This window comes from Solanum verrucosum, unplaced genomic scaffold (assembly GCF_900185275.1).
Source record: "Solanum verrucosum unplaced genomic scaffold, falcon-dt-bn FXZP01000208.1, whole genome shotgun sequence".
In the NCBI taxonomy this organism is placed as follows: domain Eukaryota; kingdom Viridiplantae; phylum Streptophyta; class Magnoliopsida; order Solanales; family Solanaceae; genus Solanum; species Solanum verrucosum.
This window is the reverse complement of record NW_026020329.1, coordinates 498645-570733: the sequence shown is the minus strand read 5'-3', so window position 1 is coordinate 570733 and position 72089 is coordinate 498645. Positions and strand designations below refer to the sequence as shown.

The window sequence follows — 72089 nt, the reverse complement described above, 5'->3', positions numbered from 1 at the left end:
AAATTTAAAAAATGAATGTTGAAGAAATGAAAACTATGTTGTGCTACAATGTTAAATAAGACGATTCTTTGGAGGAAACCCAAGTCTTTAAGTTTATTTTATTGCTTTCAATAATGTGTGTTGTGAGTGCAAGTTGAAAAGAAGTTAAAATGTTGAAAAAGAAACATTAGACGATGCCAAAACCAAAACGGTGATATGTCGAAGGATTTGTGCAGACTCATTTTTGTCCACCTTCTGAGCTTAAAATGTGGAAAAGTGTACTGTCTGTTTTGGTGATCTGAACTCCAAACGGTGAACCACGAAAGTACACTATGTGGACTCTATAAAGTGTGCCAAATCGACATTCAAGTTTGGTGTTCATTCAGGAATGGCGAGCTTTAGCTCTAATTGGTGATTCACCGAACCTACTCAGTGACATTAGTCATGACCGCCAAATGCGCCTGATATAAAAAGGCCAATGTTCTTTTTCAAATTCAAAAAGAAAACCCTTTGACATCTTTGAGCCATTTTATTTCCTTTCTATTGCAATACCCTATGTGAGCGCTTGTAAGTCCTTAATGTTTGATTTGTGAGTGTGTGGATTGCATTTGCTTTCTAGAGTAGTCGACCCAGCCCTATTCTCTTGTTATTTTGATTTTTGCTTCTAGTTGAGCTTGGTTTTTTTTTCATTGGGTATTTGGAGCTTTAAATCATGTTTTGTATAAGAGCTTGAAGCCATTTGATACATGTTATTGTTTGATTTCATTGGGTATCCCTATAATGATCGTATTGAACTATACCCATAAATTGATTCTGTTTGTTTTTGCCTAGAAATTGCTTAACTTGAATGTGTTAGTTATGTTGAAATCAAACATGTCAATTTGGTGGGTCTTGATTGAATTTAACGTGGGTATAGTATGATTAACCCAGAGTTGACTCGTTGCATGATTTTTTCCAATGATTGACAGAGTGACGACTTTCTTTAGGGTAAATCATCAATTTGAGCAATACTTTGCAATATCTGGGGGAAGTCTGAGTACCCATGGGTAGATAAGCATGTAGGTGGATTGTAATAATATTGAGGAACTAGTTTTTGTTGTGTATGTTGAGTTTAGTTGTAAACATTAGGCACTCAGTTGAACATCTCATGTTCGGTGGGCTTGTCTTAGCTCGCCAAGGAGGCTAGGTGAATCACCAAGTAATCCCCAACTCGCCTTCTTGAGTAAATATGTGACCTTGGGCACTGTCCCATTTGGCGAGCTTGTCTTAGTTTGCCAAACCCACTTGGAGAATCTCCGAGCGGGAGTGGACATCCCCCTTGATGCGTGTTTCTTTTAAATTTTCAATGTCAGTTTTGGAAGACTTGTCTTAGCTCACCGAAACCAATTCGGCAAATCGCCGAGTTGGAATTGACTCCGCCCTTTGTGCCTGTTTCCTTTGATAATTGCTACTGTCCATTTCATCGAGCTCATCGAAGCTTACCTATCTTGTTAGGTGATTCATTTTTCCATTCGGCGAGCCTCATAGTATTTTGGAAAAGTGTTTTCAATTTTGTTTCATTTCAACTAACCTTCACCGATTTTATGTTTAAATGGGTGTGTTTTACAAGTTATGGCTAAGACAAAGAGAAAACATGTAGTGACTTCGAATACAAAATCCGAAGAAGAGTCTCTTCCTCCTCCTCAGCTTTTGAAAAAGCAAAAGGATATGGTTATCAATGAGCCATCTGAGGCTCCTTGAAGATCACAACCTACCAGTCCACAAACATCTACCCAAGAGAGTGTGCAACCCAAAAAGGGGGTTGTAAGGAAGAGAACAATCCGGTCCAAATTATTGCAACCTTTAGCCACCAAAGCAACTACCTCCAGAGTTCTCTCAATAATCACTCCAAGAGCTCTAAATAGGCTCAAGGAAACTGGAGAACATACCATTCTCGATGAGAGATGACTCTCCATAGAAGGGGTGGTGAGTGATCACCCAACAATTTGGGACACGATTCAATTCCATCAGTTTGGGGGGTTCACTAGGCCCAAAAACCCTAATGTTCCTACTTGGGTGCACAAATCCTATATTGCATATGCCCAGGCTCCACCATAGAAGAAGAAGTGCACAGTTTGAAGCCACTTGATGAAGTGGAAGTGCGTGGAAAAAAGATGAAATGCCATACTAGGGCACTCAACACTACACTGGGGATACGAGAATTTCAAGCATATATTTTTCACTATGGATGCGGCATGACCTTGATTCATTAAAGGGTTGGTTGGTCCAACTTATGTTTGACACTTCTCCTTCTTGGATGGCTGACAGTGCCCGGATAAATAAGAACAATTTAAATGTGGTAGCTTGGTACTAGTTTGGCTTGCCTTCGAAAAATGAGTCTATCCTTCACCATCCCAAGGTGGTCTTAGTGGGCACAAGCATTCACCGGGAACACATTAATGTGGGGTCTATCATTGCAGAGGAGATCCTATTGAGAGCTCATCAGGAGCAAACTTCCCTACCTTTCTCGGTTTTGATCATAAAGTTATGTGAGGACGCATGAGTATCCTTTAAAGGGAATATTTATGTGCGGATCACCGCAGCCTCCTCCAATGACATCCGGAGGATTGAGGTTGATTATTTAAACGAGGATGTGGGTGAGAGAAGGCCGCCACCACCAGACACTACGCTCGTAGTTGATCTAGCTGAATAAACTTTTGAGGCTAGCGCACCTGCTCCTTCTGTGGAGTAGGTAGGCATATCTTTCTCCCATGTTGTGCCTTTATCTTCTACTCCTACTTCTTGTCCTACTGTTGTTTTTATTTCTGCTGCTATGCCTACCTCCGCTCCTACTACCTATCCCCCTTGACCCAGGACTTAATCTATTAAATAGGCAGTCTTTCCTGGTTTGCAGATGTTAGAGCCACTAAGGTTGAAAATGATATGACCGGGCTGATTGATAGGGCGATTGAGAGGGAATTGGACTCCTTGAGGGTAAGGATGACTAGGTGTTAGGGGCTTATTTAGGCTAATAGTGTGAGGTTGGACAACCTCACTACTAAATTAGAAGCCTGAGAGATGACCGAGGGTAGTTTCGATGCACTATATACCATGAGGGGTGAGCTCGCTACCTTGTGGGCAGATGTAGACCAACTATGGTCTACTAATATTTTGATGATAAGGGGAGACATTCCCGAGAAGAAAGATGAGGAGGAGATGAGGAGGAGATGAGGAGTGATGAGGATGAGCATGGGATTGCGTAGAAACTTGTGAAGCTGCAGGATACTGAGGAGGTGATTGTTCATGCCACTTTAGAGAGATCCTTTCGGGAGACTTCAGCAATTAGTACTAGTGGAGTTTCTTCAAACTCCACCGTTGGTCCTAATGTTGTGATAGGCACTGATGCTCCTGATGATACTGCACTGCTGCCTCATGTGATTTTATTGTAGGGCATTGAAGCACTGGGTTATTATTCCCCTCTAGAGACTCCAGATGAGAGTGCTCCAAAGACTTAGCCCCTAGGGGGACCTTTTTACTAAGTCTCATGTACTTTATTATTTTTTTTCATTGAGGACACTACGCATTTCTTTTTGTGGGGTTACGGACTTTGAGTCAATATTCCCCTTTTACTTTGTATTTTGTTAATTTTTAGTTTTGGATGCTTGTATTAGTTTACTTTTGTTTATATTAGAGTGTTTCATTTGGTTTAGTATATCTCTTGTGCCTCTTTCATTTTCTCTCAATTTTGTAACTACCCCATGAACTTTAAAAATTGTGAAATGCTTGAGTTTTCATTGATAATGGTTCGAGGATCGATTGTGTTCAATATCGATGTCTTGAATAGTACTCATGATGAGCATGATATATAGTTTTTGAGCGATCTCTCTAAATCCTTTATTGACTAGCTGCGTTTTGATGTCAGCCTTGCCATGAACATCGCACATACACTTTTGATCTTTCTGGGTTGTGCTAAATGAGTGTATTTTGAAGTGCCATGTGTGGTGAGATATTACTTGAAAGCTTGTGGGTGGAATCTTATAATTCTCCTTATTAGTTTAATTTTCTAAACTTTGGTAAATGCAAGGCGTGATCTTGGGCAAAAAATTAAAGACAGAACCAAAATTTTCATTATCCTTTGTGACTACCTTCTCAGGGTGTGCATCCATTTTTGCACCATTTGAGACAAAACTTTGTTGACAAAACCAAATGAAAGCCTCTTGAGCCAAAATCCTTTTTGATGCGTACATTGTTATGTTTGAATAGACAAATTAGGCCAAAAGCCTAAGTTGGGTTTGTGTAAATGAAGGAGGAATGAAATCCAAGTGAAGGGAAAAGAAATATGAAATGAAACTCAACTTAGAAGTTTGTTACAAAAAGAAGGAACCCCCCTTTACAATAAAAAGGGAAAAGATCACTGTGATGAAAGTGCTTTGAAAAATGAAACTGAAAAAGAGTAGTGATAAAACAAAGGTGATTCCAAATAAAATGAGTGAAAAGTCAAAGTTTGAGTTCGCAAATGGAAAAGAATTAAAAGAACTTGAGAAGAGGTGAAGACGATTACAAAAATGCTTTGAAAATATGAAGTCACTGAGCCAAATTTACAATCTCTTAACCCCCCCCCCCCAACCCCATTACAAGCCTAAAAGACCCTTGGGATCTTGTATGAACTAGGTTGTTTGATGATTGGAGAATATGGGAAAACCTATGGGATGAAGCTTGCATGTATTTCTCTTTTGTGAGGGTGAGAGTTGCATTGATTCCTTATTTCTTTGTTGATTTGCTTTGTGAGAGAATGGAGTCATCCTTGATGTGAGAGCACTTGAATGCATTCATAGAAACATGGTATTGTATTAGAAAAGAAGCTAAAGTGAGCTTGATCTTGTGTTGAAACCGGCTAGTCATCATTTGATGCTTTCTGATCATGATTGAGTGTAGCATGTTGTTGAGAGTAGTCTTGTAATGACACTTGCATGTTAGATCTCACTAAATACTTCTGTAGACATCCTTATTCAGCTAATTGTGTTCTTGATTTAGTAAAGGACAAGCAAAATTTGTAGTTGGGGGAGTTGATGAGTGGTAGATTTTCACTTATTTGGGGCCTATATAGCTCTATAATTATTGTCTTCAATGCCTAATTTTGTCCTATTCTGATGATAGTTTGATGATTTGAAGATATGAAGGCTAATGGACAAGTCAAGGATGAATGTTTGAAAGAATGGCCAAAAATGCAAAAAGAAATGTAAACTATACATTGATGATCGCCAAACAAGAAAGACGGATCGCATAGTGAGCATAACCTCACCCAAAGTGACAGTGCACAACACTTGTGTCTATCGAGACAGGTCGATAAACTCCAAAAGAAAAGGTGACTCATCGAATGAGAAAGGTAACCATGCTGACCATCGCCGAAAGCAACAATGTAAGGAGGAAAATTGAAGACTCGAAAGGTGAACTAAGGTGGTATTCAGCGATACGCCGAATATGAATTGTAGACTCAAACGAGCTTGCCGATTGAGGTTCAAACACCTGAAGCCTAGAGCATGAGAAGGCGAGCTGAAGCACGATTGGCGATTCACCGAATGAGCCCAGCGAGCTCGCCTAACATCTGCCAAAGGGTAGAGTACTGGGTTATTGGGCCAAATTTTAGGAAACTATAAATTTCCCAAATGAGAGACAAAAAGGAGACGTTTGAGTTTTTTTTGGAATATAATTTTTGAGATAGAGTTTTAGTTTGCAGAAGTTCAAGAGAAACACTTTACCTTGTGAAAAAACACTTGGTAGTTTTTGGGTTTTTCAACTTTGCTCTTGAATTTGACAAATTGAAGTTGAATTCAAGGTGGGTTTTCTAGTAATTGTTTAATTTCATTTTACTCATGACTGCTTTCATGGAAGGTATAATTTCTTTACTTTTGTGATGGGTGGCCAAAATCCTAAAATATAGAGGTGTAATTATGGGGTTGGGGGTTGATTTAATGTGGTGGGTATTGGGTTATGCTCTGTTTTGCTGTTGTTCATACATGTATTTAGGCTAATTAGCATGAGTTTAACCTATGGGTTAAGGTTGCAAACTTAATTCCTACTTTCGATCTCCGGTCGATGCTTGGAAGAGATTGATTAGAGTGGGTAATTAGTTCGATACTAGCAATTTAGGTTTGATAGCATTAACTTGGTTGAAAATAGAGGTTATGAGCCGAATCTATTTGCCTTATTTCTGCATTGAAAGAAAGAATAAGGTAAGGTATTCGATTGTTTATATTAGCATATAGATGAGACCGAAAGAAGATTCTATACAAGAATGCTATGTGATCGAAAGAAGATTAGAGTCATTGAAGATTACCTAACACATTCATGAATGTTCATTACTGTAGAGAAGCACAATTACCCCAATGTGACATTGATTTTCAATCCCTGCACCCCTCGATTGCTTGTAATTTCCTGAAATTTTAGTTTAATTGTGACAATTGATAACCAAATCCTTTTAATAAATTGGTGGAATCATCCACCCACTTATTTTTACAATATAAATGAATGATTTTACAATCCAAAATTTTTGACAAGAATTCTCTACGATATACCATTCCCCGTGGGATTCGATCCTGACTCTTCATTGGGTATTTTTATTAACGACGACCGTTGTCTCTTTTAATTTGTTTAAAGAGTACATTTTAGCATTATCATGCTTCGATTGTGTTCTCATTAGTTTGATTGGTAGTATGAACATTTGTGCCCAATAAGACTAGATCTCAAAGAGTACAGACTTCAGTAATTGCAGTATTCCTACATAGGCTAGTTTCTTGGTAGTCCAAGATGAGGCCTTAGCTACAATATTGGAGATTAGTGGTTTCCATTCTAGTATTTTCAGCTTTCTAGTTGCTATGCTACTTCTAAATAGTTAAAGGGGATCTCTTCTTTAGAGTAACCTTTGATAACTTGGATGACCTGCATTTTAGTTTCATTCACCCCTCTATAGTAAAAGGCACTTTTAAAAAAACACTGCCAATTTAAATTAGGGAGACACGATGAAGATTTCAGAATTTAAATATGATCATGTCTGATGTCATCCCACTATAGTGAGAATATTCTCTTTATGGCGCTGCTATTGTAGTGGCTTCCTGGCCGCTAGAGCAGCGCTGACGAGACTAGAACCTAAAAAATATAAATTATATAATTGACTCCTCATCTTCAATGGTAAAATAGACGAGGTTTACTCCAAAAACCTTTCTAGGTTGTTCCAAGCTTAGGGGAAAAGGAGAGGAAGATTTTAGCACAAATGAGGTCAAAACCCATGAATTTCAAGCCTACTTCCGCCAAAATTTGCCCCCATGGAGCCAAAAGTTCACGTTCAGGTGTTTTCGGCAATTGTTTGGCATCCAGGTAGGCTAGGTTTAACTTAGTAGTTGGGCATGTCTCTAAATGCATAATTCATTATAGATTCACGTGAGATGCATAGACCTTCGGGCGTGGAGTATGGATTATTGAATATGTTAATTGTTGTGGTTTAGGGTGGTAAGATACATGCTTAGTAATGTTGGTCCTATGACTGTTGTTGGGTATTATTCTATGGGTAGTAACCTGTGGGTAATCAAATTATGAGCTAAACTTCATCTAGAAAGGGTCGCCTAAGGTAGGTGATGGTTGAAGTATTTTTCAATTTACGTTATGTGTGCATGTTAACTATTCCATTAGTAATGCTTGTACAATCCATGTGCAGTAGTTAAGGGAATTAATATGCAATGTCACATTTCTTATTGTCATATTCCATGCCATGAATCTGTCTTAACTACTTGTGGTCATGCAAAAATGGGTGTGATTGTGTGATTCTCGATTGGATCGGGTACCACTGGTACATCTTATTAGTTCACTAGGATACCACGCCTGGTTCAAATTATATATTGATTGGCTTGGATACCATGCATGATACATACTATCGGTTCGCTCGAGTACCATGCCAAGTACAAGTTCTTACATGGCACACTATTCTAAAAATAGATGAGCACTATCCTATTTAAAAATAGTAAATCCTTATCCAGACTCACCATTATTATTCTAATATAATAAAAGACAACAAACATTATTCAAACTGAGCCCCACCTAACATGTGAAGGAGCTTACTAAAATTTTAAAAAAACACATAAAACAAAGCATGTTGTTGGCACGTGACTACATATGTAAGCAGGTGGGTGAGCAGCTTCTAGGAGACTTCAAGCAGGTGTGGAAGCTATTTGTCAGGATCTTGCAAGCAGGTGGGTAAGCAACTTGTACGCAACATTCAAGCAGATGGATAAGTTACTTGTTGGGAGCTTGCAAGCAGGTGAATAAGATACTTGTTGGTAGCTTTCAAGCTGGTGGATAAGCTACTTGATGGTATATGTGAATGTAGGTGGATAAGCAGTTTGTAGACAAATTTGGATAGGATGTTTTGCAATAAACTTTGGAAGATGATGTGGGTAAGTGGTAATTTCGTGATGGAGGCGATAATTTCTTGCACATGTCACAGGCATCATACGATTATGCAGAGGTTGAAGGTGCACTTGAATATCCATCCATTCAACGCTATGTTTTTCTTGTAAAACTTTTTTGTTTTCTGGGCTTTGTTTGAGCGACCTGGTGAAGTATTTGTTGATGTTGGATGGTCCTGCTACATCGTGATCCCATTTTTGTGGAGTAATGTTTAACCTTATGCTAGTGAGGACCTGGGTGACTTTATATCTTGTAATGTAGTATGGAACTTGGTATTATTTTGCAAGTTGTCAGACCTTCTCTATGTGGGTATTCTTGTCCGTATAGTTCCACCACACTCATTCTTTTGTCGATATATCTATAAGGATAAACTTATGTTACTGGAAGATAGATCGTTGTGCTTCATGATATTTGTCTTACAAGGACAAAATAAACATGTGAAATTTCCAGCAGAATGAAATCTCTGGTCGGGCTTGGGCCTGGTTGTTCATGATCTTCACCGAATGGTGCAACATGAATAACTTAGGGTCATAGGATTTTTGGAAGTAGTGAATCCACCCACGTCGTGGCTGGAACCATAGTAGAAACTTTTTAAGAGGTGGTTGGATCCTATCAAAATACTTTAAAAAGTTGCACTTGAACTCCACGAGGATGTAGCACTGGTGACATATGTACCCGAATAATCATATCAAATTTGCGAAAAATCATCTACCAGAGGGATGAACACATGGCAAAATGGATACTCCGAATGGAATCCGAAAGGCTAGAGGATAGATCCTCCATACTTTTTAAATACATGGAGCTCGTAGAATGTCCTCTTCTCCATTATGATTGATGGATCAAAGGGATCCCATGGGTTTGGGATTAAGATGTAATCTAGGGATATGTAGGCCATTTACGATTGATTTTGTGTTTGTCTTATTATTTTTAGTCAAAGATCAAGCTAATGTTTCACAAAAGGGAAGACTTATGTCCAGTAGAATATTCAAGCTTGATTCTAGGTAGGTGATGTGTAACACCACCGAAATTGGAAAATGGAAAGATTGTAATTTTGGGTGGGCTACTGGTTGTGACCTACAAGTGCCATCTACGGTTTGTAGATAGGTCTCGTAGGAACGAAATTGAGTTTGGAAAAAAAATCAAGTTTATGAATTTGGGTCTATGATTGATCAAGACGAGTCGTACGATGTTTTATGGACCATATGAGGGTTCCGTAGAAGCAATCCCAAATTGGCAAAATTTGAAGAACTTTTGGGTCTATAGAGGGTTTTACGGGTTGTGTAAATTTTGATAGGTCTTAGACCTCTCTCGTGGAAGTTGATCTCAGACTTGGAAGGACTTTGGTTCATAGGTTATACGGTTGTGTCTAGTTCTAGGATGACCAGTACGGTCCATAGAATTTTATACGGACAATTGGTCAGTCCATAGGACTTTTCCGACAGTTTTAAGTTAGGGGCATTTGGGTATTTTCCTACCATTTTAACTTCTAAAATACGTAGTTTTTCCTTATTAATAAACTCTATAACTGATTTGACTCCTAGAAAACTATCATTTCCCTTTCAATCCCAAAGATCTTTCACAATTCTCTCAAGGGTTTCTCTCAAAATTTCTCCTCAAGGCTCCCAAAGAATTTCTAGGGTTCTTCAAGTCTTCAAGGTCCTCTTCCACAAATTTCTAAGGCTTTGTTATCAAGGCATGTGAGAAGTTCATCAATGGATCTTTTTCATCCATTGAGTCCCAAAGATTTCTCCAAAAACTCCTTTATGAATTCAATCTAAATTTTAGGGTTTTACATGTTTATGAATGGGTTCAATTGTTTATGGATAAATTCAATCTAATTAATCTTATTATGCATGAATTGAGTGGTATAGGTGGCTTTTGAAGAAATTTATGTGAACCCATGTTATGTGATTATATTGTGATCATGAATGATGTGTTTGAAATATGCCCACAACATTGAATTGAGAAATCTGTGAATATAATATGCTTTCAAGGATGCTCTTCATGAACCCTTGCTTGTATGTACGATTGATTAAGAAATCAAGACTTGATGGAAGGAATGCTTAAGAACTATAATTATGGATTTATGCATGTCCTATAAACTTAATGATTTATGATCTAGGTTGCTTTAAGATAATCATCAATGAAATTGTGAAATGTTTTCTTACATATTTATGAGATCATGATTGTGATATCTTAATGAATTAAGTTGCTCTCATTTGAAGTATTCTTTTGTGAAAGATGATCATGATTGAGATTCTTAGATTAGTGTCTCTATGAACAAGTTATGAAAGTCATGATAATGAAAGGAGTTACTCTTAAGTATAATGCATTAATTTGTGGGGAGTTGTACCTAGCACTGAGTGGACTAGAGATGATTACTCATGTTCCATAATCTACGTGCCACCATAGGATAGACTGAGTATTCATGAAATAGAATAATAGAGGTGAGTACCCAACTCTCCAAATACTTTTGGTCTTAAAAGGGACTTATGGCGAGTACCCAAGTCTCACAGACTAGTGGCAAGTACCCATGTCTCAAAGTAATGATCCTTAATATCCTGGAATGATTTTTTGGGCCCTCTTCGATGGGGTAATATATTTAACTTTGTGCTTGACTCTCATGATTATATGTCGGTTAATGGTCTCTCACACACATTAAAATGAAATGGTTTAAGCTTATAACATGATTTTTCCAAGCTTTGCATTGGCCTTTTCCTCATAATTTATGAAACTAGCTTATCAAGATTTGATAGTATATACTTGGTCATGCAACGTTATGTTTTCAAACTTATCATCATTTATTCCCACATTTTGATGCATGTTCCCCGGACATTCAAAGTGCTCATGCATATTGTGCCTATATTGTTTTATAATATAATTTTGACGCTTCTCCATATGGTTGTAGCTAGATTGAATCTATTGGTGGTGCTTACTAGTGGTGAGTCCTCATGGTTCAAGGGTTGTATCGCCTTTTCTCAGTTTAATGCTTTATGTCATTTCATTTTTCAGTCTTATTCGTGTGTTAGGGATTTTACCTAACCACATCTATATATTAAAGGCTTATGTCAAACTTAGTATAGCTTCCACATTTCAAGTTTTGTATTAAGAATTCTCTTTTGATGAGATATTATGATTTAAACTTCAATAGCTTTATGATCGATTTCATATTGTATGTCTTTATCTTACGTCATTGCTTATGTCAAGTGGCTTGTTTAGGGCCTTTAGGATCCTATGTACCATGTCACATCTAGGGTGTACCTTGGGTCGTGACAAACTTGGTATTCAGAGCAATAAGTTTTAGAAAGGTCCTAGGAAATCTGATAAGACGCATTGAGTAGAGTTTAGTTCATGAGTATGAATCACTCTACATTTATGAATTGGAGGCTACAATGCATTTAGGAAACTTCACTTCTTTCATTACTCTAAAGTTGTGCCATAGAGTTTATCTCTAAAAAGTTTCTCCTCTCCTGACCCGTGTTTATGATTTTCAAACTATGCCACCACAAAGGAATCCTGTGAGAAGGAATATTGGTGGAAATATGGAGCCCAAGGTTTCTCAAGTGCCGGTCAACCCTTTGGACGAACAAGTATCTCATGATAAGTTAAGAGCCACTTTTCATATGTTGGCTAAAGCTATGATGGAAAAAAACAATAGAGAGGTTGTTGCTACTTTGTACCCAAATATGGGTACGACGACAACAAGGGTTAGATATTTTACTAGGATGAATCCCGCGGAGTTTTATGGTTCCAAGGTTGAGGAAGATCCCCAAGAGTTCTGTAACACCTCATAACCGAGAAAGGCCTAAAAAGTGGCAATGGGGAAGAACTCACAGGTCAAAACCTGGACCATGGACCCTCCACGGAGTCACAGATCGGCAATGAAGGGGACCACGGTCCCTGTGGTGGCCCGTGGCAAGTCCTCCAAGGCGTGGTGGGCAAGGACCCCTCCCACGAGGGTCTTAACGGCACGTGGGGAGGTGCACGGGTCATTATGACACTCATGTGGGGGAGGCAAAACCTACCCCAAAGTTAGCCTCCTCCCACGAACCTCTAGACAGGTAGTAAAGGGGAAAACGAGCCGTTAAGGTGGCCCTGAAGGGGCAAGGAAGTAGGGGGCCTCTCCCCAAGCCACTGGTCAAGGACGATGGCTTCCACAACGGCTCGTGAAGGTCACCATCCGATGGTTGCGTCAGCTTTAAGTCAGGGGCTTTTTGGTATTTTCCCTAATTGTTCTAACTCAATACTATGTCATTTTACCCTTCACCTAAAGTCATATATAAGTGTTTTTACCTCCAAATTTTTCCAATTGAAATCATTCTCTCAAATTCTTAAAAGAAGAAGAAGTCTTACTCTCAAATATTTATCTCTCTAGAAGTTGAAGAACAAAGTTAAGGTTTGCAAGTCAAGTCTTCAATTCCACAATTGAAATCAAGCAATTGGCATTTAGGTATGGTCGTTTTCATCCATGGAGCCATTTTCTCCACGGAGTTCCCAAATTCTCCAATTTATAAAGTTAGAAATCCCTAATTTAGTCAGGGTTTTCTTCTATGATTATGGGTTCTCTTAATTATTGATTTGATTTGTCTTTTTATGATCTATAAAGCATGAATTTATATAATTCCATGATTTTAAGATGATTCCCCATGAACCCATGCATATCTTATGTTTTCCAATTTATGATGATATAATGTGGGTTTTGAACCATGAAATATGAGTTTATGAAATCATGCATGTTCTTATGAAGATGATGTAAATGGTTTAAAGATTCTTTAAGAGTGAAGTATCAATGTTGTTGTTGTTGTGTTGTGAAAGGATTTATCATATATACAATAAAGCATGAATATGAAAGGACTTTCTCACATAAAAGTTTCTTAGGGTTGAAAGGTTTTCTCAAATTCATTTGAATCAAGATTTAAGGAACTATTCTAATGAAACCTAGCTTGGATTGGTTGCTTAATCGCACTTTTCCATGGTTAACATATGACTTATCTTGGATTGGCAATATGACGTGCCCTTCCATGGATAATAAAGACAAGTATTCATAATTGACTATTCCGTGGGATTTAATCTTAGCACCGAGAGAAAATTGAGATGGAGGCTCTCCCGTTAGTGGATGCCGGGTTTCTAGTAGCAATCTCCTTGTCCCTTAACCATGCACCACCATAGGATGTTCTCTTATTTAGACATTATCTAGTGGATCCACCTAATCTAGAAGTTCATGGTCCTTACCTTAGTAAGTAGGACACCCATTTTTAGGGTGGGAGACACCGGATTCCATGTTAGTAGCTCACATGGTCTTATATGTCAGTTAAAAGGTAAATTTTCCATAATAATGAACTAAGGTTACTTTTGGAAGATCTCATGAATGTTTTAAAGTTGTTGGCTTGCATTGACCATGTTTTTATGCCTTATGTTTTTAACTCTTAAATTCATGTTTTAGCTTGGTCATTGCATATCATGAAAATGTCTATTTTAGCATGTTTTATGCATTGCTATCAAACTTGGTACATTATTTTACTAATGCATACTCTTTCCTGCATTTCCCCAAATGTAGGGTCTGACATTTAGGGTTCAAAGTTTCATGGCTAGAGGTCATTGGAGAGATATCGAGTTGTGGTGAGTCATCAAGCTTTGAAGACCACATTTTTAAAGCTTTCAGTCATTTCTTACTATCAGATTTTGTACGTGATGTCAGGGTTACGTCTCGGTCACTCTTGATGTATTAGATGGAAAATCAGACTTCGTACGTAGACTTTCGTTTTACTTTGATAAAACTCTTAGACTTGAAATGTTTCTCTTTATCACTTTTGATTTTATTATATCTTCTTTATGCATGCTTAGTGGCTTGTATGGGGACTCTCTGGGTCCTATACGCCATGTTATACCTAGGGTCGTGAAAAACTTGGTATTTAGAGAACAAGGTTTAGAAAGGTCCTAGGAAGTCTCATAAGCCTTGTCGAGTAGAGTCTTGTTCATGAGTGTGAAGCGCACCACATTTATGAATGAGAGGCTACAAGATGTTTATGAAGCTTCACTTCTTTCATTACTCTAAAGTCGTGCGATAGAGTTCAAATCTATAATGTCTCTCTCCTAATCCTTATATGATGCTCTACAGGGTATGGCTACTCGAAGAGCATATGCTAGAAGGAAGAGTCCGGAGCTAAAAGGGCAAGAAAATTAGCAAAAATTTCCCAAAGGGCAAGAAAATTAGCAAAAATTTCCCAAAGGGCAACAAAATTGAGTTGAGAACCACAAGGGTAACATTTAGACGGTCTAACAAACGCCATGAAAAAGAAGCAAGGCGCGAAGTTCTATGCACCTTACAAAGCGCACGACTGCACAGCCTTACTAGGCGCAAGGCCCCTACACCTCTTCCCTTCTTTTTTTGTTTTTTAGTTTATGTTTTAATTATTATTTTTTTAGTTAGTTTTTCCTTTATTTTTGTTTTTTAGTTTTCCTGTTTATTTTTATTTTTATTTTGAAGTTGTTCCTATTAATTTTGCATGTGATTTTTATATTAGCAAATTATTCATTCAAATTTTTTAGGTAATATTTTATTAATTCAAGTTTGAAGAATATCATTTTATATTTGCTAAAAAATATAAAAATCACATGCAAAATAAATAGGAACAACTTCAAAATAATAAACAAAAATTAAAGGAAAAACTAAAAAATATATTTTATAGTAAGATTTAAAATAAATAGCAAATTATTGCTCTGTTTATATTATTTTAATAAAATTATTTATTCAGATTTTTTAGGTAAGTTTTATTAATTCAAGTTTGAAAAATATCATTTTATATTTGCTAAAAAAAATATAAAAAGGGCAATAATTTGCTATTTATTTTGCATGTGATTTTTATATTTTTTAGCAATCACAACAATAAAAATAGTAACAACTTCAAAATTAAAATGTGATTTAGCAATATAAAAATCACATGCAAAATAAATAGGAACAACTTCAAAATAAAAAAACAAAAATTAAAAGAAAAAAAAAAGAAAAGGAAAAACTAACTTAAAAACAAAAAAAAATAAAACATAAACTAAAAAACAAAAAAAAAAGGAAAGAGGCGCAGGGGCCTTGAGCCTTGTAAGGCTGTGCAGCCATGCGCCTTGTAAGGCACATAGAACTTCGCGCCTTGCTCCTTTTTCATGGCATTTGTTAGACCGTCTAAATGTTGCCCTTTTGGTTATCAACTAAATTTTGTTGTCTTTCTAGAATTTTGGGCTAATTTTTTACCCTTTTGGCTACGGACTCCTAGAAGTAATGCAGGAGACATTATTGAACGAGAAGCTCCTCCAGCTCCTGTCGGTCCTTTGGCCGAGAAAGTGACTAATGTGGAGTTTAGGGCTATTTTTCAAGTGTTGGATCAAGCAATGACGGCTCAAGTCAATAGGGAGGTTATGGCCCCCATGAACCTGAATGTGGGTACAACAACATCTAGAGTGAGGGATTTCACTAGGATGAATCCTTTGGAGTTTCATGGTTCTAAGGTTGAGGAAGATCATCAAGAGTTCATTGACGAGGTGTATAAGGTGTTGATGATTATGGGAGTTCCGCCGGTGGAAAAGGCAGAGTTGGCCGCTTATGAACTAAAGGGTGTTGCTCAAGTTTGGTTCAACCAATGGAAGGAAGAGAGGGCAGTTGATATGGGTCCTCTCGATTGGGAAAAGTTTAAGGTTGCTTTCCTTGGATAGGTTTTTTCTCCTTGAGATGAGGGAGGAAAAGGTGCTTGAATTCATCAACCTTCATCAAGGAAGTATGAGTGTAAATGAATATGCTTTGAAATTCACATAATTGTCTCGATATGCTCCTACTATGGTTGTCGATCCTAGGGCAAGAATGAGTAAGTTCGTTTCGGAGGTGTCTCAAATGGTGGTTAAAGAATGTCATATTGTCATGCTTATCAATGACATGGATATCTCTCACCTCATGGTTCATGCTCAAAAAATTGAAGAGGAGAAACTTAAGGAAAGGTCTATGGAGGCAAAGAGGGACAAAATTGGTGATGGTAACTTCTCACATTCGAGGTCCGATGGAAATGGTCATTCTAAGTTTCGGCAAAGGTTTTCCGGCCAAGGTTCCTCCAATGCTCCCTCTAAGTTCAACAAATATAGGGTGTCTAATCCTAATCCCCAAGGAGGAAATAGTTGTGGATCTTCATTGTCTATGTCTACTTGTGCTAGGTGTGGGAAGAAGCACGAGGGTAAGTACTTAGCCGGCACAGATGGTTGTTATGGTTGTGGTAAGAGTGGTCATAAGATGAGAAATTACCCAATGCATATGGCCAAGAGAAGAGAAAGTAAACAAGCTCCTCCTAGCTGTTCGGGTTCAAATGCTCCAAGACAAAAACCAATTTTATGCACTTCAGGCTCGTCATGAGCAAAAGGGTTCACACGATGTGGTTACCGATATGTTGACAAGTCTTCCAACTTGATGTTTATGCTTTACTAGACCCTTGTGCTACTTTGTCTTTTGTGACGCCATATGTGGCCATGAGATTCAATATTCTTCTGAATGTGTTGTTAGATTTTTTTTTTGTCTCTACTCCTATTGGTGATTCAATTGTGTCTAAAAGGGTCTATAGAAAGTGTCTCGTATCCTTGTCTTATATAATCACTCATGTTGATCTTGTAGAGCTTGATATGCTAGATTTTAATGTTATCCTTGGCATGGATTGGCTGCATTCATGCTATGCTTCTGTTGATTACAGAACCCATGTAGTCAAGTTTCAGTTTCCAAATGAACCCATTTAGAGTGGAAAGGGGGAAATTCTATGCTTAAGGGTTAGTTTGTCTCTTGTCTTAAAGGTAGAAAGATGGTTTCTAAGAGTTGCATATACCATCAAGTTAGGGTGAGGGATGTGGATTGTGAAACCCTTACTCTTGAGTCGGTCCCCGTTGTAAATGAGTTTCCAAAAGTGTTTCCAGAGGATTTACCCAGTATTCCTTCCGAAAGAGAAATAGACTTCGGTATGGACCTTCTCCCAGATATGCAGCCTATATATATTCCTCTTTACCGAATGGCTCCGGCAGAACTTAAGAAATTGAAAGAGCAGTTGAAAGATTTGTTGGATAAGGGTTTCATCTGACCGAGTATCTCTCCATGGGGTGCTTCGGTTTTATTTGTTAGGAAGAAAGATGCTTCTCTCCGTATGTGTATTGACTACCGAAAATTAAACAAGGTTACCATAAAAAATAAGTATTCTCTCCCAAGGATAGATGGTTTGTTTGACCAACTACAATGGGTAAGTTACTTTTCTAGGATTGACCTTCGGTCGGGTTACCACCAACTGAGGGTTAAGGAAGATGACATTTCAAAGACGATTTTTCAAACTCGGTATAGTCATTATGAGTTTTTGGTAATGTCGTTTGGTTTGACTAATGCTCCGGCGGCATTCATGGATTTGATGAATAGGGTGTTTAGACAATACATTGGTATGTTATTAGTTGTGTTCATTGATGACATATTGATCTGTTCGAGGAATGAAGACGAGCATACTAATCATTTGAGGATTGTGTTGCAAGTCCTAAAGGACCAACAACTCTTTGAAAAGTTTAGTAAATGTAAGTTTTGGTTAAGATCTGTGGCTTTTCTTGGTCATATTGTTTCCGAAAAGGGTATTGAGGTAGATCCTAAGAAGACGGATGCGGTCAAGAGTTGGCCTAGACCTCTATCCCTTTCGGATATCAGAAGCTTCTTGGGTTTAGCCGGTTACTACAGAAGGTTTTTTGAGGGGTTTTCTTGTTTTGCCTCTCCATTGACAGCATTGACCCAAAATAAATCCAAATTCTTATGGTCGGAAGCATGTGAAAAGAGTTTTCAGAGTTTTCAGGTTTCTTATTCGGCGGAGGACTATGTCAAGTTGTATTTGAGGGAAATTCTACTTTGCTGATTGTTTGAGCAAATAGGTGCTTACGTACGTAACACATTTTGAGCCAAAATCAAGAATTGAAATGGCCATAAGTTTAATTCAGGTAGCTAAATGGAACATTGGGACAAGTCCAAGAGTCTGTTAATGTATTTGACCTATTTTTAAAACAAGTATCAAACAAAACTTTATAAGTTACTTTTTAAAAATATGTTGGGTTGAATGACATGTTAGAATTATAACAAAATAGATTCCTCGTCAAGTAAGTTTGGGGGGTGTGGACACACTTGCGCGAATTCGGGTAACGGCTACAAGGGAGAAATCGAAAGGAAACTATACCCGACCAGGGATGGACGTAAACTCGTAAGCTACCGAAGGTAGGGATAATCGTCCAAGTCTTATTGTGCATAATAACTACCAAGCAAGATATATTTGTTTGGACATTAAAATATTTTTTTAAAAAACTTAATTATCTAGCTTATTCTCTTTATTTGAACTTATATGTAAAATTATTTACAATTAAAACAAGTTATTTTGAAAATATCTTAATGTCCTTTCGAAATTAAAAACAAAGTAAAGCAAGGTGCTAATACTATGTCATCTTACCAACAAGGGTTGTGGTGGAGTGGTAAATACTCATTTATCCTCAATCAAAGGTCTCAGGTCCCAATGTGAAACTTTCTGGTACGAATTCGGATAATTTGCACAAGGATGACATACTCGATCATGTATCGAGAAAGCTGGTGATAAGGGAACAAGAAAAAGCACAACTAATGTGGTTTAAAAGACATATGGATAGAATTGACAGAAATAATGATAGAATGAATCAAAGTAAATAATGTAATAATAAATCGGATGTAATTAAACAAGAAAAACAAAGACAACTACAAATCTTAGCTCTAGCATTTTGTGCACTTCAGTTAAGGAGGCATGAGGAAATACATCCTCCATCTTCTTTTAGGCCTTAGTGTTGGAAATCTTATGGAAAATACTTTATCAAGAACATTTTAGGAAATTTACATAGCTTGAGGCGTGTCAAAAGGCATAGTCCTTATGGATATTTCAGCCGTATAGGTGTATCCCCTAAGATTCAACAAACTCTTATAATATAAAACTAGGATCCCAAAAACAGATAAAGATTTACTTAATAAGAAAACTCAACACTCAAGAAATGGAGAAGATGAGATTTTCTCGTATGATTCTTCTAGTACCAAACACAAGCAAAACTGCAAAAGACCATATATAAGGTGTGAATTGGATGGGAGAATGTACCTTCAATGTAAGGAATCAATGGAAATAAAGTGGCAGTTACAATTTCATTCAGAATTGTACTAAAGAAATGACTTATAATTGATATATTTTACAATAGCCAGGAGTTAGGAAAAAGGTCAAACAAGACCATTAAGGACATTTAATAGTCATTAGAAATATGTTAGAATAATTAACATATTAAATATTCATCAACAAGGTATAATGAAATGAACCTAAGACACAAGTATGAATACTTTCTTTTGAGATCTAAAATCATTTTTCCAACACTTAGGAGTGGTCGTAGGTTTCAGATAGCTGGCGACCACAACGGATAAAAGATCCACTTCCTCGGGGATCGATAGCACAATAGACCACCACAGGTCTGATAGTGATGAATCTTATGATAGAGATGGTTAGTGGTGGTGGTTGGTGAATAAACAAAATTGAACTGTTTTTTGAAAAGGCAAGTTACTGTAGAACTGAAATCTTTCTTTATCTCTACTTATTATCTGCTTTCCCCTATTCTCTTTTCTTGTTTTTCCCTTTTGACTTATTGGCAATTTTTAGCTTTTTCAATAATTTCACTTCTGCTATGCTATTTCAATGATTGTGATCAAGCTGGAGATCAGTTGGATGAAGCAAACCAATACTTTGTTCTGTACAGATTTAGCAGAGGCAGAAAAATATACAAAGAGAAATAACAAACTGTTTTATATTTATTGCCAAGGAAGAGGAAAGTTGTGTGTCAAAAGCGCCTCCTCGTCTTCGTGATGGTGATCTGGTGCATTTCAGCCACAGACATCCTCTGCTAAGATTCCACCTTAAAGGAAGAGAAGTTATAAAATGCAACATGTGTACTATTATAATTTTTGGGGTAGCTTATGGTTGTGATTGTTGTCATTACTTTCTTCATGAGGTATGCTCTAACATTCCTAAAAGAATTCGACATGATTTTCATCCTATGCACTCACTCACCCTTCTTCCCATTCCTTCAATCGCTCTTTGGCATTCGAATAGTGGAAACTGAATTCTGTTGTGTGGCATCTGGTTATGACAACTCTTGTCCTCACAACACATTGTTTTCATTTTACTATCATTGTGATTTGTGTAAATTTGATCTTCATCTTGAATGTGCTTCTGTGACGACAAAATTGATCCATAAGGTAAAATACCCTCTTGATCTCTTCACTTCCTCTCCGCTAAAATGTGAAGGGGCAGCCCTGTTATGTTGTATTTGTAACCAAGTTATGAATAGGCAATCCGCTTGGCTTTTCTATAATCACGAGTTTGATTACATCTGTCATTTGGAGTGTGCTGCTGAAGAAGAGCTTGGAGTTATATATAGGGGATCAAAGTTTCCTATCTGAAGTACAGAAATCCTTGCTCCTCCAAAAAACTTATCCTGGCCAACAACAGAAACAAGGACAGCTAGGAGAAGTTACACACTTCAGCCACCGCCATCCATTGAAGGCAATCAAACAAACCAATGAGGCATCGATCATGAGTTGTTGCATATGTTCAAGCCAGGCTTTGTCTTGTTACATTTGCCAGCTATGCAATTACTTCATCGACGAGACTTGTTTCCCTCTTCCGTGAAGGATACAACACCATTTTTACCCAAATCACCCCCTCATACTCACTAGCTATAATGATCAACCAAAGCCCAAATGCGGAACTTATGGTCATGAAGAAGGTGCAACATACCGTTGCTCTACTTGTAAATTCAGTCTCCATCGTTCCTGTGCTGGTGCTCCCATGACATTTACCCTTGTCAAAAACAAGAAAGTTTCTTATAAACTTCTCTATTCGTATCCATATGATGGTGAGATGGCAGTTATCAAATGCAGTGGCTGTTCTGGCGAGTTAAACTCAAAGGAAAGCTTCATGTAACAATTTCGACCTTGATGAAGTGCTTCATGTCCAATGTGCACTTAATAGAGAAACTGACTCTTATGATACTAAGTTTTTTTTTAGCTTCTGAAAGACTGAAAAGTATTAAAATAAAGGAAGACCACTCCTAGTAGTAGTAGTAGTAGTAGTCACAAAGTTCTAGCTAGCTTGTATATATTGTAAGAACATCTGTTGATTTTATTATCTATGGTCTGTTTGTGACATTCTAGTTTAATTCAGGACTACATTTATCGAACGGGTCAAAAAGCTAGGCATCCCTTCGGGGACATCCAATAAAATTTGAACAATACAGAGAAAATTAATACAATTGGTAAAGCTCCAACTTGGATGCCCTGGTCCATCTTTTATAAGGATGAACTCTCAGGGTCTAATGACCGAGAATCATTGCTTCTTAATTTACACTAAATGACATTTGATTGCAAAGGAGTAACGTCTGGTGATATCGATCTATAACAGTTGGTGCTATTCGTTGGCTCTTCCTCCGAGTGCTGCATTTTGGTCTGGTTTCATTCCTAAACAACTCAACATCCAATGGACTAAAGCATATAGTTTACTCCTCCACGTGTGTTCAGCTTAGTCGTCCACGTGTCTTGCAAATAACACCAGGCCTAGAGCTGGTATATTGGGGGTTCCTTTTTGTTGCAACCATTTTACCAAATTCGGGCCAAGAAAAATGCAGACAGATACAAGCTCACACAGATTGTGCTCCAACTTCATATTTGAGGCTAGAGACAGATACTTTAAATATTTTCCTACTTAGACATACTATAATGTTCATAATTACTACTTAGGTTAAATCCCAGTCCCAATCAATCTTTTTATTATACAATATAATAAGTAATGATGACTAACTTCATATATTATATATATTAGAAACTTGCTGCAAAATACATGTAACAAGTACTTGAATAATTAACATATTCTTTATTTCACAACCCCTTTATATATATATATATATATATATTACATGCCATTTTGCAGTTTCCATGTGTTTAACTAACCTCAGCAGCATAATCCAAGGAGTTTATTTTATGGGATTTGCAAGTCATGCTTGTCTATGAGATAATAATACTGCCTGTCAATGTACCAATCTCCAAATGTCTTTATCATTGTCTGCATAAAAACCTTCATTAATAAGTGTTGCGTGGCACCGTCAGACTAGGCACAAAATACTTTTGAAAGTTGTCGCGTAAAACAAATTAAACTGTTTACATTTATGTAGTTATAAATTATTTCATCAAGCATAAAAAAGAAAATTTTAAAGTTGAGTTATTTTTAAAAAATGTGACATCCTTTTCGAGACGACAAACTAAATAATGTTATACATCATTATTCACCACACTGACATTCATTGGTTCCAGTAATTCTGAAGTCTAGTAGGATGAAATTGAGAGTCAATAAAAGCTCCTCTTGATTTTGTGTCACTTGCATTGGGTAACTTAACAACTCCAATCTAAGTTCTGAAATAAAATAACTCAAATAATTAGATAACTGCAACATGGAAAAAAAAGTTCAATTTGTAATGTAACCTCTAAGGTTTTTCTTTTGATTAACAGAGAAATTATTCTGTTTAATAGCATTGTAATAATCACCTAATGAAGTTCCAACCTGCAATACAATTTAATTTATTGGTCAAAATTCATATAGTTTGACCCTGGAGAAATGAAACATGACAAGTATGTAGGGACGCAAGGAGTATATACTTCATAATTACCTGAACTATATCGAATGGTGACATGATTGTATAAAGTGGCGTTTTGATATATTGTTGCATGTTTTGTGGGAAGAAACACTGCAAGAATGTATTACGACGATTTTCAGTAATAATATCAACATTAATCCACAAGAAGGAAAATTAATCTAGTAACAATTTGTACCAGTTCTGGATTCATTCTTGAAGTGCAGGATTTTGGTAGTGCTTTGGCAGACCCTGGAACTCAATTAAGCAACAAGTACCAAATAATAACTCGAGTCATTTATTAACTCATCAATTCATTTTTGACTCGCTCATTTGACAACTCTAGTCAAGTGAATTGTCTGTTTAAGTAAGATAAAATGAAACAAGAAGAAATACGAAAGGAGATTATGTACATGTAATGTAACAAACGCGTTATAGATTGATTTGAAGCTTTTTCCCTTCTGAAGATTCTTGTTGTTGAAATAAAAGAACAAATAGTATAAAGTAATTCTTACACATATGAATCATTCTTCAAAAATTGATCATATAACACGATAAAAATGTCTTAAACATCGACGAAATAGCCACTATTGGTCAAGCATTTTATTCGAGGAGTATTAGGCAATAGTTTGCTAAAGCGATCACAATATAACATTGCTGGATATGCGTCAGTAGAACTTCCAATAAAAAGGGCCTAGTAGTACAATAAATTAAATTTCTGTTAGTATGTCTAAATCCAATATTTTTTTTACTTATGTTGCTCGAACTCTCCAAAATGCATATTTTTAGAGTATTTGACACATGTTGGTCGATATTTTTGAAGAGTCTGAGCGACATAGTTATTTATATTTCGTGTAAAAAGTAAAGTAAGTTGACATACGTACATTTTTGGATTCCTTTAATCCTTTTGATAACAAATCCTCCATCACTGCAGAAAAAATCCTTGCACTTCTAAAGTATATAAATTGAAGCTTTTATATCCTCTAAATAATGAATAATAGTATGTTATTGTGGAATTCGTCATCAAGATAGACGTCCTTATGCGGTCAATGAACTCATACTAATACTAAGACTTGACGCAAACTTATTCAGAAATTAAAGTAGTCTACCGAAAACTCTTGATACTTGTCTAGTCAATCATACTGATTGAATCTGAATATGTTTGGTAAAGAGAATAATCTCATTATAATACTATGTTGCTTTATAATAACATACAGGATCAACTCTTTCAACATCTCCGGTGAATGCTCCTCCATCACAATATGCAACCATAATTTTGTTCCAGTTGAACAAATCTGCACGTTTTGCAATATTGAAAAGACTATTAGTTTTGCAAATTACATTTACATATCTCGTAGTAACCCGTACAAATGTAAATTAAAATACCATTAAATAGTGAGAATCGAACTTACACCTGTTAAGTGAAGGACTTGATTACACTCATATAAGTGATTAATAACCTGGATTGGCAGTTTCATTGTTGCTAAAGTGACCTCTAAATTTCAATGGACCCATATGTTTTGAAGAACCTGTAAATATATGGTACCTGGGCCTAATTCAACCCCAAAAGCTAGCTCATGAGGGTGTGAGTTAGGCCTAACACCTAATTTCACATGGTATCAGAGCAGGGCTATCTCACCTAATGTTGGGGACCCCAAAAATCAAAATTGCCCACGCAACAGATGCTAAGCACTGGACGTAAGGTGGGGTGTTAAGGAATGACAAAAGTCCCACATTGGTGGTTAGTGAGATGGGTGGACTCCTTATAAGGCTTGGACAATTCTCCTCCCTTTGAGCAAGCTTTTGCGGTGTGAGTTAGGCCTAAAACCTAATTTTACATGGCACCCAAATGAAGTCCGTAAACGATTTTGGCACTCTCTCACATCTCTACATACACCATCCTCCTCCCTAAAAATAACAAAGTATTACAAAAAAAAATGCACAAGTTCTAGGGTGTGACAAAAGTACTTATATCTAGTGTTGGTTTTGGTACGTAAGCAGAAAATATTATTACGAAAAAAATATTTGTATATAATTTAGATAAATTTCATTTCATTTTAACAACTTGAATTATGGAGTTAAAATAGATTGAGTTAATATATAGACGATCATTAATCCTCCCAAACTTACAGAGAGGTGAATCATCCAGCTTTGAGCACCTTCACCAAACCCTGTATCCATGTAGTATGCTGGTGGGGTTCCATCCAAGCAAACTGCGCATCTTAAATGAGGTTACAACACTAGAAAAGACTTTTGAAATGGTGCCGGCCGTGGAGCGATATTATTATCGTCTGTCTCTTATGTGATATTATTTCACTCAGTATGAAGTTTTAAAAAATAACAATTTGAAATTTATGGTCTAAAACAAGTCATTAACATAAGATTTTGCATGTACATCTAAGTGGGAATATAATTTACCTACCCCTTTAGACACAACGTTCTTAACGATTGTTTTCTCAATAAAGTATTCATAATTATGTGTCCTTTTGTTGATTAGGTGCACTTTCTGCTAATAAAACGGTAAGTGAACAAAGCAGTAACAAAACAAGTTTGAAGGATCTTGTTGTCACCATCGTCCCAGCTGAGAACATAAAACAAGTAGAAATAATAATATTCACAGTAAATAATTCAAATATATTACAAGAGACAAGTTATGACCATGAGAATTAGCAAAATTTTACCACTATTTTGAAAAATGTGACAAGATTTTTTCATGTATAATATTAGGGGTAAAAAATCGAATCGAAACCGAATCAAACCGCAAATTGAGTCAAATCGAAAAAAAAACCCGACTAGTGGTTTGGTTTGACTTGGTTTGGTATTGAAAAAAAATAATCCGACTATATTTGGGTTGGTTTGGTTTTAACTAAAAAAAAAAAATCGAGACCAAACCAGCCCGACATTATATAAGTAATTTTAAAATTTTATTTTATACATAAAAATATTTACTTTTATATAATTTTAAAATATTTCTTATACTATTTCATAGTTTTTATCTTTTAATATATTCGGAATGGTCCAATAAAGATTATAGTTCATAGATGTTGATAATTATAATAAAACTTAAATCAAAATCAAATTAATACTAATGCAAAAAGAAAATCAATTCAACACTAAGAATAACAATAATATTGAATATTTGTTCTTTAGTTTTTCATTGGTTTAGACAATTAAAATACATAATCTAATTTTAATTTTCCTTAAATACTTAATAATGTAACTTATACTTATTAAACTTATTTTAGCATGATTTAATATTTTTAAATTATGATCATTTTCATTATGACTTTGCAATATTTATTTTATCTGATGATTTCATTATTATTTTTTATTGAATATTTTAGTGTCATCAGTACTCATCTCATATTTTGTGTTATTTTCTTAAGAAACACCTTAGATAATTGTATTTTGGTTGGACTAAAGAAATATTTGAAGCACAAGTTAATTATATGTTTTTGTATGCAAACTTTACCAAAAAAATTCAAAAATCTGAAAAAATCCGAGGTTTATTAGTTTTGTTTGATTTATAAATTTAAAAATTCGACACAATTGTTTGGTTTGGTATTTGAAAAACCCGAACCAACCCGAGGTTGAAAACCCCGAAAAAATCCAAATTTTATTAGTTTGGTTTGATTTATAAATTTAAATTTTTTACACAAATGGTTTGGTTTGATATTTGAAAAACCCGAACCAACCCAGTCATGTACACCCCTAATGTATATGATGAGAAGCTCAATATATTCCTTTTTAAGTCTCAAAATGAACTCACCATTGCCAATAAGAATGTATACTATCGTCTATATATATATATATATATATATATATATATATATATATATATAGTCGTTGGTTGGCATTGATTAAAAAGTTAGGCAATCCATCACATGGTGTAGTAATGTAATTATAAACTTCTCTATTCGTATCCATATGATGATGAGGTGGCAGTTATCAAATGCAGTGCCTGTTCCGGCGAGTTAAACTCAAAGGAGAGCTTCATGTACTACAATTTCGACCTCGATGAAGTGCTTCATGTCCAATGTGCACTTAATAGAGAAACTGACTCATATGATACTAAGTTTTTTTTTAGCTTCTGAAAGACTGAAAAGTATTAAAATAGAGGAAGACCACTCCTAGTAGTAGTAGTCACAAAGTTCTAGCTAGCTTGTATGTATTGTAAGAACATCTGTTGATTTTGTTATCTATGATATATTTGAGACATTCTAGTTTAATTCCAGACTACATTTATCGAACGGGTCAAAATGCTAGGCATCCCTACGGGGACATCCAATAAAATTTGAACAATACAGAGAAAATTAATACGATTGGTATAGCTCAAAAGTGGATGCCCTGGTCCATCTCCTTTTATAAGGATGAATCAGGGTTTGATGACCGAGAATCATTCCTTTTTAATTTACACTAAATGACATTTAATTACAAAGGAGTAACGTCTGGTGATATCGATCTATAACAGTTGGTGCTATTCGTTGGCTCTTCCTCCGAGTGCTGCATTTTGGTCTGGTTTCATTCCTAAACAACTCAACATCCAATGGACTAAAGCATATAGTTTACTCCTCCACGTGTGTTCAGCTTAGTCGTCCACGTGTCTTGCTAATAACACCAGGCCTAGAGCTGGTATATTGGGGGTTCCTTTTTGTTGCAACCATTTTACCAAATTTGGGCCAAGCATAATGCAAACAGATACAACCTCACACAGATTGTTGCAAAATACATGTAACAAGTACTTGAATAATTAATATATGCTTTATTTCACAACCCCTTTATATATATATATATTACATGCCATTTTTGCAGTTTCCTTGTGTTTAACTAACCCCAGCAGCATAATCCAAGGAGTTTATTTTATGGGATTGGCAAGTCATGCTTGTCTATGAGATAATACTACTGCCTGTCAATGTACCAATCTCCAAATGCCTTTATCATTGTCTGCAAAAAAACCTTCATTAATAAGTGTTACGTGGCACTGTCAGACTAGGCACAAAATACTTTTAAAAGTTGTTGCTTAAAACAAATTAAACCTTTGACATTTATATAGTTATAAATTATTTCATCCAGCATAAAAAAGAAAATTTTAAAGTTGAGTTATTTTTAAAAAAATTTGACATCCTTTTCGAGACGATTGACTAAATAATGTTATACCACATTATTCACCACACTGACATTCATTGGCTTCCAGTAATTCTGAAGTCTAGTATGATGAAATTGAGAGTCGATAGAAGCTCCTCTTGATTTTGTGTCACTTGCATTGGGTAATTTACTTAACAACTCCAATCTAAGTTTTGAAATAAAATAACTCAAATAATTAGTGTTAGTGAAAAATTACAAAATAACAAAATTACAAGATTACAATAGAAAATAAAATGAAGAAATAAATCTTTTCAGGCTGAGGCGCGGATATCTCGCTCTCTTTAAGAGATTCAAGCCCACTGCAGCAAATGTTTTTCACCGGTCCAGCAGTAATCCTTCTTGACTTGTTCCCTCTAGAATACAACAACCTAATCACAAAATATAACTCAACAACTCTGGACAAGAGTTGAGTTTAAAGCTCCACAAAAAGAACACCTCCCTTCAACTAATAAAAACTCTCTTTTAGGACAAACTTTATGAACTCTATATTTTTCTTGTGTGTTGTGTGTACCAAACCAAATGAAGATCACCACTATTTATACTAGAAGAAGTCTTCCTTGGAATCAATAGGAAGATAATGGGATAGTAAATAGTGAAGATGAATGGCCTTAGGAGTTACATAGGTTACAAGGATAATGGTGGAATAAAGAATGAAGTAATGTGAGGGCTAACCAATGCCATCAATGGCGGGTGAAGAAGCTGTCCATTATTCTTGACTCCAACGTTCATTGGAATGTTTTTTCTCACAATGAATTCAGCCAATAAAGCCAAAAGTAATGGCATTACATGGCCGCCAAGTCAAAAACCAATTGCATGAGTAATTAGGCAGTTTAAGACACAAATGCCTACTTGCCTACCAACGGTAGCAATTGAAACTAACCACTAACTGCTGAATGTTTCAGCATTCTTCTAACTCCAAAATAAAGCAAATTAATATATTAAAATATTAGTATTAAAATGCTAACAAACCAACAATCCTTCACTCATTTTAATATTAGATAAGAGAGTATATCAGCTGAAGGAAGACTACTATGCATAATGAAGGCAGTGGCGTACGCATGATTTTTCATAAGCAGTGTCACCTTTTAAAATGAAAAAATAAATAAACAATATAACATCATATATATATAAAACTATACCTTTTTATAAAAAAAAAATAACTTTCGATAATTTCCTTTTTTTTTTAAAAATGTATTCAAAATAATACCATGTGAGAAAGAAGGCAAGTGAAAAGAACATAAAAAATGAGGCCAGACAGGTTAGAACTTGCGAACTCACTTGCAAATTTCAAGCCAAAAACCAATTGGGCTTCGGACAACTTTGATTGAAGGAGTGTCACATTTATAATATATAACTGTATATCTGTTTTTTCCCTTCTCACACTGTACATATTTCATAAAAAATTTCGACGAAGCAGTGTGTCACGACCTGAGCCTACACCCTGGACGTGGCCGGCACTCGAAGACCATTGCTGGTCCCCAAGCGAACCCTCATCCTGGCTGACTACAAGCGGAAAACTGATTCAAGCATACAAAGCTTAAAAACTGAAATAAAAGTTCGTAAAACTTAAATACAAACTTTAAGTCCAAAGAAAACTCTGTATAATAAAATATATACAACTCGCCATAAAAAGGCAAGTTTAGTCTTTAAAACATTTAATAAAATAAATGATACAGATTTCTCAACTATACTGACTATCTATGAAGCCTCTAACTGATAAAGATGGAAGTCGGGACAAGACCCACGACAACTTAACAACTGATACAACTGAAAGGTAAATGAAATCCTCCGAAATCAAGGAGGCTCACCATATTTAACTCGAACACTCAGATGTATCAACGAAGCTCCTGTTGATGATCCTGAATACATGTGTCTGCATCATGAGAAGATGCAGGCCAAATGGCTCAGTACGTGGAATGTACGAGCATGTAAGAGGAATTCTAAAACATAAACATAAGCTTGAAACTTGATAGAAATGAAACATTCTTACCTCTTTTCAAACTTACTCAACTCAAAGAATACTCAAGGGTACTCAAAATTACTCAAACTTACTCAACTCAGAAGTACTCATAGATAAGATACTCAACTCTAAGGTTAGATACTCAACTCAAGGATATGATATTCGACTCAAAGATATGATATTTGACTCTGGATACTCAACTTTGGATACTCAACTATGAATACTTAACTAAATATGACTGAACTCATTTCAATATAAAGCAATTTAAAACAAGTGCAATATAAAGAAACAAACTGTTTAAAAACATGCTGTCAAATCTGTGTGTATGCAAGGATACAACATAACTCTGAAATATATATAAAAATACAATAAACTGATGTATATAAAAATACAATAACTTCTGTGGGAGTTTCTCTAACCAACAACCATCACATAAGAGCTATAGTGATGATACAGCGATCTACCTCACGCTACCAGCGCATCCTATACCCGGCCAAAGGAATAGGACCTGAACTACTAATGGATCCACTAGTCCATGTGAAAAGGGTTCATCTAAAAAGTATGACCCATTTCTACCCATGATGGCTACATGGTTTATGGGGACTGTGAGTTGTCTGAACTCTCCCCCATATCGGTGCTCAATACTACTCCAAAAAATATACTAGCTCTTATGTTTTAAAAACATACTTCTTTCTGTTGATTTGAGATAATTGCTCAAAAACTTAGCTCAAAGGCTATCTTGGAAATCTCAGTTTCCCTACTTGCTTCATTTAGAAAGCTATTACTCTTTTCTGAAAACTAGCCCGAAGGCCCTTTGGAAATCTCAGTTTCTGTTCTTATTTAAATGTGAAAACATTTATAAACCCTTTGGGAATACTTAGTCCCCATATACTTTTGAACAAAAGGACTTCAAACTTTACTCTTCACTCTTTACTGAACTCAAAACTTAAGTCTTAAAACAAAGGTAAAGCATTTGTAAAAGACTTCTTAAAATGTGGTTCGTGTCGAATGATGGACATGAACGACTCAATGCAAGGTTTTCAATAACCACAGAAAGAACTCAAATACTTGGAACTCAAGAACTTTAATAATACTACTCATTTCAAGAATGTTCAACTAAGAGAGTTCATGCGGAATTATGACCATGAACGACTCAACTCAAGGACTCAAAGATACTTCTATTCTCAAGACTGCTCGACTTATAGGATGCATGCAGAATTTTGGGCATGAACAATTCAACTCAAAGACTTTATGGGTAACATGTAATAGTCCCATGCTTAGAAATATAATCTCAAAGGGGATTAGGAACTCAATACTCAAGACTTAGAACTTGAAGATACTACTCCTCTCAAAGATACTCAACTTCTGGAGTTCATGCGGAATTTATGGGTATGAAAGACTTCACTCGTAGGTCTACATAACATTATGAAACTCATCTATGTGACTCTTCTCATTCTCTGACCTACTTCCTCAAAACTTAGTTCAAATCGATAGTTGATCTCAAAGGATTCACAATTGAACTCAAAGGCTTTGTTGAACTCTACTCTTAACTCTCTCTTGAATTTGAATTATGAATTCAAGAGTTATGATTCACGATATGAAGGATCTCAATAACAATATAGCTATTCGATAATTAGGAATATAACTTTTAAAAGAAACGTGAATTCAAGAACTCAAAATCAACTTATCTCAAGAATACTCAAATCTAGGGAAAATACTTAGATTACTCTTTTACTGATCTAAAAGTAGAGGTAGGGCGTGAGGACGAACTAGTACAACACTATGATAGCCTTACATACCTAGAAGAACAAGATTCTTGAAGAATCTTGAAGAAGAACTTGATTAGAAGCCTTGAAACCCTAGCTTGAAGGTAAACAATCAAGAAAACCTTTCTTGAGATTCTCGAGTTAGTTTCTTAAAATCTCTACAACCAAAAATTATGATTTTCATGAGTGAAGATGAAAATCTGATTGTTTTGAGCTTTTTAATTAGTCAAGAAATTCGTTGATGGTTTTCTTGGAGGTAAAAAGACAAAAACGATTATTTTCAATAGTTTCCCGTCGACTAATTCGTAACAACACTGTATAGGTTACTAAAATAGTCATAACGTTTTACTCAGATGTTGGATTGATGTGAAACTGGTGGGGTTGGAAAGTAGATTCAATTACCTTTAATTGGATAGGTTATGGCTCACGTAACTCTTAATATTCTAAGAGATATGGTCGTTTAAAGTTGACTCAAGCAGAATCTTACATCAAAACTTAATGAAACTTCAAGAACACTTATCAAGAACTCATCAAGAACTCTAATCTTTAAATTTCAAGAACGAAATTACGCTGAATAAATCATGATTGGTGTGTGGGTGAAAGAACCCAACACTATGGAAGCTTACATACCTCTTAGGGATTAAACCCATGGCGAAAATCCGCAACAAGGTGCAAGAATCTCGACGAACGCTTTCATCCTTTCTCTTTTCTCCTCTTTTCTCTTCTTCTTTTCTCTTCTTGAATTCTCAACTAAAACCCTAGGCGTATTTTATGATTATAAAACTGAACCTAATAGGATTAGACCCTTAAAATATTACTAAAAACGAATTAAATCTGATTGGGTAAGGAAAAGACCAAAATACCCCTCTTTATTTTCGGCTAACTTTCCTTAACTGGACAGCCTATCTTCAAAAGGCCATATCTCACTCATCCAACCTCGAAACTTAGCAAACTCGGCGGCGTTGGAAAGAAAATTCAAAGGTCTTTTCTACGGTATCTAGTAGAACACCTAACTCATCCTGAGCTACGAGTTATGCTCATTTAAAGTCGACCAAAAACTCATACTTAAGCATAACTTGCAAAATTTCAGATTTTGCTATTTCCAATTTAGTTCTTTTTCGAACTCAAGGTGCTACATCTAGTGAACTTAAAACTTAAGAAATTTTGATTCCTCGGTAAAATCCTACTCCCAACGAAGGATGGTTCAAGTCTTAGTTCAAAAATTTTTCTAGGGTGTTACAATATCTCCCCATTGGGATCATTCGTCCTCGAATGACGGCTGAACTGGGTATGCAATAGGTTACTCTTACTAAGGTTTGTGTCTAATGATATGCTCTTACTACATTCAAGCTTAACCCAAATCATTTAGTTCAGGTTCTATACCTCGATAAGGAATCTCCTCCCAAGACTATCACTGTTTAACACCACATTCAAGCTTAGTATTCTATAAACTCCATGGACTCCTACTAACCAACTCCTTCAGATCCAACTAAGGGCTCTCATTTAACTATTTCTCTTAGTAAAATCTAAACCTCTTCTTCCTCATTGTTAATAATCTTAGATGGAATTATCACACCATCACTAACATGGTAAGAACATCAACCTCCTCTTTCTAACATCACTCCATTACAGAAAGGACCTCTAAAAAGACATCCCAAAACTCTTTGAATTCATTACCATCTTAATCTCAAACACTTGACTCAATATCTCATCTTGTCATATCCCCATTAGGTTTAAAGCTAACACTTGAAGGCTATGAACATATTCCATCATATCTAAATGGTCTAACTCTTATTGCTCTTTTTACTCTTGTGAGTTAGTCACACTTCACTGCCCTTATCTAAAGGTTAGGGTCTCTCACTTGTATTACTCACATTCATTGCAGTAAACATCTCAATTTCTCACCTACTCTATGACAAGTCTTCTAGATCAAATCTCAAGAATAACATCATCACACTCATGTTGCCATTTTTTGGATCATGACACTCATCTCAAATTCAAGCTTAATATTTATGACTAAACCCGAATATTAATATGATTGCTCGCTTACTATACTAACTTACAACTACTATTATGTGCAAATTTTAGAATAACTCGTCCACTAGGACCTTATGACAAGTAGTTAATCGTCACCTCTTAGCCTTCATATTTACAATTACTATCACCTTCGACTTCGCAACATAAGTACTATTCACTCATTCGCTATACATCAATGCCAAATTAGTTCTATAACACTTTGAATATTATGGGCTCTCCCTCAAAATCTTAAGCCTAGCTTAGATCTATCGCCTCATGTATACTCATGCTCTTCTATTCAACACTTACACTTGGTCATTACCTACACAATGACACTTCATCACAAGTTCCTTTCTAGCTACAACACACTCTACTTCCTATGATGTAGTATTCACAACTCATCACTTCTTAGTCTACCCATAAGGGAAAACTCTTCATTAATAATTTACTATAGGTGCATGATTATAATAACATAGTTTGCCTCATCACTATATCCCTTTCTAGGATCACTAAACCTCTGCATAATTTCCTCTAACTATGGGCTATTTCATTACTACTGCTCATGATCTCGTAACTCATGTTACCTTTTTGGGTGAAAATCTTACCCAAGCTCTAAACATTCTTCTTAAAAAGGATCTCAGCTGAAAGAAGGCTTAAGGACAATAGAACAACTCGCTTTTAGCTCAAATGCACGATTCATATGAATATAAAGGCATTACTCTGAAACTGAACACTTAACTTACTCTTGGACTTCTCTTAAGCCCCTCTAGAGTCTCATGACTTCCTTAAAACTCTTGCTAAGAACAACTCCTCGACAAAGTATTGACTCTACTTTTCAACCACCTCTAGTATGGTGGGTAGTCGAATAATTCTGAGAAATGCACGAGTAAGAATAAGTCTCTATGACATAGCTCTATTGCACGATTAAGAGTATGAAAGAAGGGAAACTTTTCTTAAATGTCTGTAGTCCCTCATTTATAGAAGTGGGGCCCTCACAACCATAAACAAGATCCTACTGACACGGCTTCATAGACACCCTAGGACACTTAAACTCTGTGCTCTGATACCAAGTTTGTCACGACCCGAGCCTACACCCTGGACGTGGCCGGCACTCGAAGACCATTGCTGGTCCCCAAGCGAACCCTCATCCTGGCTGACTACAAGCGGAAAACTGATTCAAGCATACAAAGCTTAAAAACTGAAATAAAAGTTCGTAAAACTTAAATACAAACTTTAAGTCCAAAGAAAACTCTGTATAATAAAATATATACAACTCGCCATAAAAAGGAAACTTTAGTCGTTGAAACATTTAATAAAATAAATGATACAAACTTCTCAACTATACTGACTATCTATGAAGCCTCTAACTGATAAAGATGGAAGTCGGGACAAGACCCACGACATCTTAACAACTGATACAACTGAAGGTAAATGAAATCCTCCGAAATCAAGGAGGCTCACCATAGCTAACTCGAACTCTCGGATGTATCAACGAAGCTCCTGTTGATGATCCTGAATACCTGTGTCTGCATCATGAGAAGATGCAGGCCAAATGGTTCAGTACGTGGAATGTACGAGCATGTAAGAGCAATTCTAAAACATAAACATAAGCTTGAAACTTGATAGAAATGAAACATACTTACCTCTTCTCAAACTTACTCAACTCAAAGAATACTCAAGGGTACTCAAAATTACTCAAACTTACTCAACTCAGAAGTACTCATGGATAAGATACTCAACTCCGATATTAGATACTCAACTCAAGGATATGATATTGACTCTGGATACTCAACTTTGGATACTCAACTTTGAATACTCAACTAAATATGACTGAACTCATTTCAATATAAAGCAATTTAAAACAAGTGCAATATAAAGAAACAAACTGTTTAACAACATGCTGTCAAATCTGTATGTATGCAAGGATACAACATAACTCTGAAATGAATGTAAAAATACAATAAACTGATGTACTTAAAAATACAATAACTTCTGTGGGAGTTTCTCTAACCAACAACCATCACATAAGAGCTATAGTGATGATACAACGATCTACCTCACGCTGCCAGCGCATCCTATACCCGGCCAAAGGTATAGGACCTGAACTACTAATGGATCCACTAGTCTATGTGAAAAGGGTTCATCTAAAAAGTATGACCCTTTTCTACCCAGGATGGCTACATAGTTTATGGGGACTGTGAGTTGTCTGAACTCTCCCCCATATCGGTGCTCAATACTACTCCAAAAAATATACTAGCTCTTATTTTTTAAAAAGATACTTCTTTCTGCTGATTTGAGATAATTGCTCAAAAACTTAGCTCAAAGGCTATCTTGGAAATCTCATTTTCCCTACTTGTTTCATTTAGAAAGCTATTACTCTTTTCTGAAAACTAGCCCGAAGGCCCTTTGGAAATCTCAGTTTCTGTTCTTATTTATATGTAAAAACATTTATAAACCCTTTGGGAATACTTAGTCCCCATATAATTTTGAAGAAAAAGACTTCAAACTTTACTCTTCACTCTTTACTGAACTCAAAACTTAAGCATTAAAACAAAGGTAAAACATTTGTAAAAGACTTCTTAAAATGTGGTTCGTGTCGAATGATGGACATGAACGACTCAATGCAAGGTTTTCAATAACCACAGATAGAACTCAAATACTTGGAACTCAAGAACTTCAATAATACTACTCATTTCAAGAATGCTCAACTAAGAGGGTTCATGCGGAATTATGACCATGAACGACTCAACTCAAGGACTCAAAGATACTTCTCTTCTCGAGACTACTCGACTTATAGGATTCATGCGGAATTATAGGCATGAACAATTCAACTCAAAGACTTTATGGGTAACATGTAATAGTCCCATGCTTAGAAATATAATCTCAAAGGAGATTAGGAATTCAATACTCAAGACTTAGAACTTGAAGATACTACTCCTCTCAAAGATACTTAACTTCTGGAGTTCATGCGGAATTTATGGGTATGAAAGACTTGACTCGTATGTCTACATAACATTATGAAACTCATCTATGTGACTCTTCTCAATCTCTGACTTACTTCCTCAAAATTTAGTTCAAATTGATAGTTGATCTCAAAGGATTCACAATTGAACTCAAAGGCTTTCTTGATCTCTACTCTTAACTCTTTCTTGAATTTGAATTATGAATTCAAGAGTTATGATTCATGATATGAAGGATCTCAATAACAATATAACTATTCGATAATTAGGAATATAACTTTTAAAAGAAACGTGAATTCAAGAACTCAAAATCAACTTATCTCAAGAATACTCAAATCTAGGGAAAGTATCTTAGATTACTCTTTTACTGATCTGAAAGTAGAGGTAGGGCGTGAGGACGAACTAGTCCAACACTATGATAGCCTTACATACCTAGAAGAACAAGATTCTTGAAGAAGAACTTGATTAGAAGCCTTGAAACCCTAGCTTGAAGGTAAACAATCAAGAAAACCTTTCTTGAGATTCTCGAGTTAGTTTCTTAAAATCTCTACAGCCAAAAATTATGATTTTCATGAGTGAAGATGAAAATCTGATTGTTTTGAGCTTTTTAATTAGTCAAGAAATTCTTTGATGGTTTTCTTGGAGGTAAAAAGACAAAAACGATTATTTTCAATAGTTTCCCGTCGGCTAATTCGTAACAGCACTGTATAGGTTACTAAAATAGTCATAACGTTTAACTCAGATATTGGATTGATGTGAAACTGGTGGGGTTGGAAAGTAGATTCAATTACCTTTAATTGGATAGGTTATGGCTCACGTAACTCTTAATATTCTAAGAGATATGGTCGTTTAATGTTGTCTCAAGCAGAATCTTACATCAAAATTTAATGAAACTTCAAGAACACTTATCAAGAACTCATCAAGAACTCTAATATTTAAATTTCAAGAACGAAATTACGCTGAATAAATCATGATTGGTGTGTGGGTGAAAGAACCCAACACTATGGAAGCTTACATACCTCTTAGGGATTAAACCCATGGCGAAAATCCGCAACAAGGTGCTAGAATCTCGACGAACGCTTTCATCCTTTCTCTTTTCTCTTCTTTTCTCTTCTAGAATTCTCAACTAAAACCCTAGGCGAATTTTAGGATTATAAAACTGAACCTAATAGGATTAGACCCTTAAAATATTACTAAAAACGAATTAAATCTGATTGGGTAAGGAAAAGACCAAAATACCCCTCTTTATTTTCGGCTAACTTTCCTTAACTGGGCAGCCTATCTTCAAAAGGCCATATCTCACTCATCCAACCTCGAAACTTAGCAAACTCGGCGGCGTTGGAATGATAATTCAAAGGTCTTTTCTACGGTATCTAGTACCACACCTAACTCATTCTGAGCTACGAGTTATGCTCATTTGAAGTCGACCCAAAACTCATACTTAAGCATAACTTGCAAAATTTCAGATTTTGCTATTTTCAATTTAGTTCTTTTTCGAACGCAAGGTGCTACATCTAGTGAACTTAAAACTTAAGAAATTTTAATTCCTCCGTAAATCCTACTCACAACGAAGGATAGTTCAAGTCTTAGTGCAAAAATTTTTATGGGGTGTTACAATATCTCTCCCTTGGGATCATTCGTCCTCGAATGACGGCTGAACTGGGTATGCAATAGGTTACTCTTACTAAGGTCTGTGTCTAATGATATGTTCTTACTACATTCAAGATTAACCCAAATCATTTAGTTCAGGTTCTATACCTCGATAAGGAATCTCCTCCCAAGACTATCACTGTTTAACACCACATTCAAGCTTAGTATTCTATCAATTCCATGGACTCCTACTAACCAACTCCTTCAGATCCAACTAAGGGCTCTCATTTAACTATTTATCTTAGTAAAATCTAATCCTCTTCTTCCTCATTGTTAATAATCTTAGATGGAATTATCACACCATCACTAACACGGTAAGAACATCAACCTCCTCTTTCTAACATCACTCCATTACAGAAAGGACCTCTAAAAAGACATCCCTAAACTCTTTGAATTCATTACCATCTTAATCTCAAACACTTGACTCAATATCTCATCTTGTCATCTCCCCTTAGGTCTAAAGCTAACACTTGAAGGCTATGAACATATTCCATCATCTCTAAAAGGTCTACCTCTTATTGCTCTTTTTACTCTTGTGACTTAGTCACACTTCACTGCCCTTAGCTAAAGGTTAGGGTCTCTCACATGTATTACTCACATTCATTGCAGTAAACATCTCAATTTCTCACCTACTCTATGACAAGTCTTCTAGATCAAATCTCAAGAATAACATCATCACACTCATGTTGCCATTCTTTTGATCATGACACTCATTTCAAATTCAAGCTTAATATTTATGACTAAACCCGAATATTAATATGATTGCTCGCTTACTATACTAACTTACAACTACTATTATGTGCAAATTTTAGAATAACTCGTCCACTAGGACCTTATGACAAGTAGTTAATCGTCACCTCTTAGCCTTCATATTTACAATTACTATCACCTTCGACTTCGCAACATAAGTACTATTCACTCATTCGCTATACATCAATGCCAAATTAGTTCTATAACACTTTGAATATTATGGGCTCTCCCTCAAAATCTTAAGCCTAGCTTAGATCTATCGCCTCATGTATACTCATGCTCTTCTATTCAACACTTACACTTGGTCATTACCTACACAATGACACTTCATCACAAGTTCCTTTCTAGCTACAACACACTCTACTTCCTATGATGTAGTATTCACAACTCATCACTTCTTAGTCTACCCATAAGGGAAAACTCTTCATTAATAATTTACTATAGGTGCATGATTATAATAACATAGTTTGCCTCATCACTATATCCCTTTCTAGGATCACTAAACCTCTGCATAATTTCCTCTAACTATGGGCTATTTCATTACTACTGCTCATGATCTCGTAACTCATGTTACCTTTTTGGGTGAAAATCTTACCCAAGCTCTAAACATTCTTCTTAAAAAGGATCTCAGCTGAAAGAAGGCTTAAGGACAATAGAACAACTCGCTTTTAGCTCAAATGCACGATTCATATGAATATAAAGGCATTACTCTGAAACTGAACACTTAACTTACTCTTGGACTTCTCTTAAGCCCCTCTAGAGTCTCATGACTTCCTTAAAACTCTTGCTAAGAACAACTCCTCGACAAAGTATTGACTCTACTTTTCAACCACCTCTAGTATGGTGGGTAGTCGAATAATTCTGAGAAATGCACGAGTAAGAATAAGTCTCTATGACATAGCTCTATTGCACGATTAAGAGTATGAAAGAAGGGAAACTTTTCTTAAATGTCTGTAGTCCCTCATTTATAGAAGTGGGGCCCTCACAACCATAAACAAGATCCTACTGACACGGCTTCATAGACACCCTAGGACACTTAAACTCTGTGCTCTGATACCAAGTTTGTCACGACCCGAGCCTACACCCTGGACGTGGCCGGCACTCGAAGACCATTGCTGGTCCCCAAGCGAACCCTCATCCTGGCTGACTACAAGCGGAAAACTGATTCAAGCATACAAAGCTTAAAAACTGAAATAAAAGTTCGTAAAACTTAAATACAAACTTTAAGTCCAAAGAAAACTCTGTATAATAAAATATATACAACTCGCCATAAAAAGGAAACTTTAGTCGTTGAAACATTTAATAAAATAAATGATACAAACTTCTCAACTATACTGACTATCTATGAAGCCTCTAACTGATAAAGATGGAAGTCGGGACAAGACCCACGACATCTTAACAACTGATACAACTGAAAGATAAATGAAATCCTCCGAAATCAAGGAGGCTCACCATAGCTAACTCGAACTCTCGGATGTATCAACGAAGCTCCTGTTGATGATCCTGAATACCTGTGTCTGCATCATGAGAAGATGCAGGCCAAATGGTTCAGTACGTGGAATGTACGAGCATGTAAGAGCAATTCTAAAACATAAACATAAGCTTGAAACTTGATAGAAATGAAACATACTTACCTCTTCTCACACTTACTCAACTCAAAGAATACTCAAGGGTACTCAAAATTACTCAAACTTACTCAACTCAGAAGTACTCATGGATAAGATACTCAACTCCGAGATTAGATACTCAACTCAAGGATATGATATTCGACTCAAAGATATGATATTTGACACTAGATACTCAACTCTGGATACTCAACTTTGGATACTCAACTAAATATGACTGAACTCATTTCAATATAAAGCAATTTAAAACAAGTGCAATATAAAGAAACAAATTGTTTAACAACATGCTGTCAAATCTGTGTGTATGCAAGGATACAACATAACTCTGAAATGAATGTAAAAATACAATAAACTGATGTATTTAAAAATACAATAACTTCTGTGGGAGTTTCTCTAACCAAAAACCATCACATAAGAGCTATAGTGATGATACATCGATCTACCTCACGCTGCCAGCGCATCCTATACCCGGCCAAAGGTATAGGACCTTAACTACTAATGGATCCACTAGTCTACGTGAAAAGGGTTCACCTAAAAAGTATGACCCTTTTCTACCCATGATGGCTACATGGTTTATGGGGGCTGTGAGTTGTCTGAACTCTCCCCCATATCGGTGCTCAATACTAGTCCAAAAAATATACTAGCTCTTATGTTTTAAAAACATACTTCTTTCTGCTGATTTGAGATAATTGCTCAAAAACTTAGCTCAAAAGCTATCTTGGAAATCTCAGTTTCCCTACTTGCTTCATTTAGAAAGCTATTACTCTTTTTTGAAAACTAGCCCGAAGGCCCTTTGGAAATCTCAATTTCTGTTCATATTTAAATGTGAAAACATTTATAAACCCTTTGGGAATACTTAGTCCCCATATACTTTTGAAGAAAAGGACTTCAAACTTTACTCTTCACTCTTTACTAAACTCAAAACTTAAGTCTTAAAACAAATGTAAAGCATTTGTAAAAGACTTCTTAAAATGTGGTTCGTGTCGAATGATGGACATGAACGACTCAATGCAAGGTTTTCAATAACCACAGATATAACTCAAATACTTGGAACTCAAGAACTTCAATAATACTACTCATTTCAAGAATGCTCAACTAAGAGGGTTCATGTGGAATTATGACCATGAACGACTCAACTCAAAGACTCAAAGATACTTCTTTTCTCAAGACTGCTCGACTTATAGGATTCATGCGGAATTATGGGCATGAACAATTCAACTCAAAGACTTTATGGGTAACATGTAATAGTCCCATGCTTAGAAATATAATCTCAAAGGGGATTAGGAACTCAATACTCAAGACTTAGAACTTGAAGATACTACTCCTCTCAAAGATACTCAACTTCTGGAGTTCATGCGGAATTTATGGGCATGAAAGACTTGACTCGTAGGTCTACATAACATTATGAAACCTATCTATGTGACTCTTCTCATTCTCTGACTTACTTCCTCAAAACTTAGTTCAAATCGATAGTTGATCTCAAAGGATTCACAATTGAACTCAAAGGCTTTCTTGAACTCTACTCTTAACTCTCTCTTGAATTTGAATTATGAATTCAAGAGTTATGATTCATGATATGAAGGATCTCAATAACAATATAGCTATTCGATAATTAGGAATATAACCTTTAAAAGAAACGTGAATTCAAGAACTCAAAATCAACTTATCTCAAGAATACTCAAATCTAGGGAAAGTATCTTAGATTACTCTTTTACTGATCTGAAAGTAGAGGTAGGGCGTGAGGACGAACTAGTCCAACACTGTGATAGCCTTACATACCTAGAAGAACAAGATTCTTGAAGAATCTTGAAGAAGAACTTGATTAGAAACCTTGAAACCCTATCTTGAAGGTAAACAATCAAGAAAACCTTTCTTGAGATTCTCGAGTTAGTTTCTTAAAATCTCTACAGCCAAAAATTATGATTTTCATGAGTGAAGATGAAAATCTGATTATTTTTAGCTTTTTAATTAGTCAAGAAATTCTTTGATGGTTTTCTTGGAGGTAAAAAGACAAAAACGATTATTTTCAATAGTTTCCCATCGGCTAATTCGTAACAGCACTGTATAGGTTACTAAAATAGTCATAACGTTTTACTCAGATATTGGATTGATGTGAAACTGGTGGGGTTGGAAAGTAGATTCAATTACCTTTAATTGGACAGGTTATGGCTCACTTAACTCTTAATATTCTAAGAGATATGGTCGTTTAAAGTTGACTCAAGCAGAATCTTACATCAAAACTAAATGAAACTTCAAGAACTCATCAAGAACTCTAATCTTTAAATTTCAATAACGAAATTACACTGAATAAATCATGATTGGTGTGTGGGTGAAAGAACCCAACACTATGGAAGCTTACATACCTCTTAGGGATTAAACCCATGGCGAAAATCCGCAACAAGGTGCAAGAATCTCGACGAACGCTTCTTTTCTCTTCTTTTTTTCTCTTCTTGAATTCTCAACTAAAACCCTAGGCGTATTTTAGGATTATAAAACTGAAACGACCCCAAAAAAATGCCCGAAAATGTGCTTCGGAAACACCTATAATTGTAATTTCCATATATCTCAAAATCCGTTTCGTTTTTCGAAAATCCGACTTCATATTCTTGTTTAGGGGGTCAAATTGAGTGGGAAATGGGTCTAACCCAAATTTTAGAGCAACCGTATCAAAATCCAAAATTTCCAAGTGAAGCCTTTTTCGAGGGTCTACTTTGGAGGGTCATATCTCCTAGCACACAAATTATTTGGTGGCCAATAATATATCCATGGAAAGCCCTTTGAGTTAGCTATCTAACGCACTTCGTTTCACCTTATTCGGAGTTCGGACGAAGAAGTTATGCCCATTTTCGTAAAGTCTGTTCGGCAGAAAATCCAAATTCCAGTAGCTGATTTTACTGTTCATCTACTGTTCACCCGCCTGTTTTTTTTTCTAAGTGTTGGACCCTTTTTTTCAAAGGACTTATATTAATTCCTAGATACCATAATCCAATTCCCATCCCAAAAAAAAACATTTCCCTCTCTACAATCCTCCATTTAAGAAGAAGAAGAAGTGGGAGCTATGGCTTTGGATTCAAGGCTTTCTTCATCAATTTTCGTGGGAGATCATAGCAAAGGTATGGGGGTCTTGATCCTTGTCTAATTTTCCATACAAGGAGCCAAATCCAAAGTTACTTCAAAATATGAAAAATCTAGGTTTTCACTCAATCTCATGGGTTCTTCCATCAAATGGTTTTAAAAGGTTTCTAATGGCACTTTATGGTTATATTGTTGTTGTATTGATGATTTAAGATGAAAATACTCCATGAACCCATGATTTCTCTCTATTCCTAGTTTATGCCTTTATGAAGTGGTTGCTAGATAATGAATGTATATGAATCAAACTTGTTTAAAGGTCTTTAGATTGTTGAAGTATGTCATTACCCATGCTTATTTTATGGTGTATTGTTGGTGTATTGGTATGTGAGGCTTATGGCCTTAAAGGCATAGTATGAGAAATTGGAGTGTTATCATGACATTATATGAATGAGAATCCAATGAAGATAATGTGATCATGTTATGAATGTAAAGGTGTTGTTGTAGGTTGTTCACTGTTTTGGTTGCATAATTACTACCCTAATTTCCATGCTCTTTGATTTCATTACATGCCTTCAAGGTGTTTGACAAAATGTCCAACTATGGAGAATTGATAAATTGATGTTTTAAAGCTTGAGTTATGAGATGTATGGAACTTCAAAGATGTGTTGATGACAAACTAAGCTTGTGTATATGTTCATTCCATACGTGAGATTGCATTAGAGCCTAATGAGAATTTCCTATATAAAGTGTTGCATGACCATGCCCGGTCCGGGGGAAAAGAACCGGACAACCATGTGAGAGGTTTATATCTCACCACCTAGGATGTTTGGGGTGTGACCAACATCAACCATGTGAGAGGTTTATATCTCACCACCTAGGATGTTTGGGGTGTGACCAACATCAACCATGTGAGAGGTTTATATCTCACCACCTAGGATGTTTGGGGTGTGACCAACATCAACCATGTGAGAGGTTTATATCTCACCACCTAGGATGCTTGGGGTGTGACCAACATCAACCATGTGAGGGGTTTATACCTTGCCACCAGGGTGTCCGGGTGTGAACGGCATCCCCCATCCTAAGTTGGGGTTATAGATTGGTTGGATCATGCATACACATATGATATCTACTATTAGTATAGATTTACTTAAACATGTTTTGACTTCACTTTGATCATGCATCCTCATATTGTTATTCATAATGCCTATGAAACTATTTCTTGTATTTCGATTGTGTCCTTGTTTATTGTTGTGTTGCACCCCGCATACTTAGTACATTCCAAGTACTAACGCATATTTTGCCTACATGATGTCACCATGTAGGGACCGGAGCTACTCTTGATCCTTCTCTCCATTCACGTGGCTAGTACGACGCTTATCCGAGTTTGTTGGTGAGTCCTCAATAATTCGAGGGCTATGTTATGTTTCTTACTCCTATGTTTTGAGACTTTAGCTTGCAATTGTATTTTAACTATGAGGGGAGCCGGTAATATGTCATGGCCCCCGTCCTATCTATGTATGTAGAGGTGTGAGTTGGACAAGTATTTTGTAAACGAGCTTGACTCTTATTCTATGATGTCATTTTGAAATGGTTTGCCTTAGTCCCTATTTCTCGTTAATTAATGTTGAATGTACTTCCGCGATCGATGAAGTGTGATGACAAGTTTGAGAGGCTTGTTTGGGGTTCCTTCGGGTTCCTCATTCGCCATGTCACGTCTAGGCCCTAGGCTTGGGTCGTGACAAGCTTGGTATCAGAGCACTAGGTTGTTAAATCCTCGGAGTCCAACACACCGCGTTGAGTAGAGTCCTAATCATAGTTGTGAAGCGCGCCACGACTATGAATGGGAGGCTACAAAACGTTTTAGGAAAGGTTTCCCTTCTTCATGTTCTATGTCGTGCTTAGAGTGTGATAAGGTGATTCCTCCCTAACGCTTGTTCTTTGATTGCTAGATCATCATGCCAAACATGAGGGGAAGACGGGCCCGATCACCGGAAGAGCCACCCACCAATGGTGAGCTCCGTGATGCACTCACCATGCTTGCACAAGTGGTATCTAACCAAGTGCAACAAGGAGCCCAAGCTCCTCGAACTACCACCCCGGGGGAAAGGGTGAGAGATTTCATGAGGATGAACCCTCCGGTCTTCCATGGTTCAAAGGTGGATGAGGACCCGCAAGAGTTCATCGATGAGGTATGCAAAATCTTGACCATTATGGATGTTGGTGCTTGTGAGAAGGCGGAATTGGCGGCTTACCAACTCAAGGGGGTTGCTCAAATTTGTCCAACTCTCCAAGTATGCACCTCACTTGGTGGCCGACTCTAGGTCGAGGATGAACAAATTTGTGATGGGTGTATCCGACTTGGTTAGTGAGGAGTGTCGGTCCGCTATGCTCATTGGAGATATGGATTTGTCTCGGTTGATGACTTATGCCGAGCAAATGGAGGAGGAGAAATTGAGGAAGAGAAGGGGGCACGAGGCCAAGAGGGCCCGATTGGAGAATAGGTTCCGTAAGGGTGCTAGATTTCATCAAGGCCGAGGAAACCCTCATGTCAACCGGGGATTTGCTATCAATGTTCCTAGACCTCAAGGGGGAGGTGAAGTGGGTTCTATGGATGTATGCCCTAAGTGTGGGAGGAAGCATGGTGGTCCTTGCATGAAGGGTTCGGGTGCTTGCTTTGAATGTGGAGAAGTGGGTCATAAGAGGTTTGAATGTCCCAAGATCCGCAACAAGGTCCGAAGTGCTAACACTACTCCTTTGGGTAGAGGTGCTTCTCAAAGTGGTGCCCCAAGGAACAATCGATTTTATGCTTTGCATGGTAGACAAGGTGTTAATGAGACCCCGGATGTGGTGACCGGTATGTTGCAAATCTTTGATTTTGATGTTTATACTTTGATTGATCCGGGTGCCACCCTTTCCTTTGTTACCCCCTTAGTTGCTAGAAAATTTCATGTTGAGTCGGAATTGTTGCATGAGTCATATGAAGTATCTACTCCCATTGGTGTCTCTATTGTTGCTAGAAAAGTGTATAGAAATTGTCCGGTTTGCATATTGAATAAGTTGTTGCCTTGCGATCTTATTGAGTTGAACATGGTGGATTTTGATGTTATTCTTGGGATGGATTGGTTGCATGCATATTATGCTTCTATTGATTGTAGGACTCGTAAAGTCAAGTTCCGATTTCCTAATGAACCCGTTCTTGAGTGGGAGAGCCGGGATGTTGTGGTGAAGGGGAAATTCATTTCTTGCATTAAAGCCCATAGTTTGATTTCCAAAGGGTGCTTGTACCATATTGTGAGAGTCAATGATGTGGAGTCTAAAGTCCCTCCTGTTGAGTCTATTCCGGTTGTTAATGAGTTTCTAGATGTCTTTCCAGAAGACCTTCCCGGTGTCCCTCCCGAAAGGGAGATAGATCTTGGTATAGACCTCCTTCCCGATACTCAACCTATTTCTATCCCCCCTTACCGTATGGCCCCGGCAGAGTTGAAAGAGTTGAAAGAACAATTAAAAGATTTGTTAGAGAAGGGATTTATTAGACCTAGTCATTCTCCCTGGGGTGCTCCGGTTTTGTTTGTGAAGAAGAAAGATGGGTCTCTTAGAATGTGTATTGATTATCGACAACTTAATAGGGTCACCGTCAAGAATAGGTATCCTCTTCCAAGGATTGACGATTTATTTGACCAATTGCATGGGGCTAGTCACTTCTCTAAGATTGATCTTCGGTCAGGGTATCATCAAGTGAAGGTGAGGGAGTGTGATATTCCCAAGACGGCCTTTCGTACTAGGTATGGGCACTATGAGTTTGTGGTGATGTCTTTCGGGTTGACTAATGCTCCGGCTCTCTTTATGGATTTGATGAATAGGGTTTTCAAACCCTACCTTGATTCTTTTGTGGTGGTGTTTATAGATGACATCTTGATCTATTCTCGGGGTGAGGAAGAGCACAAGGGTCACTTGAGGGTGGTACTCCAAAGATTGAGGGAAGAGAAGTTGTACGCTAAATATGAAAAGTGTGAGTTTTGGTTGAAGGAAGTTGCTTTCCTAGGCCATGTGGTGTCGGGGGATGGTATTAAGGTGGATCCTAAGAAGACCGATGTTATTAGGAATTGGCCTAGACCTTTGACCCCGTCGGATATCAGGAGTTTCTTGGGTTTAGCGGGTTATTATAGGAGATTTGTAGAAGGGTTTTCTTCTCTTGCTTCTCCTATGACTAAGTTGACTCAAAAGAAGGCTAAATTTGTGTGGTCGGATGAGTGTGAGGAAAGCTTCCAAACTTTGAAAGAAAGGCTTGTGTCCGCTCCTATTTTGTCACTTCCGGATGGGTTAGAAGGTTTTGTTGTTTATTGTGATGCTTCCCATATTGGTTTGGGTTGTGTGTTGATGCAAAGTGGTAAGGTTATAGCCTATGCTTCTAGGCAACTTAAGGTTCATGAAAAAAATTACCCAACCCATGATCTTGAATTGGCCGCCGTGGTTTTTGCTTTAAAGATTTGGCGTCATTATTTGTATGGGGTGCATGTTGATATCTTCACCGACCATAAGAGTCTCCAATATGTGTTCACACAAAAAGATTTTAACTTGAGACAAAGGAGGTGGTTAGAATTCCTTAAGGATTATGATATGAGTGTTCACTATCATCCGGGGAAAGCTAATGTGGTGGCGGATGCATTGAGTAGAGTGTCCATGGGTAGCTTGGCTCATGTGGAGGAAGGTAGTAAAGAGTTGGCTAAGGAGGTCCATCGGTTGGCCAAATTGGGAGTTAGGTTAGAAGGGGTGGATAGTGGAGGAGTAGTTGTTGTTAATGGTTCAAGATCTTCCTTGGTTGATGAGGTGATAGTCAAGCAAGATCTTGATCCTTCTTTGGTAGAATTAAAGGCTTCGGTGAGTAGTGGTAAGGTGGAGGTTTTCTCCCAAGGGGGAGATGGTGCCCTTAGGTACCAAGGTAGATTATGTGTTCCTTGTGTGGATGGTGTGAGGGAAAGAATCCTTGATGAGGATCATAATTCTTCTTATTCTATTCATCCGGGGTCAACAAAGATGTATAGAGACTTGAGGGATGTGTATTGGTGGGGCGGTATGAAGAAGGACATTGCAAAATTTGTTTCGGGTTGCCATAGTTGTCAACAAGTCAAGGCTGAACATCAAAGGCCGGGTGGCCTAACTCAAGACATTGAGATACCTACTTGGAAGTGGGAAGAAATCAACATGGATTTTGTAGTGGGCTTACCCAAGGCTAGAAGAGGCTTTGATTCGGTTTGGGTGGTGGTTGATCGGATGACAAAGTCGGCTCATTTCCTACCGGTTAAAACTACTTACGGGGCTGAAGAGTATGCCAAGTTGTACATTCATGAATTGGTAAGGTTGCATGGGATTCCTTTGTCTATCATCTCGGATCGTGGTGCCCAATTCACTTCTCACTTTTGGAAGTCATTCCAAAGGGGTCTTGGTACAAAGGCAAAGCTTAGCACGGCCTTCCACCCTCAAACGGATGGCCAAGCCGAAAGAACAATTCAAACCTTGGAGGATATGCTTAGAGCTTGTGTATTGGAGTTGAAAGGTAGTTGGGATGATCATCTTCCTTTGATTGAATTTGCATACAACAATAGTTATCATTCTAGTATCGGTATGGCTCCTTTTGAGGCACTTTATGGTAGACGGTGTAGGTCACCGGTTGGGTGGTTTGAAGTTGGAGAGGTGGCCTTGTTGGGTCCGGATCTGGTCATGGATGCTCTTGAGAAGGTAAGGATGATTAGGGAGAGGTTGAAAACAGCCCAAAGTCGTCAAAGGTCTTATGCCGATGTGAGGAGACGGGATCTTGAATTCAAAGTGGGTGATTGGGTTTATTTGAAGGTTTCTCCAATGAAAGGTGTGGTTCGTTTTGGTAAGAAGGGGAAATTAAGTCCTAGGTATGTCGGTCCTTATGAGATAATAAAAAGGGTTGGTAAAGTAGCCTATGAGTTGGGGTTGCCCAAGGAGATGGAATTAGTTAATCCGGTATTCCATGTATCGATGTTGAGGAAATGTGTTGGTGATCCTAACGCTATTGTACCTCTTGAGGTTGTGGGTGTTGTAGAAGATAATTTGACATATGAAGAAGTCCCGGTTCAGATCTTAGATAGACAAGTTAAAAGGTTGAGGAACAAAGAAGTGGCGTCCGTTAAGGTGCTTTGGAGAAATCAACAAGTGGAGAGTGCTACTTGGGAGGCCGAAGCGGACATGCAAAGACGTTATCCTTATCTATTCAACTCCACTCAAGCCTAAGGTATTAAATCAAGTCCTTTGTACTCCATCGAGTCCTACATTTCAGCCTCTGAATCATTAATGTGCATATATGTTTAAATTGATGAGTTATGGATGCTTTACACTAAGTTTTGAAATCTTGAAGTGATGTTTAAATAAAATATTTGCATTCATGTTGGGGCTGATATGTTCTTACTAAGTCTTGCCTTGTACGTCTCTTCCACATTCGGGGACGAATGTTCCCAAGGGGGAGATATTGAAACGACCCCAAAAAAATGCCCGAAAATGTGCTTCGGAAACACCTATAATTGTAATTTCCATATATCTCAAAATCCGTTTCGTTTTTCGAAAATCCGACTTCATATTCTTGTTTAGGGGATCAAATTGAGTGGGAAATGGGTCTAACCCAAATTTTAGAGCAACCGTATCAAAATCCAAAATTTCCAAGTGAAGCCTTTTTCGAGGGTCTACTTTGGAGGGTCATATCTCCTAGCACACAAATTATTTGGTGGCCAATAATATATCCATGGAAAGCCCTTTGAGTTAGCTATCTAACGCACTTCGTTTCACCTTATTCGGAGTTCGGACGAAGAAGTTATGCCCATTTTCGTAAAGTCTGTCCGGCAGAAAATCCAAATTCCAGTAGCTGATTTTACTGTTCATCTACTGTTCACCCGCCTGTTTTTTTTTCTAAGTGTTGGACCCTTTTTTTCAAAGGACTTATATTAATTCCTAGATACCATAATCCAATTCCCATCCCAAAAAAAAACATTTCCCTCTCTACAATCCTCCATTTAAGAAGAAGAAGAAGTGGGAGCTAGGGCTTTGGATTCAAGGCTTTCTTCATCAATTTTCGTGGGAGATCATAGCAAAGGTATGGGGGTCTTGATCCTTGTCTAATTTTCCATACAAGGAGCCAAATCCAAAGTTACTTCAAAATATGAAAAATCTAGGTTTTCACTCAATCTCATGGGTTCTTCCATCAAATGGTTTTAAAAGGTTTCTAATGGCACTTTATGGTTATATTGTTGTTGTATTGATGATTTAAGATGAAAATACTCCATGAACCCATGATTTCTCTCTATTCCTAGTTTATGCCTTTATGAAGTGGTTGCTAGATAATGAATGTATATGAATCAAACATGTTTAAAGGTCTTTAGATTGTTGAAGTATGTCATTACCCATGCTTATTTTATGGTGTATTGTTGGTGTATTGGTATGTGAGGCTTATGGCCTTAAAGGCATAGTATGAGAAATTGGAGTGTTATCATGACATTATATGAATGAGAATCCAATGAAGATAATGTGATCATGTTATGAATGTAAAGGTGTTGTTGTAGGTTGTTCACTGTTTTGGTTGCATAATTACTACCCTAATTTCCATGCTCTTTGATTTCATTACATGCCTTCAAGGTGTTTGACAAAATGTCCAACTATGGAGAATTGATAAATTGATGTTTTAAAGCTTGAGTTATGAGATGTATGGAACTTCAAAGATGTGTTGATGACAAACTAAGCTTGTGTATATGTTCATTCCATACGTGAGATTGCATTAGAGCCTAATGAGAATTTCCTATATAAAGTGTTGCATGACCATGCCCGGTCCGGGGGAAAAGAACCGGACAACCATGTGAGAGGTTTATATCTCACCACCTAGGATGTTTGGGGTGTGACCAACATCAACCATGTGAGAGGTTTATATCTCACTACCTAGGATGTTTGGGGTGTGACCAACATCAACCATGTGAGAGGTTTATATCTCACCACCTAGGATGTTTGGGGTGTGACCAACATCAACCATGTGAGAGGTTTATATCTCACCACCTAGGATGCTTGGGGTGTGACCAACATCAACCATGTGAGGGGTTTATACCTTGCCACCAGGGTGTCCGGGTGTGAACGGCATCCCCCATCCTAAGTTGGGGTTATAGATTGGTTGGATCATGCATACACATATGATATCTACTATTAGTATAGATTTACTTAAACATGTTTTGACTTCACTTTGATCATGCATCCTCATATTGTTATTCATAATGCCTATGAAACTATTTCTTGTATTTCGATTGTGTCCTTGTTTATTGTTGTGTTGCACCCCGCATACTTAGTACATTCCAAGTACTAACGCATATTTTGCCTACATGATGTCACCATGTAGGGACCGGAGCTACTCTTGATCCTTCTCTCCATTCACGTGGCTAGTACGACGCTTATCCGAGTTTGTTGGTGAGTCCTCAATAATTCGAGGGCTATGTTATGTTTCTTACTCCTATGTTTTGAGACTTTAGCTTGCAATTGTATTTTAACTATGAGGGGAGCCGGTAATATGTCATGGCCCCCGTCCTATCTATGTATGTAGAGGTGTGAGTTGGACAAGTATTTTGTAAACGAGCTTGACTCTTATTCTATGATGTCATTTTGAAATGGTTTGCCTTAGTCCCTATTTCCCGTTAATTAATGTTGAATGTACTTCCGCGATCGATGAAGTGTGATGACAAGTTTGAGAGGCTTGTTTGGGGTTCCTTCGGGTTCCTCATTCGCCATGTCACGTCTAGGCCCTAGGCTTGGGTCGTGACAAAAACTGAACCTAATAGGATTATACCCTTAAAATATTACTAAAAACGAATTAAATCTGATTGGGTAAGGAAAAGACCAAAATACCCCTCTTTATTTTCGGCTAACTTTCCTTAACTGGACAGCCTATCTTCAAAAGGCCATATCTCACTCTTCCAACCTCGAAACTTAGCAAACTCGGCGGCGTTGGAATGATAATTCAAAGATATTTTCTACGGTATCTAGTAGCACACCTAACTCATCCTGAGCTACGAGTTATGGTCATTTGAAGTCGACCCAAAACTCATACTTAAGCATAACTTGCAAAATTTCAGATTTTGCTATTTCCAATTTAGTACTTTTTCGAATTCAAGGTGCTACATCTAGTGAACTTATCACTTAAGAAATTTTAATTCCTCGGTAAAATCCTACTCACAACGAAGGATGGTTCAAGTCTTAGTTCAAAAAAATTTCTGGGGTGTTACACAGTGTCACGTGACACCCGATAGCTCTTTCTAAATCCGCCCCTGAATGAAGGTGTGCTGTACATTGAACCTCCACTTAGTGAAACAGTAACTTTTACTCCAGAGTCATAGTGGTCTCAGACTTGAACAATGACTGCTTAAGGGAAATAAAATATCATTGCCCACACATAATAATCAAGGTGTTGACATGAGCTTTAAAAGTCAACACGTTACGGCCTTGTGCTATCCCGATTTCATGAGTGCTTTTGAGAATAAGCCTAATTCTCATAGGAAGCGACCTACTTCCACACATCACATAGGTGAAATCTGTCAAAAGTGCTCCTGTAAATTTAACACTCCACCCATACGGGCTACAGATATTCATTAAGAGTTTTATCAACTCAACCTTCACAAATCACTACATGAAACAATGCACTCACATCATAGGGAGGGAATAAAAAAGATAGTGCATTTTTCATAACAAGTCATCATATGATTAGTTTTTCCCTTTGAACCTGGTTATAGGATCTCTAGTCCTCAAGTTGGGTTTCCTCATATATGACTCAAGAATTTATAGGCATCAATCTCATACCCCTCGATGTGCTCCAGACCCTTTCTCTCGTTAAGGCCTTAGTAAGAGGATCTACAAGATTATCACAAGATTTGACATAATCAACATTAATGATACCATTTGTCAAATATGATCTTACATTACTGTGTTTCCTCCTTATAGGTCTGGATTTACCGTTGTAATAACGGTTTTGAGCTCTACCAATTGCAGCGGTGCTATCACAATGAATAAAAATAGGAGGAATTGGTTTTTCAAAATAAGGTATTTGACACAATAAATTTCTTAACAAATTCGCTTCCTCACTAGTTGAAGCTAAAGCAATTAGTTCAGCCTCCATGGTAGAGTTAACAATTATAGTTTGCTTTTTTGATCTCCAACAAACAGCACCACCACCTAAAGTAAAGACATAACCAATGGTAGAACAGGAATCACCTGATAAAGTGTTCCAATATGCATTAGAAAAGCCTTCAAGTACAGCATGATATTTTTTATTATAGAACAAACCACAATTTTTTGTTACAATTAAATATCTCATAACTCTTGTTATAACATACCAATGTTCATTACCTGGCTTGCTTGTAAACATGCCAAGTACTCCTACTGCATATGCAATATCAGGCTTAGTACAATCAGTCACATAGCTCAAACTTCCGATTATGCTAGCATATTCCTTTTGATTTATTGCATCATTTTCACTTTCAACAGGAAATAAGTGAACAGTTGAATCAAAAGGAGTAGCAACATGCTTGCAATCAAGAAAGTTATATTTTTTCAAAATTTTCTCAACATAATGTGATTGGTCGAGGAAATTTCCTTCACATGTTCTTGTTATTTTTATTCCAAGAATAAAATTTGCCTCACCAAAATTTTTCATATCAAAATGGCTTCTAAGAATATTTTTAGCTTCATCAATAGCATTCATGTTAGAGCAAAAGATCAATAAATCATCAACATATAGGCAAATAATTACATGTGAATTATTCCAAGACTTATGATATATGCACTTATTACACTCATTTGTTTTAAAACCATTTTCAATCATACAGGAATCAAACTTTTCATGCCATTGCTTAGGTGTTTGTTTCAAGCCATATAGAGATTTAGTAAGTTTACATACTTTGCTTTCTTGGCCTGCTTCAACAAAGACTCGGGTTGTTTCATATAAATTTTCTCATTTAGGTCTCCATTTAAAAAAACAGTTTTTACATCAATTTGATGAATTTGCAAATAAAAAATTACACCCATAGCAATTAAAAGTCTTATGAATGTAATTCTTGTTATCGGAGAAAAAGTATCAAAAAATTCTAGGCCTTCTAGTTGATTAAAACCTTTTGCAACTAGTCTAGCCTTATATTTATCAATAGATCCATCCGGTTTCAACTTTTTTTCGTAAGACCCATTTTCAACCAATTGTTTTACAACCCGGTGGTAAATCAACTAACTTCCAAATTTTATTAGAAATTAGAGATTTTATTTCATCAATTACAACCTCTTTTCAAAAAATAGAATCATTTGAAGATAATGCTTCTTTTAAAGTGAGAGGGTCATCTCCAACATTAAACACATAAAAATCAGGACCAAAATCTTTTTCTACTCTAGCTCTGCTCTTTTACTTCTTCTTAACTCAAAATCATTAACTTCTTTATTTTTCAAAGTAGAACAACTAGACAGTGACAAAATATTTTGTTCAATCCTTTGACCCCCACTATTTTTAGAATCAAAAGGAAATTTATTCTCATGAAAAATAACATCACCCGATTTTATCACAATATTATCTTCAAGATTAAAAAATCTATAGACTGTACTATTTGAAGCATAACCAAGAAAAGCACAAATAGTAACTTTCTTACCCAATTTTGTAATCTTGGGATCCATTAGCCTCACAAAGGCTAGACAACCCTTTAACTCTTAAATATCCCCAACTTGGCTTGTAACCTTTTCACAATTCAAAATGTGTCAATTTTGACTTTTTATGAGGCACACGATTCAACACATAACAACCAGTTAAAATAGCTTCACCCCATAAATTTAAAGGTGCATGTGACTCAATAAGCATGACATTAGTCAATTCAATCAAAGTTGTATTTTTCCTTTCCGCTACACCATTAGATGAAGGAGAATAAGGAGGAGTAGTTTCATGAATTATTCCTAATGATCTAACAAAAGAATTAAACTCATTTGACTCATATTCACGGCTTCTATCACTTCTAATTTTTTTTATTTTTCTTTCAAACTGATTTTCAACTTCATGGAGATAAGTTTTAAAATTTTCAAAAACATCACTTTTATTTTTCATCAAGTAAACATATGTAAACTTAGAAAACTCATCAATGAAAGTGATAAAGTACCTATTACCTCCACGAGTTAAAATTCCACCAAGTTCACAAATATCAGTATGAACTAATTCTAACAAGTCAGTTTTTCTTTCAACTTGGAAATGAGGCCTTTTAGTGATTTTGACTTTACTACAAGCCTCACACTTTTCAAAATTATTTTTAACCATTGGGATTAATCCTAAACTACTCATGATTCCAACATAATGATCATTAATATGACACAAATGAGCATGCCAAAAATTAGTTGAAGAAAGCATGTAAACAGAAATAGAAACTTTATTGATCAGATTCAATAATCTGTTTAAAGCCTGCTTTATTAAGAAGAAAACTAGACGTCAATTTTTTTTCTCATGGAAGGAGTATAGAGTACATCTTTCAAAGTTAATACCCTTCCAGAAGTAAAACACAATTCGACATCTCCCGTTCCAAGAGTAGTATGTGAATCACCAAGAATGATGGTTTTGGGCTCCTCAAAATGAGTATATTTTTTAAATCAGTCTTTGTCATAACAGACATGACGGTTTGCACCAGAATCATCCCACAATCCATCAACACTCTCAACCATGTTTATGTGGATAATCACCGCCACAAAAGGTTCTTCGGTAATGTTTGCCTGAAGGTTAGGACCACGTTTCCAGAATCTGCAAAATCGAACAATAAGTCCACTCTTGCCAGAGAACAAAGCATGGTCCCTTATCTTGAGCTTGTTGATTTTGTGCTTGGTTATTTTCACCATTATTTTTCTTGGGAGGTCTACCATTATGTTTTTTGAATTTTTTATTCTTAGGCTTCAAAGAAATTTTTTTTGTGAGATTCAGAAGTAGCATTATTTGAAGTAATTAAATTTACCTTCGTTGTGATGTTTCTCTCTTCTGTTTGTAAAAGTGCATCTTGACCCCTTGCCTTTTGTTCCGTGCAGATTTTCATTATCAAGGTTTCAAGAGAGGTTTTCTTTTGTTTGTGGAGCATAGTTTTTTGAAATTCCTTCCAAGACGGTGGAAGTTTATCTACTATGCCACAAACAATAAGACTATCTCCAATTTTAACCTCCTCGGACCTAAGCTCTCCAACAATCATTATAAAGTCTTGAGCTTGGTCTACCACTGACTTATTGTCCACCATTTGGAAATGAAAAAAATCTACTAGCCGCATATTTTTTCTCTCCAGCTTCTTCGGTATCATACTTACTCTGCAATGCTTTCCAATTTTTCTTTGCACTATAGTAAGTTCTATCATAATAATCATAAAAATTATCAGATAGACAATTAAGAAGATAATACCGACACTTATAGGAATCACCATCGTACTTTTCCACTTTCTCATGATGAGAAATAAGTTCATCATCATCCATGGAGGTGTCCTCAACTTTATTAGAATTCTTCTCAGTTAACACATAAGAAACATTGAGAAGACTTAAGTAGAAAAGTACTTTACCCTCCCATGATCTCTTGAAATGGTTACCATTAAACCGAAATGGCTTGTTAAGGTCTCCCATCTTGACATCCACGGTTTTTTCGATTGTAGCCATGTTGAATCTCCTTAAAATTATTTGTGAAAAATTACAAAATAACAGAATTACAAGATTATAATTGAAAATAAAATGAAGAAATAAATCTCTTCAGGCTGAGGCGCGGATATCTCGCTCTCTTTAAGGAGATTCAAACCCACTGCAACAAATGTTTTTCACCATCCAGCAGTAGTCCTTCTTGACTTGTCCCCTCCAGGATACAACAGCCTAATCACAAAATATAACTCAACAACTCTAGACAAGAGTTGAGTCTAAAGCTCCACAAAAAGAACACCTCCCTTCAACTAATAAAAACTCTCTTTTGGGACAAACTTAATGCACTCTATATTTTTCTTGTGTGTTGTGTGTACCAAACCAAATGAAGACCACCACTATTTATACTAGAAATAGTCTTCCCTTGGAATAAATAGAAAGATAATGGGATAGTAAATAGTGAAGATAAATGGCCTTAATTAGGAGTTACATAGGTTACAAGCATAATGGAGGAATAAAGAATGAAGTAATGTGAGGGGTAACCAATGCCATCAATGGCTGATGCAGAAGCTGTCCATTATTCTTGACTCCAACGTTCATTGGAACGTTTTTTCTCACAATGAATTCAGCCAATAAAGCCAAAAGTAATGGCATTACATGGCCACCAAGTCAAAGACCAATTGCATGAGTAATTAGGCAGTTTAAGACACAAATGCCTACCAACGGTAGCAATTAAAACTACCCACTAACTGCTGAATGTTTCAGCATTCTTCTAACTCCAAAATAAAGCAAATTAATATATTAAAATATTAATATTAAAATGCTGACAAACCAACAATTAGGTAACTGCAACATTGGAAAAGAAGTTTAATTTGTAATGTAACCTCTAAGATTTTTCTTTTGATTAGCAGTGCAATTATTCTGTTTAATGGCACTGTAATAATCACCTAATGAAGTTCCAACCTGCAATACAATTTAAGTTATTGGTCAAAATTCGTATACTTTGACCCTGGAGAAATGAAACATGACAAGTATTTAGGGATGCAAGGAGTCTATACATTATAATTACCTGAACTATATCGAATGGTGACATGATTGTATAAAGTGGCGTTTTGATATATTGTTGCATGTTTTGTGGGAAGAAACACTGGGAAAATGTATCGCGACGATTTTCAGTAATAATATCAACATTAATCCACAAGAAAGGAAAATTAATCCAGTAACAATTTGTACCAATTCTGGTTTCATTCTTGAAGTCCAGGATTTTGGTAGTGCTTTGGCAGACCCCTGCAACTCAAATAAGCAACATGTACCAAATAATAACTCGAGTCGTATATTAACTCATCAATTCATTTTTGACTCGCTCATTTGACATCTCTAGTCAAGTGAATTGTCTGTTTGAGTAAACATAAAATGAAACAAGAAGAAATACGAAAGGACATTATGTACATGTAATGTGACAAGCGCGTTATAGATTGATTTGAAGCCTTTTCCCTTATGAAAATTCTTGTTGCTGAAATAAAAGAACAAATTGTATAATGTAATTCTTACGCATAAGTATCGTTCTTCAAAAATTGATCATATAACACGATAAAAATGTCTTAAACATCGACGAAATATCCACTATTGGTCAAGCATTTTATTCGAGAAGTATTAGGCAATAGTTTGCTGAAGCGATCACAATATAACATTGCTGGATATGCGCCAGCAGAATTTCCAATAAGAAGGGCCTAGTAGTACAATAAATTAAATTTCTGTTAGTATGTCTAAATTCAATAGTATTTTTTTTACTTATGTTGCTCGCACTCTCCAAAATGCATATTTTTAGAGTATTTGACACATGTTGGTCGATATTTTTGAAGAGTCTGAGCGACATAGTTATTTATACTGTGTATTAAGTAAAGTAAGTTTGACATACGTACATTTTTGGCATCCTTTAATCCTTTTGAAAACAAATCCTCCATCACTGCAGAAAAAATCCTTGCACCTCTAAAGTGAAGATTGGTAGCCTAAAGAAGTATATAAATTGAAGCTTTTATATCTTCTAATAATGAATAATAATATGTTATTGTGGAATTCATCATCAAGAGAGACCATCCTTATGCGGTCAACGAACTCATAATAATACTAAGGGTTGTCGCAAACTTATTCGGAAATGAAAGTAGTCTACCGAAAACTCTTGGTACTTGTCTCATCAATCATCCTGGTTGAATCCGCATATTTTTGATAAAGAAAATAATCTTATTATAATATTATGTTGCTTCATAATTACAACTCCAATCTATGTTGTGAAATAAAATAACTCAAATAATTAGATAACTTCAACATTGGAAAAAAATGTTTAATTTGTAATGTAACTTCTAAGGTTTTTCTTTTGATTAGCAGAGCAATTATTCTGTTTAGTGGCATTGTAATAATCACCTAATGAAGTTCCAACCTGCAATACAATTTAATTTATTGGTCAAAATTCATATAGTTTGACCCTGGAGAAATGATACATGACAAGTATTTAGGGACGCAAGGAGTATATACATTATAATTACGTGAACTATATCGAATGGTGACATGATTGATACAGGATCAACTCTTTCAACATCTCCGGTGAATGCTCCTCCACAATATTCAACCATAATTCTGTTCCAACAAATCTGCACGTTTTGCAATATTGTAAAGACTATTAGTTTTGCAAATTACATTTATATATCTCGTAGTAACCCGTACAAATGTTAATTAAAATACCGTTAAATAGTGAGAATCGAACTTACAACTATTAAGTGAAGGACTTATCACACTCATATAAGTGATTAATTACCTGGATTGGCAGTTTCATTGTTGGTAAAGTGACCTCTAAATTTGAATGGACCCATATGTTCCGTAAAGATATGACACCTGAGCCTAACTCAACCCCAAAAGCTAGTTTATGAGGGTGTGAGTTAGGCCTAAAAACTACTTTCACATGGTATCACTGCAGGGCTATCTCATCAAATGTTGGGCCCCCAAAAATTAAAATTGCCCATGCACCACATGCTAAGCACTGGGCGTGAGGTGGGGTGTTAAAGAATGACAAAATTCTCACATTGGTGCTTAAAAAGATTGGTAGACTCCTTATAAGGCTTGGACAATCCTCCTCTCTTTGAGTTAGCTTTTGGGGTGTGAGTTAGACCTAAAACCTAATTTCACATGGCACCCAAATGAAGTCCGTGAACGATTTTGGCACTCTCTCACATCTCTACACCATCGTCCTCCCTAAAATTAACAAAGTATTACAAAAAAAAAATGCACACGTTCTAGGGTGTGACAAAAGTATTTATTTCTAGTGTTTGGTTGTGGTACGTAAGTAGAAAATATTATTACGAAAAATATTTGTACATAATTTAAATAAAGTTCATTTCATTTTAACAACTTAAATTATGTAGTTAAAATAGATTGAGTTAATAAATAGACGATCATTAATCCTCCCAAACTTACAGAGAGGTGAATCATCCAGCTTTGAGTACCTTCTCCAAATCCTTTATCCATGTAGTGTGCTGGTGGGGTTCCATCCTGTAGAAATCTCACGTCTAGGATTAGAGAAATCAAGGATTGTATTGATAAAAATAATGTTGAGTTACAACCTCCTTATATAGGAGAGAATTGTAGAGTCCTAAGTTAACTATACTTAGAATCCTACTACAATACCTATTACTAATATATAGTAATAATAATGCAAATATAAATAATCTAATCCTAGTTGTACTAAAATCATAATCATAATCTAATCCTAGTGGTAATATAATCCTAATTAATATAAGTAGTCTAATCCTGGTACGACTCTAATTCTACAGTAGTAATCATAATCTAATCCTAGTCGTAATATAATCCTAATTAATATAAGTAGTCTAATCCTGGTACGACTCTAATTCTACAGCAGTGTTGTAAATTCGTCAGTCAGCTTCGTTGGACATGTTCCTTTGACATGTTCCAATCGTCAGATTCTTTCTTCATCAACACTTGCTGTAGACACGTCAGTCAGCTTCGTTGGACCTGTTCCTTTGACATGTTCCAATCATCAGCTTCCCTTCTTCTTCAACACTTCCCCTCAAGCTAGTGAGTAGAGGAACGGTTTCTTCTAGCTTGATTCGAACACGCAGCAAAAAAAAACTTTGAATACCCAGCAAAAACTTATTTTTGTCAATGTTTCGGTATGAATGTGATGTCTGTTTCTCTGGAGTTAAGGTTGTTGTTTCTTCTTCCCCTGCCTTTTTGGGTAGGAAATACCATGTTATGATTTTGTTGTGACACCTTTTCTTCATCTTCCCTTATATCAAAACTCGTGAGAGTATAAACAAATTGATTAAGGGTGGAATATGGTGTCTTACCTAATATGACAAAGGTCTTGTATTTGAGACCTAAATCTCTAGTAAAATTAATTATTTTTGTTGCTTGAATATAAGCTTTTTCCAAGCATTCCCACACTTTCTTGGCAGTTGAGCAGCCCACAATTAGGTGCATGTTTTCTTCAGTCAAGATGCTTGAGATCCAACTCCTTAGTAACACATCTTTCTCCTTCTAATCATCAATGGTGCCACTATCTTTTGCACCCTTCTTAACTTTTACAACTTTCCCAACAGTCTGTCCAGTGGAACAACTACTTTTACTTGGTTAATAGATGAGATACGTTAGTTTCATCACCTGAATCAATTGGGATATTTGTGTCCTCCATATGAGGTAGTTTGCTGACTTAGATTTAATGGAGCAAGCGACAATGAGTTGGTGAAGTGAGGAAGTCGACATAGAATTGGTAGAATGGGTCATAGCAATTTTAACGTGTGGTGTTTTTTTTTTTGTTATCAGTACTCAGAGAGCAGAAGAGCTTTTATGCTCTGATACCATGTAGAAATCTCACGTCTAGGATTAGAGAAATCAAGGATTGTATTGATAAAAATAATGTTGAGTTACAACCTCCTTATGTAGGAGAGAATTGTAAAGTCCTAAGTTAACTATACTTAGAGTCCTACTACAATACCTATTACTACTATATAGTAATAATAATGCAAATATAAATAATCTAATCCTAGTTGTACTAAAATCATAATCATAATCTAATCCTAGTGATAATATAATCCTAATTAATATAAGTAATCTAATCCCAGTACGACTCTAATTCTACAGCAGTGTACACTCGTCAGTTAGCTTCGTTGGACCTGTTCCTTTGACATGTTCCAATCGTCAGCTTCCTTCTTCATCAACACTTGTTGTAGACACGTCAGTCAGCTTCATTGGACCTGTTCCTTTGACATGTTCCAATCATCAGCTTCCTTCTTCTTCAACACATCTAAGCAAACTGCATCTTAAATGAGGTTACAACACTAGAAAAGACTTCTGAAATGGTGCCGGCCGTGGAGCTATATTATTTTCGTCTGTCTCAATTTATGTGATATTATTTGACTCAGTATGAAGTTTTAAAAAATAACAATTTGAAATTTATGGTCTAAAACAAGTCATTAACATAAGATTTTGCGTGTACATCTAAGTGGGAATATAATTTACCTACTCCTTTAGACACAACGTTCTTAACGATTGTTTTAAAAACAAAGTATTCATCATTATATGTGTCCTTTTGTTGATTAGGTGCACTTTCTGCTAATAAAACGGTAAGTGAACAAAGCAGTAACAAAACAAGTTTGAAGGATCTTGTTGTCACCATCGTCCCAGCTTAGAACATAAAACAAGTAGAAATAATAATATTCACAGTAAACAATTGAAATATATTACAAGCGATAAATTATGACAAAGAGAATTAGCAAAATTTTACCACTATTTTGAAAAATGTGACAATATTTTTTCATGTATATGATGAGAAGCTTAATAAATACCTTTTTAAGTCTCAAAATGAACTCACCCTTGCCAATAAGAATGTATACTATCGTGTATATATATCTATAGCCGTTGGTTGGCATTGATTAAAAAGTTGGGCAATTCACCATATGGTGTAGTAATGTATTTGTTACTCTCTTATATGACAATTTTTTCTTTTTTGTCAATTCCAAGATAATGACAAATTTTTGTATTCAGTAACAAGTTAACGTTAAAATATTCATTTCATCTTTAATGAGATGATTTATAACCACACAAACATCTAGGACTTATTAAATCAAAAGTTTCTAAAGACTTTTTTACTTAAACTCCTTGTTCAATCAACTATATTTCTATTTTTTTACTATATAGAAATGCCAAGTACAGGACCACCATGGCTATGAAGAGTTGTACAATGAGCAATAAAAATTGTACTATGTACTTAGTCTTGTCTTATTCCCTCACCAATAGCCTCTAAACATGTGTAACAATGTGGGCTCATTCTCTTTATATCATTACAATTTTACTATCTATTATAAATTTTAAATGCTTAATCATTATCAACTTCATTCATACTTTGTGCACCCCATTTATTATTCAATTTTCACTATATTTTTTACATGCCCTATATTTAGTCCTTACAATTTAAAATCAAGTCAACTTTTTCAATAGTACAATTTTAAAAATATTTTTAACTATAGAAATCATCTATTTGGCAATTTTAGAAGTCAAATGTTCAAAAAAAAAATTAAATAATAGAATGCAATTTTTATTACTCCCGTCATTCTTAAAAACTTATCATAATTTTCTTTTTGAAAGTCAAACAATGCAATTTTTGATAAATTACCAATTAATTCTCAATACTACTATCCTCTTGTCTCAAATAAGAAGGGGGGGGGGGGGGGGGGATTAATTTACTTTCAAGCAAATTATCTCGTTTCTGAAATATTAATAAATTTCTTGAACATGCTATATGACAAATTCAAAATTATTTTATATCTAGCTGTAATTCATAAAAAGAAAAAGATTATTAAACGATTTATCAATTGAATCTAGAAAGAAACTTACAAACATAACTTATGCTTTGAAACTACTATACTACTATCCTCTTGTCTCAAATAAGAAGGGGGATTAATTTATTTTTAAGCAAATTATCTCATTTTTGAAATATTAATAAATTTCATCAACATATTATATGACAAATTTAAATTTCAAAATTATTTTATATGTACCTGTAATTCATAAAAAGAAAAAGATTATTAAAAGATTTATCAATTGAATTTAGACAGAAACTTACAAACATAACTTATGCTTTGAAACTACATGTAATATCTTTCACTAGAGACATAAATGACAAAAATACTTTTAAGTATGAATCATCTCACCATGATAAAAAATTTAAAACGAATTTTTATCATACTAAAAAGTAAAGATATTGTTACAAAAAAAATTATTTTTATCTTTAAGATAGACAAAATAAATGTAATTTTACCTGAATTTTTGTTATTTTGTTATAAACAAAAATAATTGAATGGAACTGTAGTTGTGCAAGTTAGATATAGTATTTTAATATTATTTGATAAAATAAATTTATGACTTGGCTTTATATATTAATAGTCCATTAAACTTGTCACTAAATTTCATTTTGATAATAAAACTACGGCTTGTTCCGATGGAGCATATAAACACTTCACACATTTTTTGTTCAAATTTTGAAAAAAAAAACTATGTGTGCGTGATTACAAATGCTTATTAGAATTGGGTATATAGCAAGAGTTAATGAGAAATGGAGGGAAGATGAAAAGAGGAAGTTGAAAGGTTCTCTTATACTTTAGCCAGAGACATTTCTCCCTCATTGGTGGTGGAAAGAAAAGTTAAAGTATTTAAATAGAGAAACACTTCTACTAGTTGTTAAAAGGGTTGGAAAAAGGGACCCCCCTTGCCCCGTCTTCGCTAGCTGTGCTCGGCTACAACTATCGAGATATTATTTTTTTTTGGAAAAAGTTTGTTTTATTTATTTAAATTATATTAAATGACCAAAACGTTTTATTTATTTAAATAATTAGCTGAAACGATCCGACCCAACTCAGATCAACGCGACCCATATTTAAAATATCTTTCCCATTTTATTTGAATTTCCCACTTGTCACTCCCCGAGCTACACCCTGGACGTGGTCGGCACTTGAGAACCATTGGTGATCCCCAAGCGAACCCTTGGCCTGTCTTACTACTTAGCGGAAGACCTACTCAAGCATTTTTAGTTTTAAATAACTTAAGGGGAAACATTTAAGTCAAATACTATCTGAACTGTCTGAATGTAAACAATAATAGTTTAACAAAATGTCCGAAGATAAATACCGAGAGACCCTCTAACATTGTCTATATATCTATGAAGCCTCTACTGTCTGAGATAGGCGTCGGGACATACCCATAACAACTTTAAATAAAACTATTAAAGCAAATAAATGACTTGGGTCTTCCGAAAGCAAGGATGCCTCACCAAAAGTTGGGTGATTCAACGATGCACCTATTGATGATCCTGAAAACCCGTATCTGTATCATAAGATAATGCAGGTAGAATGACATCAGTACATTGAATGTACGAGTATGTAATAAGTCTGAGTGAAACAATAACTGGACTGAAAGACTAAAATATAACTCAACTGAAGTAAAGCATAATTGTGAGATAAAATCATTTAAACTTCACAAATATAATGCAGTAATAGCAAATTCTGAACTAAACTTGAATATATATATATATATATATATATATATACACACACACTCTTTACTTTATTGGGGAGGTTCTCTAATCGAGTACCATCACTATGAGCCTCATGATGATACAATGTCTTACCCACATTGCCAGAGCTTCTCTATACCTTCCCGGGGTATAAAACATAACTGTACTAATGGATCCACTAAAAAGCCTTCCTGAGGTTGGTGAGGAGTCGCCCGTCTTACAGTACGATCCTATCTACGATGGCTACGTAGTTTATGAGATTTGAGTTGTCTGAAATCTTACCCCATATTGGTGCTCAATACTACTCCCAAAATAATATACTTGTATAGTATGCTCATATTGATAAACTATCTGTCTTTTTGAATAAAGGGTGAAACCAAGCTAAAATATTTCTAAAATATATCTTTCAAAGTCATGTACATAACTTAAATCATTAGAAAGTTTTCTAACTTGTATAGCTTAGAAGTATTTGTAATTAATTTTCATAATAGCATAAATACGCTAAAATCATGCTTTGAAATATAAGCTTCATGAAATCATAACAATGTCATATCAACAACTCACAAGAATAACAATGTAAAACCTTACTAAGTATAAAAAGGAAGTACATAGGTCAAGAGTCTTTAATCTTGAATAATTAATTTAAAGAAATCATGAAATTCGGGTCAAGATTATGGATGAACTCGAAAGTGGGTTTGACAACCCTAATTATGGAATTTAGTTCATGAACATTGATAAATCTTGGATATGAGGATGAAAGGAATTCCTCATTGAAGTCTTACGTACCTTAATCACTCCAATTACCGAAGAAAAGAATGATCTTGGAAGAAGAAGCCCTACAAAACCTTTCTTGAACATTGGAGATGAGTTCTTGAGGAGCTTTCTTGAAAAATCTATGAATTTCATGAGTAGGAGTCATTAGTTTGTGTTAAGATAAAGAAATTAAGAAGTTTTTGGTTAAACCGTACCTTGGATGATGGATGAACCTTGGAGGAAGTTGGTTTGTTGAAAACTTTTCTTTCTAGAGTAATTTTATGAACTATGGAGGTGAATCACGTTTTTGGAGTACTCATTAAAGCCTCAGACGCCCGCACACCCACGCAAAAAATGCCTCAGGCTCGCAGACAACTGCGCAGGAACGCAGTAGCTAATGCCTCGGCGAGATCCCGCACGGAAATTCCCTCGGCCGCGCGGTCGGAGCAAGGCAAGACATTGTCCAATAAAAAGGGCATACCTTTTTACTCCGAACTTCAATTGATGCAAACTTGGTGGCTTTGGAAAGAAGACTCATAGATCATTAATTTGATAGGTTGTGGTTCACCTAGTTCTTTATATACAGAAAGATATGGTCATTTGATGTTGACTCTAGCGTAAACTAATGCGAAAAACTTAGCTGATAGAAATACTTTGAACTTGACTTAGTGTTAGAGGTTCCTTATGACCATAAATAACTTATTATACCCTTGATACACTTGGTAACGGACCTTAAAACACATGAGCAAGTAGTACATCACCCGGTTCAAGCTCATATACTTAAGACGAACGATTCAGATTCTAAGAGTAAAGTTGCGAGGTGTTATAATAACTCCCCCTAGGGATCATTCGTCCTCGAATGATGACTAAACTAGGAAATGAACAATGGCCCGAATACAATACATAGAGTGAAATACACCAACAAATAATTAAACGGAAACACTCACCACATGAATAGACACTAAATCTGAAATATGGAAAGAGTCATTACCTTCAACATCAACGTCTAGAGGGACGAACATATGAGGTATCTTGCTTTCATATCTTCTTCGGCCTCCATGTAGCCTCTTCAACAAACTGATTCCTCCATAAAACTTTGACTGATGCAACCTCTTTGGTCCTCAACTTGTGAACCTGACGGTCAAGAATCTAGACCGGAATCTCTTCATAGGACAAATTATCTTTCACACCAATACTCTCTGTGGTAACAACTAGTGATGGATCACCTAAACATTTCTTAAGCATAGAGATATGAAAAATTGGACAAACAACCGCTAATTCTTGTGGTAGCTCTAACTGATAAGCTACATTACCAATCCTTTTTGTAATCTGGTAAGGGCCAATATAACAGGGACTAAGATTTCCTTTTTTTACCAAACCTCATAACACCCTTCATGGGTTAAACCTTCAAACAGACCCAGTCATTAACCTCAAACTTCAAATCTCTCCTTATAACATATTTATAGGATTTCTGATGACTTTGCATTGTTTCCAACCTCTCTTGAATAGTCCTCACCTTCTCCATGACTTGATGAAACAAGTCCGGCCCTATCAACTCAGCTTCATTAACTTCAAACCAACTAATAGGAGATCTACATCTTCGCCCATATAGGGCCTCATAAGAAGGCAACTTCATATTGGAGTGATAACTGTTATTGTGAGCAAACTCTATAAGATGAATGTGGTCATCCAAATTTCCTTTGAAGTCTATGACACATGCTCTCAACATGTCCTCTAAGGTTTGAATGTGCGATCTGCTTGACCATCCGCCTGAGGATGAAAGGCAATACTAAGATTTACTTTGGAACCCAAACCTTTTTGAAATGACTTCCAAACCTGAGCGGTAAACTGTGCACCCCTATCTGAAATGACGGACAAAAGGACTCCATGAAGTCGGACTATCACACGGATGTATAGACTGGCATACTCTTCTGTTGAATTTATAGTTTTTACCAGCAAGAAATGAGCTGATTTAGTCATCCGATCTACAATCACCCAAATAGAATCACGTTGTCTGCGAGATTGTGGCAAGCCAGTAATGAGGTCCATATTAATCATCTCCCACTTCCATTCTGGAAGAGCTATGTTCTAAGTCACATCACATGGTCTTTGGTGTTCAACCTTGACTTGTTGGCAATGTGGACACTTAACAACAAAATCTGCAGTACACCTCTTTATATTATTTCTCAATAAACATCTCTCAAGTCATGGTACATCTTGGTGCAACCCAGATGGATCGAATATCTGGAACTATGAACTTCTGCCATGATCCTCTCGTAGAGCTCATCCACCTTTGGAACACACAATCTACCTTGATATCTCAACACACCATCTCCCCCTTGTTCAAAAGCCATCACTTTCTGTTTATGAACATTTGCCTTCAACTCAAGTAGGATGGGCTCCTTATATTGCTTCTCTTTCACTTCCACCACGAAGGATGATTCAGCCCCATTCATTACAACAACTCCACCTTCACTAGAGTCTACCAGACGAACTCCCAAACGTTCAAGTCTGTGCACTTCCTTTGCTAACTCTTTCTTTTCTTCACCAACATGAGCAATATTTCCCATGGACAACCTGCTAAGGGCATCAACAACAATATTATCCTTACTTGGGTGGTAGAGAATATTCATGTCGTAATCCATAAGTAACTCTAGCCATCTTTTTTGCCTAAGGTTAATCTCCTTTTGACTGAAAACATTATGAAGGCTTTTGTGGTCAGTGAATACATCCACATGCACGCCATAGAGATAAGGACGCCACAACTTAAGAGTAAACATCACTGCTGCCAATTCGAGATCATGAGTCGGATAATTCCTCTCATGGATTTTCAGTTGTCTGGAGGCATAAGCTATAACCTTACCATTCTGCATAAGCACACAACCAAGTCCAACTCTAGACGCATCGCAGTATACAATAAAACCTTATGTTCCCTCTAGTAGGGTTAATACTGGAGAAGTAGTTAGTCGAGTTTTCAATTCTTGAAAGCTTTCCTCACAAGCCTCAGGTCATTCGAACTTAGCCTTCTTCTGGGTAAAATTAGTCAGTGGGGATGAAATAGATGAAAATCATTTTACAAACCTTCTGTAGTAACCAACCAAACCCAAGAAACTTCTTATGTTGGTCCGGGATGTGGGTCTGGGACAATTCTTCACTGCCTCTATTTTCTGAGAATCAACTCGAATACCTTCCCCAAACACAATGTGGCCTAAGAACGCCACCTATTCAAGCCAAAATTTACACTTTGAAAACTTGGCAAATAACTCCCGATCCTTAAGAGTTTGGAGGACTATTCTGAGATGACTGGAATGATCCTCCTCATTTCCAGAGTAGATCAAGATATCGTCGATGAATACAATAACAAACATATCCAGATATTGCTTAAATACTATATTCATGAGATCCTTGAATATTGCAGAAGTGTTAGTTAAATCGAAGGACATGGCAAGGACCTCATAATGACCGTAACGGGTCTTGAAAGTTGTCTTTGGGATGTAACTTTCTATCACTTTCAACTAATGATAGCTAGATCTAAGGTCTATCTTAGAGAAGCAAGTGGCACCCTAAAGTTGGTGGAAAAGGTCATCAATTCTTGGAAGGGGATATTTATTCTTTATGGTGACCTTGTCGAACTGGTGGTAATCGATACACATCCTAAGGGAACCATCCTTTTTTCGCACGAATAAGATTGGAGCACCCCAAGGCGATACACTTGTTCGGATGAAGACCTTATCAAGAGATCTTTCAACTGTTCTTTTAACTCTTTTAACTCAATTGGAGCCATTCTGTATGGTGGAATAGAGATGGGTTGAGTATTAGAAAGTACATTCATTCCAAAGTCTCTCTCTTTCGGGAGGGACTCCGCGAAGATCGTTGGGAAAAAATATAGGAACTCATTTACGACTGGGATTGACTGAAGAGATGGTGTCTAACACTAGAGTCATTAACTCTACTAAGTTGTAGGTGCACCCTTGGAGACTAACTTTCTAGCCTTAAGGTATGAGATGAAACAACCCTTAGGCAGTGTTGGATTACTCTTCCATTTTAAGATTGGCTCATTAGGGAACTGAAACCTGACCATTCGAGTTCTACAATCGACTGAGGCATAATAAGCATAAAGAAAGTCCATGCCTAAAATGACATCAAATTCCACCATGTCTAATTCAACAAAATCAGCCATGGTGTCTTTGTGATTAATAGAGATGGTACAATCACGATAGACTCTTCTTGCTAAAATAGACTCACCAATAGGTGTAGAAACATTGAATGACTCAAGAAGTTGTTCGGGACAAGTTCCAAACCTCATGGCTACGTAAGGAGTTACAAAAGATAAACTAGAACCTGGATCAAGTAAGGCATAAACATCAAGAGAAAAGACTTTAAGCATACAATTAACCACATCAGGTGAGTTCTCTTGATCCTGGCAACTAGTCATAACATACAGATGGTTTGTACCCCCGCCTGTTCCTGAAGTAGCACTTCTTTGGGCAGCCCTGATTGTCAGAGTTGCTGAAGAAGATTGGGCTTTATTACTCCCATTACCTTGCCTCTCCTTTGGGCAATCCCTCAGAAAGTGATCCATTTAACCACACTTAAAACAACCATTTGTGCCGTCATGACACTCTCCTGGGTGTCACCTACCGCACTTAGCATAAGGTGGGCTCTGAAACCCCTGTGCCACACTTCCTTGAGACTGAGGACCCTGAGCTTGAAATTTTTGAAAATTTTGGATTTAGTGATCATTCTTGTTTCTGGGTGCATGTGCACTAGCTGATGATGGAGCAGATCCAAATGACCTCTTCTGAAAGGAAGATCGATTTCCATTTCCGGTCTTTTGTTGGCTAGACTCATAGTTTGTTTTCTTGACCCTCTTACTTCGATACTCTTCCCTATCCTTCAACTTATCCTCCTCCACCTGTTGCACATGAATCATAAGCCTAGCTATGTCCATGTCTCCTATCAGCATAGACACTTTACCTTCCTTATTTCATAACCAAGAGAGTCCCGACACAAAAA

General features: G+C 36.3%; 3 pseudogenes; 1 reads left to right on the top strand and 2 right to left on the bottom strand.

The window, feature by feature from the left end:
* Positions 1 to 16240: 16240 nt before the first annotated feature.
* Positions 16241 to 27267, top strand: LOC125836031 (uncharacterized; annotated as a pseudogene).
* On the bottom strand, positions 22485 to 25706 carry LOC125836023 (pectin acetylesterase 8-like; annotated as a pseudogene).
* Positions 27268 to 27993: 726 nt separating the features above from the next.
* Positions 27994 to 63428, bottom strand: LOC125836061 (pectin acetylesterase 8-like; annotated as a pseudogene).
* Positions 63429 to 72089: the final 8661 nt, after the last annotated feature.